Below are 65,978 nucleotides of genomic sequence, written 5' to 3'. Positions count from 1 at the left end.
TCCTTTCGCGCCGCGCCGATCATCAGCTGTGCCCTGTGCACCAGTGCGTTTCTCCGCCGATGCACTTGGGCTTGTGTCACCTAGACTGACAGCTCTCGCAAGTCGCGACCAAGGTTGGCGAGACATCTGTGACAAATAGTTCGACTGATGTAACTTATCGTCGCTCGTTTTCTTATCCAACAAAGGTAAATGACCTTTGCTTTTTATGGTTTTGCCGTGCGAAGATATATAACGCGTTGCAATGTGTCACGAAAGGCAATGTTGTTTGCGACAACAACTATTGTGGATGATCAATCATTTTTTATAAAATTAAAACATGTGATGTTTTAATTTTAAGAATGGGAGACCTTTGCAATAATGATTTTGTTATTTCTTTCTAAAATATTTGAAACTTAATATTATATAGTACTTTTGGGGTTTTTGACGTTCGAAAGTCGCGCAAGTAAGTATTTTGAAGTGCACAGTAATAGTGACTGGAATCTGTGGAATACAATTACAAACTGCTAATGTCTTCTGCTACAGAAGTACATGAATACTGAAATGCATGCAAACATTAGTTCTTTCATTTTCGTTCTAGTTTTAATGTCTTCATTTTAATTTATCAAATACTCATGCAGTTAATATTTTCATGAACAAAAATATACCACAAAGTTTTATATTCTTGTAATTGGTTAGTAGTTTATTTATAAGCGTGTTTTTCATCATAATTTCATAATATTCATCAATGCTCCGTCTTCTGATTTTTAAAAATTGTTGATTTTAATCAATTTTCCTACTACAAATTTACCTACAAGCTCTTAAAGTTCATTTTGATTTTATTTAGCAATTTTTATTTCATGTGAGGGAGTGAAAACACTTGTTTGAGTCTTCTAACCTGCAAACAATAATTCAAATGTGTCCTGAAAGTCAAATTCTATGCTTCAAGCATTGCCGCTCCACTTCTATATTTTGCAAAATAGTTCCCACTGCATGTCCACTTTGTCAAGAAACAATTGATAATTTTTTAATACCACCATTTATTATTCCAAATCCTTTAGTCAATGCTAAAGATTGTCCTTGTTCCCTTGTCATAAGACCATCAAAAGGTGATTTTCTTAATGATTTCCAAATAAATAATGATTTACATATTGGAATTACTAATTCTCAAGGTTTAGTTGTTGAATACGATATGTGTGGTCTAATTGTTAATGATATCATTCGATGGAAAAATTGTGTTTCGATTCACATGATTCCTGAATCTTGGGAGTCTCATTGGGATGAACTTTTAAAAAAAATGTGTAGTGATTGTCAATGGAGTCCAAATAGATATAATGAAGACACTTTTAATTGTTTTAATTTTGTTATATCTTTTTTGAAAAATTTAAAGTTTCAACATACACAATATATGAACAAAGAAGAATTGTGTCAAGAATTTGTTTTGCCTAAACTGGAAATGATTTTGAAATATACTTTGCTTTACAAAAATTTGAAAAATGCAAATGTATACATTCAAAATTAATTGATTTTGTTGTTTTGTGATTCCAGACTTTCAATATGTCCATTACAAAATCTAAAGCTGTAGTTTTTCAACTACAAAAGCAAGTGAAAGTGTTTGTGAAATCGTGGAACAGAAAATTTTCATCTAAAATCAGTAATCAACAAGAAATATTTGATGTTATTGTCATTGGAGGTGGGCATGCTGGGACTGAAGCATGTGCTGCAGCTGCTAGAATGGGTGTAAAAACACTATTAATTACACATAAAAAAAGTACAATTGGTAAGTTTCTCATGATGTTTAAGATTTACATAATATATATATAAAATAATTTTCATTAAATAAATACTATAGGGGAAATGTCATGCAACCCTTCATTTGGTGGTATTGGAAAAGGAAATCTCATGCGAGAAGTTGATGCTTTAGATGGTATTTGTTGCAGAATTTGTGATATATCAGGAATTCATTATAAAGTTTTAAACAAGAGAAAAGGCCCAGCAGTTTGGGGCTTAAGAGCCCAAATAGACAGAAGTTTGTACAAAAAACATTTGCAGGCTGAAATATTTAATACGCCTGGCCTGCAGATAATAGAATCTTCAGTTGAAGATATCATAGTACATAATGATAAGCTAGAATGCTGTGGAGTTGTTTTAAGTAAAAAATTAATTATACCAAATCTTAAAAAGTCGAGTGTGTACATATAATTTTCATCATTATTTTATTACAGAAGATGGAACGCAAATATTCTCTGATTCAGTTGTAATAACAACTGGAACATTTTTAAAAGGACAAATTAATATTGGATTAGAAACAAGACCAGCTGGTAGAATGGGTGATGAACCAAGTATCGGACTAGCCAATACTCTTGAACGTTTAGGATTCAGTATGGGTAGATTGAAAACAGGTATAATACAATTTTTTCAGCTTATGATTGTTGAATAAGATAATGTTTAATATCAATTTTTTAAAAATAGGAACACCACCCCGATTAGAAAAGTCTACTATTGATTTTTCAAAATGTACAAAACAAACTCCAGATGAAATTCCTGAACCATTTTCATTCATGAGTGATTCTGTCTGGCTACCTACACATGAACAATTGCCTTGCTATTTAACACATACAAATGAAAAAATTAATTCTATTGTTAAAGAAAATCTCCATCTTAATAGGCACGTGATAGAAGAAATTAAAGGTCCTAGATATTGTCCTAGCATAGAAAGTAAAGTTTTGAGATTTTCAAATTTGCATCATCAAATTTGGTTAGAACCTGAGGGTCTTGATTCTCCTCTAATCTACCCTGCTGGCTTATCGTGTACGCTTCCAGCCAATAAACAAGAAGAAATGATAAAGTTCATACCTGGTTTAGAAAATGCAAAAATGGGTAATTTTAAAATTTCATTAAGAGATCTTCATATTGATCAAAAAATTGTAATTTTTAAAAATGTTTTTTCAGTGAAACCTGGTTATGGAGTCGAATATGACTACATAGATCCCAGAGAACTAAAAAAGTCATTAGAAACTAAGAAAATTCCTGGTTTATTTCTTGCCGGTCAAATAAATGGGACTACTGGATATGAAGAAGCAGCTGCGCAGGGCATCGTTGCCGGCGTAAATGCTGCTGCTAAGGTTTTGAAAAAAAACCCTTTAATTATAAGTAGAACAGAAGGATACATCGGTGTGCTGATAGATGATTTGACGACAGGCGGGACGACGGAGCCTTACAGAATGTTCACCAGCCGAGCGGAATTTCGAGTTAGCTTGCGGCCGGATAATGCTGATTTAAGACTTACGCATAAAGGATATAACGTAGGCTGCGTTTCGGAAAAGAGATTTGAGAAAACTACAAATCTACTGAAACAAATTCAGGAATGTTTGCAAATATTGAGAAGTACATCAAAACCTTATAAAGATTGGCAAGCTCAATTACCGCACTTGCGAAATATAAAACAAAATTTACCAAAATCAGCTCTTGATTTATTATCTCAACAATTTGTTCAGTTCGACGAAGTAGCGCTACATATTCAAGAACTTTTACATCATGTAAAAAATCGAAAATTAGGGCACAGACTTGAGGTATTTATTATTAAAATATCAAAACTTCCCCACTGTAGTGAACAACGAATGACTATTTAAAATTTAATTTCAGATAGAAGCCAATTACATTCATGCTGTAGCTGAGCAACAACGAGAAGTAGACGAGATAAGAAAAAACGAAAAAATGTCAATACCGAAAGAAATTTATGATACATTGTAAGTGTATCATTCAAATTATAATTTGTTTTTTTTAAAGAAAATTTAATAGTCATGTATTTTGCAGGAATTCATTGAACGTTAGTATAGAAGATAAGGAAAAACTTGCAGAAGCTCAACCAGAAACGGTAAATTTTATGTCAAAATTAGCTCTTTGCGTACATTTTTTAAATTGACAATTCGTTAATTTCATTTACTTTAAACTTTTAGATTGCTGCTGCGTACAATATTGCAGGAATAACTCCTGCGGCTGTGTTAAAGTTATATTATCATGTTAAACGAAACAGTCAATGTTCGAAAATGTTGGATTGTTGATATTGTTAATTTTTTTGTAATAAACTTATAAATTCACTGTGAATTCTATTATCTAGTTTTATAGTTTCTATCGATTTAAAAATATATGTCTTTTACCATCCAGTCGGTAACTCACTGTACAGAATATTGTTCTGCATTTTCTACCAGTAAATGGTAACATCTGTGTATGAAAATATTTATTACCCATAAAAAAAAAACAACTTGGTATACAATTCAAAGATAGTGTTTGCAATTATAAAACTGTACTTTGTTGTTGCAATAGTATATTACTACCCTAGGCCGCGAAAAACAGAAAAGTCCCAGAGTACATGTAATTAGTGCTCTGGGGCTTTCTTTTTTCGCGGCATAGGCCTGTATACTATTTTTCATACACAGTGGTCCGAAAATCGCTCTTCCCGCTTTGCGCAGCGGCAGAGAAGTAGTCACTTTCGGGCCGCTGGTATGAAAAAGCTGTTTTTGTAGTATAAATCAAGTTTTTGTTTGCTTTTTCAATACATCAATTATCGAAATGATGATATTATTCAAACACAAAAGATGAAAAAAAGTAAATATTTTTTAAAGAGCCAGCAATTGCAAAACATAACGCGCTGTAAACATTATTTTTATCTTTATATCAAGTCACATATAATGGAGCTATAGCTATATAAATTTTATTTCAATGTATTGCGTAAGACGCGTTTAATTGAATTAACAATTTACGTATTCGTACTACATAGTCGTTATAAATACAGTTACTTCGACCTAAGAATTTCTTGCAAGTGTTATTTTAGTGGTGTTCGAGCACAGCAGTCTTGTTTAAATGAGCAGCAAAAGTTTTTTGTCACAAAATACAGTGGCTTTCCCATATGAAAATGAAATTAAGTTAAAAGCTTTTCGAATCTATGATTCTGTCATATTTTGCGATTTTTTCATAATTGCGGTGACTACATTTTTGAGAATTTCAAGATTAAACTCGATTATATAAGTATTAATTAGCTAGTATTTGCAATATATGATGATAACTAATTTTCAACAATATAGATTACCGGATGCATAATCCCATGCAAGTTCATTATGAATAATGAACTGTCGAAGTAAATTTTCCAGTGAAACAGGTCGAATTCCATACAACTCGTTAATCATTATTCGCTTTATCAATACCTGTGCTAGGCCATGGTACGCGCGTTTATCCCAAGTCGTGCGCACATCGTTCTATACAAATAATATCGACAAATTCCGTGATTCGCATGGAAAATTTGAATTGAAAAAAATACACACTCCCGATGACATAACTGCGCCTGGGAGCTTTCGGTTCTCTCGCGCTCAATATATTTGAATATAAGCGCAGCGCATTGAAAATAAAATCGACTTGTCTGGAGCACTATACCATCCCTCGCTCTATTTAGCCATTTTACCCCCTGGCCCGCGCGAGTACATAATGCGGGTAACGAGTAAATTTTACATCGTTCGCCGCGGCTTACAATCCCACACCAAGAGATTATAATGTACGGCGAAGTAGTACCTATTAGGGCTGTGCGAGTATCCGATTTTTCGAGTTTTACTCGACTCGAACTCGACTCGCCGAGTTCGAGTCGAGTTCGAGTCGAGTCGGGAAAATTCGAGTACTCGAGTTTTTTCTAATACTCGATTTTTTCTCGAGTACTCGAGTTTTTTCGGGTACTCGAATTTTTTCGAATAATCGATTTTTTTCGAGTACTCGCAATGTATTTAAATTTTAAGTAAATAAATGGTGAATCAACAGTCTCTAGACCACCTCTCTTTGTGAGTACATGCTTATAAGTTTGATATTCGCAGCGGATTGGATTGGAAGAAGAACATAATTTAATTGTAACGCACTTCATCACACTTACAATCACGTACACACAAAAGGAGAGGTCTAGAGACTGTTAATTCATCATTTATTCACTTAAAACTTGAATATATTGCGAGTATTCGAAAAAACTCGAGTACCCGAAAAAACTCGAGTACTCGACAAAAACGCGAGTACCCGAAAAAACTCGAGTACTCAAAAAATCAAGTACTCGCACAGCCCTAGTACCTATATACCGGTCGACCATTATACGAAGAGCCGCGGATGAAATGCCGATAATCTGGATATTATGTTGCGGTCTCGACCTAAGTACTCTCAGGCGCAGTACGAGCTATAAGTACGGAGTCTCTCGCGGTGCATGTGACGCGGCGTGAAAAATTCATGATGGTAAATGGCCAGGCGTGCGGTTAGTGCATGGCACGTAATAGCGCGTCTCACTTAGGCTTTGTACGCATTGGAAGCTCTTTTCGGACAATAATCCTTTGGTAAGAATCTTTGGGCTAGTAATACGATCGATAAGATCCGATTTGCTAAAAGCTCACGAGTAATAGTTCAAACATATTTTTGTCAATGTAAAGCATCAACGGGAAATTCTGATCAAGGAGAACTTCTGTGTTCGATGATAATATCGACCATTGAAAATATCTAGTTAACTGTATTTTTTAAAATGAATACGATTGAAAAAACATTATGTGCTAATCGCGAAATGGCATGCCAGTCAAAAGTTGTTTATTTGAAAAAGAAATTTTTCTCGCGTCTCATTCACCCGAATCCACTACACTCGCATGTTACAGGCAACAATGAGCAGGTAAAACAATATTCAGCTTTACACTATTGGCACTCGTCTGTCTAAAAAGCACGAACTCGCATGTTAGCCATAAGGCCAAGAAGAGGCGGGGTAACCCAAGTAACCCAAGTACTGACATTAGTCATAGACATAATTTATCCCGATATCAAAGCATATGAAAAAAAGGAAGCAAATTTAATACAGGATCGGCACACAGGCAACAATGAGCAGGTAAAACAATATTCAGCTTTACACTATTGGCACTCGTCTGTCTAAAAAGCACGAACTCGCATGTTAGCCATAAGGCCAAGAAGAGGCGGGGTAACCCAAGTAACCCAAGTACTGACATTAGTCATAGACATAATTCATCCCGATATCAAAGCATATGAAAAAAAAGAAGCAAATTTATTACAGGATCGGCACACAGGCAACAATGAGCAGGTTATCTGTCTAATGAGCACGAACTCGCATGTTAGCCATAAGGCCAAGAAAAGGCGGGGGCGAGACTTTGCGGTAAGAGATAAGGAGCCTTCCTACGGATATTTCTAGTATAATCTTCTATTTCTTTAGTATAGATCGATTTCAGTTACGCGTAGTCGTACGCGTCTCGTAGTCGACGAGAAAAAGCTGTCAAAAGCTGGATATCGTGAAATATCGGGAGGGTTTGTTTCGATGTAAAAAAATAGAAAAAAAATTAAAAAAAAGGTCAAAAGAAGGAGTATCTACGTCACGCGGGGTTCCCAGGCGGTCACCCATCCAAGTACTAACCGTGCTTAACTTTTTTTCCTCAATGAAAATATTTTGTAGGTTTTTAGGCAAGATTTGAAAATGATCTTGTATTAAATTTTGTGCAAGAACGAACTCATTATAACTGACCTTGTCAGTTCTTGCATAAGATCTTATACAAGATCTTTTTAAAATCTCGCCTGCGAGAACTTATAAAATATTTTCATTGGGGTATTCTTGGAGAAAAATGCGGACAAAATATTCCGATACTGAATACCGACTGAGTGGGTAGGCTTGACGATTTGTATCCCAGCCGAAAATTCATATTTTCAAACAATTTTTCTGAAACTTCTACTGAATATTTCTAAATGGCTCTATAGGAACCTCAAAATCATTAAAATCAAAGTGTACATAGATCTTTTTAGAGAAATTTACAGTAGAAATTTTAGAAAACTTGTTTGGAAATTGAATTTCAGACGCTTTTACTGTATACATTGACATAGCATACATCGACTATGTTATGTCTGCGGTTGTGGGTAAGACCTCAGGGTGGTTCATTTTGCGAAAATGTATAACTTCAGAAAAAGAAAATAAGAAATAATTCAACACGCAATGTATACGAAAAAGGCTGTCAGAATTAGCTGCATCACAGTCCAAAATCAACATTTCAGAATTATAACAAATGCTGCAGAAAACAGTAAATTCTACAAAAATTTTTTTAATTTTAAGTCTGCTTTCAACTTTTAAAAATAAGACGTATAGTTTTTAGGCCAAGGAATTGGCAGCTGTTTTTACTTTTCAGATTGCATTATTTTCTGTAATAATCTTCTCAGCATGTTTTCTTAAACTCAATCAGGAGCGCGGTCTTTAAAATATAAACGAGTTCAGAAACTATACTCAGTTCTTATTTGTCAATGGGTAAATTTAATCATATGTTACACCTAGCAAGCATACATGTGTTTATCACGAAATAAATTTTTTTGTATCTTGACGGTGGTTGTTTTCTATGGATTTGTGAGAAATTTTATCTAACAAGATTTTGGTGATAAGATTTAAAAATAATTTGAATCAAATATCTTTTCAACTATAAAATAATTTTGAATAAAACATCTTAAATATTTTGATACCTAATTTTATTGCTATCAATGAATAATAGTAAAAAAATATTTATAGTTAGTTAAAAACTATTTCTTTATTTTAATATATACATTTGTACATGCTGGCTATTTTAGAACTTTCTGAAACAAAAAATTTCTTAATAGTCTGCTGCATTATTAGCCAAATAATCTCTTCGCCCGATGTTTGAAGCTTGTTTGCTTTGAATTGCTTCCAATTTCGGACATTCTGTGATTCTGTGACCAAGACCACCGCAGTAACTGCAACCTTGTTCGTCTCCAACATTGAGATATTTCTCGTTTTCCGAATAAATTTCCAGTAAGAAAGGAGGAATTTTTTGTTTTGCCTCGCGCAACAAATGCTTTAAGTCAAGAAGAATTGATTCATCGTTAGACTTGTTGATAAATGTTGTAGCAATTCCAGTTTGACTCGAACGTCCTGTTCTGCCGATTCTATGAACTAGAAAAAAAATTATAAGAACTTTGTAACTAATTATAAGAAAATTGTATTATAGTTTAAAAGAAAACTTTGAGTATGTTAGGATAAAATATAAATATGATGTATACCATAATTTTCAACATCGTCTGGCATGTCGTAATTGATAACATGTTGTATATTGGCAAAATCGAGACCTTTTGAAGCTACATCAGTAGCTACCAAAACATCTTTTTTTCGAGCTCGAAAGGCTTCTACTGATCTAGATCTTTCCTCTTGATCTGTAAATTATTTTAATAAATTATTTAGTTATATTCCAAAAATGAAATCTATTTTTAACTATAAAATTATTTTTAAAAGTTACCTTTTCCACCGTGAATAGCAACAGCTTCAACTCCTTTGAGCAAGAGATATTCATGAATAGCATCAACGTCTCGTTTCTTTTCAGCAAATATAAGAACTTGTGGTGGTGTTTTCTTTAAACACTCCAACAAATACACGATTTTTGCTTCTTCCTTAACATATTCAACTTCTTGAATAACATTCATAGATGCTGCTCCAGCTCGACCAACATTTATGGTCACTGGCTTTACAAGGGCAGATCTGGCAAAATTTTGTATTTTCTTTGGCATGGTGGCTGAAAATAGTAAGGTTTGCCTCTGGCCCTTAAAAAAGGAAAATATTGTACGGACATCTTCTTCAAAACCCATATCGATCATTCTATCAGCTTCATCCATGCACAAGTATCTACAAACATCCAATGTCACCTGTTTTTTCTCTAGCATATCCATAAGGCGACCCGTTGTAGCCACCATAATGTGTACACCTCTCTTAATTGTTTCCAAAGATTCTGATACTGGTACTCCACCAATTGCTAGACATGATCTTATTTCTGGGCAACCAACTTTCCTTAAATGTTTTGTATAGTGTTTGATAGTATCATGAGTTTGTTTTGCCAATTCTCTTGATGGACAAATAATTAAACCATATGGTCCCTCGCCTCTAATAAAAGGAAAACCAATTTCTTGCTCAAGAGAAAACTGAATAATAGGTAAAACAAAAACAAGAGTTTTACCACTGCCAGTGAAAGCAATGCCTATGATATCTCTGCCTGAAAGCCTAAAATTATCAGTAATATACAAAGGAGAAATAAAATCAAACCAGTTATACAATCTTAATTGAATTATAGAATTACTTACACAGCCGGGATTCCTTGAATCTGGATTGGTGTGGGCAATTTTATAGCCTTTTCCTTTAAACCCATTAAAATTCCTTTGTGGAATTTCATTTCCTTAAAGGTTCGTAGTGGCACTGGAACATCTTCACCTTCAACAGCGATACCAAATTTTTTTCGAATTCTATCATGTCTTTCTTCTGAAAGATTCAAAATGCATCTAGGTGGTTTCCAACTTGTTTTTATTGGATCTGTATATTCTATTCCCTTAGCTAATTCAGCAACTCCCATCAAAGCTTTGTTTTCTGCTACACTCTCCAAAATTTTTTCTTCTTCTTTCAATCTTTTTTCCATAGCACTTTCTTTTTTGGCTGAAAATTTTAAATTTCAATTTTAAAAAAATGAACTATATCCTACTTTGTTTGACTCTTTGAAATGCAATTTTTTTTCATAAACCACTTAAGCAGAAAATTACCATGTCTTATTCGCAGGCTTTAAAATAATTTTTCAGCCGAGACAGCAAAAAAAAAAGTAAAAATTAATTTTTATTGACCTACCTTCGGCCATTTTTTTGAGTTCTGTATGTTGATCTAATAACGATATATTGGACTTTCTCCCCCATAAATTTTCATCTTCGTCGTCTTTTTCGTTTTCACTACTGCTCTTCCCAGTTCCGTGCGATTCTTCTTTCAGTTGGCTAAGCCTTCCTAATTTCATAAGCTGCAGTTCTTTTCTTTTTTTTACTGGTACATAAGGGACATATTCATCGTCCGATTCTGACCCTTCTTTTTCTTCTACTTCTCTTCTATACCTCTTGACTGGGGCAGATGCCATTTTGTATCACTCAAAAACACTAGTGTTATATCTTTCTGCAGTAATTTGATTTAGTTATTCAATATTATTCAATAAACAATCTGTTATACACGCTCATTGAGGTACAAATAAAATGTAACCTTATAGGTGTTGTTATTATATGTTACGGATTCCCCAAAGTAAATGGCATTTAATTAACAACAAAAAATGACAACGCCGAATCGAAACTAGCAACGTGCTTCAACGGTGTCTGCGTGCTTTTTCTGCTGCTGTTAAGCTTTTATGTTTTGGATCACCGATTCACCGGGCGATCTGTCACACTGAAACGGCTTCTACAGCGTCTGCCTTGATGTGAGTTTTTCCCCCCACACGTCTACGACTCACGCCGATGCGACTCCTTTTGTGCTCGTCACTTTACGTTACTAGTTTGTTTTTAAATTTACGGCTTTTTTATAATAAATATTTATTCTTACCAGAATGATATAGAGATTCGAGAAGTGTATAATGTTAGGTAAAAGGCAAAATACAAAAATTAATAAATCAGATTGGTTTTTAAACAGCACATTTCAACTACTTTAAAATTATCTTTTTGCTGTCACGAAGACCAAATTTGTGACTGCTGCCATACGCTTTTGTGTTCTGGACTCTGGTATAGTGAAGAACTCTTCAACTCTGTCAATAAAAAATATAAAACAGAGACAGAGGCTAGCACTGGCAGCATTCAGCAACCTCGTGCATATAGTCAATTAACCTTTATCGTAGGTGAACATTTACTTAGTTACCGGCGATAACCGAAGAAAATATTGACGTTGGTTTTGTTTATTCAACAGTTTAATCAACGTTTTCTTCAAGATGGTTGTCATTGGCAAAAAAAAGGTAATTTATACTCGTATTTGTTTGATACTTTTTATAATGGCGCATGCAATATTTTGTGTTCAACCCGCAATTCTACCTTTTATTTATATTTTATTTTAATATATGAATATTTTTTTAGTATGAAGCAGGAGAGGCAACACAGTTTATGACTAGGAAGCAAGCTTTAAAAAAGCTACAGCTTTCTCTTAATGAATTTAAGAGACTATGCATTTTAAAAGGAATTTACCCTAGGGAACCTCGCAACAGAAAGAGAGCTCAAAAAGGAGACACACGTATTAAACTTTTGTATGCCAAAAAAGATATACAATTTTTATTGCACGAACCCATAATATGGAAGTTGCGGGATTACAAGGTAAACCATTAATTTCAATCTTGTGTTCAACGATAAATTGTTAATTACTTATTTAACTCATGATGAATAAATTTTAGGTCTTTGCAAGAAAAGTGACAAAGGCAAAATCCATGAGAGATTTTAAGACTATGAAGAGAATGTTGAAAAATCATCCAACAATCAAACTTGATCATATAGTAAAAGAACGTTATCCAACTTTCATAGATGCTTTGAAAGATTTGGATGATTGTTTGTCCCTATGCTTCTTATTTAGTACTTTTCCATCAATGGAGCATATTCCTAGGGATCAGAGTGTTTTGTGTCGCCGATTAACTGTAGAATTCATGCATGCTGTCATAGCATCTAAAGCATTGCGAAAGGTTTTTGTATCAATTAAAGGTTACTATTTCCAAGCAGAAATTAAAGGGCAAACAATTACTTGGATTGTACCACATCACTTTGGATTTGAACCTCAGAAAAAAAATGAAGTTGATTTTAAATTGATGTCAACTTTTGTGGAATTCTATATTATAATGTTGGGATTTGTAAATTTCCGACTTTTTCACTCTTTAAACTTGGTGTATCCACCAAAATTCAACAACGCAAGTGAGTAACTTGAAATTATTATATGAAATAGAAAATGTCTGCAGAACCTCTTATTTGCTTTTATTTATCTAGGTATTACTGAAAAATCCCTGGTGGATGAACAAGCGTTTGTTTCTGAACGTGTCAGTGCTCTTAATGTTCCCCTTATAAAATCTCTACAAAATGAAGTAGAAGAAGAAGAGCTTGAATTAGATTCATTTGGATCTGATGAGATCATGAGAGAAAAAATTGAAGAGGTGTCAAAATTGAAAAACCTTTTCAAAGGATTGAAAGTATTTTTAAACAGAGAGGTTCCCAGAGAACCTCTTGTTTTTGTTTTGCGTTGCTTTGGGGCCGAAGTTTCTTGGGACAAACTATCATTTGTTGGAGCAACTTTTGGAGAAGATGATGAATCCATTACTCATCAAATTGTAGATAGACCCAGTGTAGACAAAAAATATATTTCAAGGTATTATGTTCAACCTCAATGGGTGTTTGATTCTATAAATGCCAGAGAATTATTACCCACTCACAAATATCTGCTGGGTGCTGTATTACCTCCTCATCTTTCTCCATTCAAAGAAGAACGTCAAGGTGAACAATATATGCCTCCGGAAGAAAAGTTAATGGGTATGTATATTTCTAATAAGTTCATATTATAATTGATAATATATTGCAGGTATTACTTATGCATATTTTTTTTTCACTATTTTTGAAAATTATATAGATTTGTTGACTGAGGAAAAAAAAGATGAAAAAGAAACAGAAAATGGAAATGATGATGACGATGAAAATGAAGATGATGATGATGATGATGATGAAGATGACGATGATGATGATGTTGATGATAATGATACAATGGAAGAAGTAGAAAAAACTGTAGAGAAACAAGAAATAGAAAAAGAACAAGAAGATGAAGATGAAGCAGATCCCAAAGAGAAAGAAAGATTGAAAAAGGTATGTAGAGTCGTGAATTTGTATTTTTATGTTCCTTAAAATGAGTAGAGGACATGAAAATTCGATTTGAAACAAAAAAAGAAAAAAATATTGTTATGCAATGCATCTAAATCTGTATTTTATTTCAGAAAAAAGAGATGAAAGTCAAAAGTGGAGAAGTCATAAAAGAGGACCCTTATGAGAAAAAGCGTCTGGAACGTCAAGAGTACCGTTTGAGGGAAAAGCTGGTACCTAACAAACACCGTAAAGTATACAAAGCTATGATGAAAAGTCGCGAAGATAAGGCTAAAGCTATCTGGCTCTTGAGGAAGAAACGCCGCATCAATGACGAAGAGAAGCAATCTCAAAAACGAGAAAAGACCATTACTGATAAACGTAAAAAGAAGTCGGCGTAAATTGCTCTGAATAGGTTTTGTAAATAATTGGTGTAATATATTGTTTAGTAGTTTAAAGAAATTTATAAAATATCATTTTAATTGTATAAATAATGAAACAATATTTTAATATATTATTAAAAAATATATCTAATGTACATCATATTTCTATCCCAGCATGTCTCAAAGCTAATTAGTAAGCTTACATTACTTTTTTGAATATATCAGGATTTGTAAATGTTATTTAACGTTATGTTTTTTTCTATCTATCTAATCAATAGGTTTCATATACATTTACAGACACGTATGTTCATTTCTAATATTTAAGTGCATAATTGAGTTTGAACGCTAATATAAAAATATTAATGGGTTCTTCCACATTCAAATTTTTTATATGATATTACATTTAAAAAAAATGAAACGATATGTCAAAACAACGGTGTTTTCACATCAATTTTTCTACGCAACTTGACATCATTTCTCTCGACTCTTGAGTCTCAAATCTCGATAAACTATTTTCGAGATTTTACTCGAACGTTCTGGTACGGAGCACAGACAGTCACTAATGAATTTAACCTGTAGCACTGCAACCATCCACGCATCAAGTATATCCTATAGGGTATCGACTCGAATTGCTATAACGTTTAGCAGTCGACAAATTACTTACACACGAATGACAAGCTCCGAGTGTTTATATTTGTGTTGCACATCATAGTCTAGTTAGCATCATGGAGCAACCATTAGGACTTGTTTCCGAAGAAGCAAGGCATAATACAATCCAACCCATCCAAGGATCAATACAATCGATATTAATTATTGACCCTACAACTGGTTATACAAAAACCGAAAATGCTAACGATGATGAAAATTACGATGACACATGTGAGTTTACATGCTTTCTACTTATGTGTATGTCATGCTAGACTAAAATAAGTATTTCACGTCCATTGTTTGTCACTCTCACAACAAATTTAACATTTTCAATGCGTTTTTTTTTCTATTGTTTTTCGTTACCCGTAATTTATGCTTTTTTGGTCTCAATCATAAACGTTAAACAATCGTTTGACTGACGATACTGCAGGCCACGAATGGGAATGGGATACAGCCTACGAGACGTCTCGATTACAATTGGCACATGAAAATTTGGAGGTAAAATTCCATCCTGGCTTCAGCACTGGTACTGCAGCAGTTCGAGGTAATAAACCCATGACCAGTGGCAAGCATCATTGGTGGGAAGTTAAAATGCTAACTCCAGTTTATGGAACGGATGTGGTGAGATGATCTCTCTTCGTTTCATACATTAATACTATTGATCCTTAAACATGAAATTTTTAAGTAATATATAATCTGTTTCTCAGATGGTAGGAGTAGGAACTGCAAAAGCTGATCTATTAAGTACTGGAGAAAATTTTTGCTCTTTACTAGGAAGAGACAAGGAATCTTGGGGATTCTCTTACAGGGGTTATATACAACACGGTGGTATTTCAAAAGAGTACTCTACATGTTTTCATCAGAATAGTAGAGTAGGTGTACATTATGATGGTTGGCAAGGTACTCTTGAATTTTTTCACAATGGGAATCCTTTAGGTATGTTTATAAGAATGATTTGATTATCAGTGAATACAATTCAATTTTCAAGTTTGAAAGTATGACACATAGTTTAATTTTTTTTAGGAATTGCATTCACTGGATTACAAAACTTAGAATTATATCCAATGGTGTGTTCAACAGCGGCCAAAAGTAGAATGAAAATTATTAACAGTTGTTCAGTATCAGCTACTTTACAGTTACACTGTTTATCTTTACTAAAATCACGTCAAAAAAAAGAACTCCTAGAATTATATCCCGGACTAAAATATAAAATAGAAAATATATTTTCTAAAATTCTTCAGAAAGGTAAGTTACATTAGTAATAAGGTAAAACTGTTAGTAATTTGAAAAATAAATATTTGAATTTTTTTCCATATAATATAAATGTTTCACCTTGCCTCTATTTTAATGGTATATAAAAGTTGAATCAATTATTGTCTATTTATTTTATTTTTGTATAAAATACTCAAAAATTGTTGTAAAAATAAATTTTATGGTAATATGTCTAGTTACTAGTTCCGTTATTATATGTATTAAACCAGTAATTAGATAATTTTTGATTTTTTTTGTTTATTCCTACTGATATTTTCTTCTGAAGTGAAATTTTCAAAGAAGTTTCTGTGGGTGATAAAAAATTTTAAATCAGACAAAAAATTATTTAAACCAGGCAAGTAAAAAATTCATTTGAGAGAATCCCATTTTTTGTAAAAGACAACTTTTTATGGATAAAGAATTTAAATAATCAAGTCAATTGAGGCAAGGAATTTTCTGAACCCTGGTAGTTTTGTTAATGAACTGGAGAGAGCAAACAATCAATCTGAACTTATAAATTTAATAATGAATTGTCATTTTAATGTTTTCGTAGTGAAAGATGAAGATGAAGACATTGAACTTCAATATCATACTGCATGTCTAGATGATTTTGATTTTGCATTGGTAGGATGTAAACCACTGCGAAAGCAACACATAATGAACGAAGAAAATCTTATTGAACTTTTGCCATCATCAAGTTCCAATCTACCAGCTATTTTACTCTAAAAAAATGTTACACTACATCTCTTAAAATAATTATTCTCTTCTAATCTTAAAATAAAATCTGTCTGATTACTGTTTTAAGTATTTATAGTTGTGATCAAAATTTCATTGAACTGATTAGATATTAATATACATTATATTGCAATTCAAATATGAATGCTAACATTAGCATTAAACTTTGTATATTATATTTTGTACATGAATTTAATACATTAGATTAAATATATTGTAATTAATATGTAAAATTTTTTCTTTTAAATAATTCATAATATGATTATATTATTTAAAAGCAAAAAAATTATTGTGTGAAGATAACAGAAATTTATAAATAAATCGAAGTTCTAACTTACTATTTTTGTATTGAATTATTGTTTAAAATTATAATCATCAAAGTTTCTAAGTTTTTTTTCGAGTTCTTTTAGTTTGACAAGATTTTTGAACATTTTCCTTAGCTGAACGTTTTTTGTTTTTTCTTTTGTCTGCAGAGGTAATTTTTGCACAAAACACTATAGTTTGAGCCCAACCAGCCAGTGGTCCCCACAAATTACGCAAATAAACATTTATTTCTTGATGTATTTTTGGTGTGACTGCAGTTTGTTTACTTAAGTGAGGCGTATAGTTAGCACAAGCCACTTGAAATATATGAGTATCAACAGGAATTGCCTCCAAATGACCCAGTGACATGAGGCAAATACAATCGGCTACTTTTGGTCCAATACCAGGTAATAACATGAGATTTTCTCTTGCATGCTCATATGTAACACCATTTTCTTTCATAAGTCCTTGTAGCCACATCCTACCTCCTAGCTCTTTAAGTTTTTTAGCACTTTTAATAATATAACCAGCACGATATCCAAAACCTTCTTTACGTAAAGTAGATTCAACATCACTACTGGTAAGATTTTCAATTTTTGGAAAATCAAAAAATGTTTGATTTTCTAATTCACATATTTTATCGCCAAATATTCTACAAAGTTTTTCAACCATTCCTGATATCCTAAAATACATTATCAATTCAATAATAACTTTGTTATCTATAAAAATTCATAAAGTTTACAATACCTTGTTATATTATTATTAGAACTACAAATAAAAGAAAACAAATTTTCAACAATATCCTGATCTAACATCCTCACAGGACCAACTTGATCGTAAGCAGTTTTGAAATGTGAATCGCAATCAGCCCATTTTTGTATATTTTCTTTCAATGACACATCGAGACGAAAATATTTAGATAATATCTCTCCATAATTTAAGTCATTTTTCAGGGATCCATGTATCGTGTAAAATATTTTATTGTCTCGTTGAACTAACGTCCAAACTGTATTGTGAAAAACGCCTCGATAACCATCGTTACATTCAACCCATCTGAGAAGTGCAATAATTTTGATCAATGCATTAAACGCGGTTGAAAATTATAAGGTTTGTCAGCAATATTATACCTAAAACTTTGTCCTCCCTTCAAAGTAATACCCAAGTCTAGTTCATCCTTTTCGCAGTGAATAAAATTCTCAATCTTTTCGCAAGATTCGTCTTTGAAATCACTTTTTTTTTGAGACATTGTAAATGGCAACTTGAATGCATCAGTAAACAACGAAGCACTTTTTATACCAAGTATCATTGACACTTGCATCAAAAATAAAATAGTTAATCGCAATAACACTCGATATCGATACTATTTTCTACATCATCGCTGCCGCAACAGAAAAAAAAAGTCCAAACAAAGCCATGTGTTGACGGGGCAGACGACAATGGCAATATGGCCAACATAATGCGAAATATATAGAAATGTAGGAGCAATCAGCAATGAGCAACCAGCCGACTTTTTTTACGTTCTTATTTGGTTACTGACCTCGTTCGAAAAAATTCGCGGCAGCCGTCCAATGGCTTTTGAATAGATAAATAAAATCTTTAATTACAAATTTCAAGCCTACTTTTCATGAATACTTATTTTGACAGAAAAAAAATGTATATGAAAAAATTCTAGTATATTGATCCATGAAATAAGTTGGTCGATCGCTACAGTTAAATTAACAATAACATTATAATACTACTTAAGACGAGATGAGAAGGATATTTGATCGTGAATGAAAATGATGAAATAACTAATGATGCTTCTTACAAGTTAAAAAGTTAATACTAGAATGAATGGTTTTGTAGAAAGAAGAATCGATCCGCTGCTTGTTTCTCTCGTTCTTTTTCCTTGTGAGGTAGTCGGGATCGTTCCACTTCTGCACCTCGCCACTGATGAATATGAGAAAGTAGACGTTGCTGAGAGTCGCCACGGCCAGGCAGATCCAGAAGACGAGCCTCCACTCGGCGGCCGTGCGATAGGGCGTCAGGAGGCCAAAAACGTAGGGCGTGAAGACGCCCGTGAGGCCGACCAGTCCGTTGCCGATGGCCATGAGCGAGCCCGCGTAATTCGGGCTCAGGTCCATGATGTTGATCATGATGGTCGGATAGGCCGTGCCCATCATGGTGATGCCGAGGACGAAGAGGCCGACGATGAGGGTGGTGTTGTTGCCGGCCCAGGAGGCGCCCAGTATGCAGAACGAGGGCACCGTCAGCGAGACGAAGCCGAGCGCGCGGATGCTGTTGGTGCGCGTCATGATGCCGCGGCCCACCAGCTGGTCGTTGATCCAGGAGCTCGCCAGGGTGCAGAGCCACATGCACAGGTAGGAGACGGCCGTCCAGTAGCCGTTGCTCTCGATGCTCACCCCCACCACGTCGTTCATGTACTTGGGCAGGCCGCTCACCATCGTGAAGAAGACCCAGCTGTGGCCCGCGTAGCTGATCACGAACGCCCAGAACTCCTTGGACAGGAGGAAGTAGCGGAAGGGCGCCGTCGGCATCTTCGGCCGCGTAGTCTCGGACGACTTTTCGTGGCCGTCGGCGTCGAGGTAGTCCTGGCGCAGATACAGCCTCTCGGTCTCGCTGATGAACGGATGCTCGCTCGGCTTGTTGTAGCAGAATATCAGCCAGACGGGGAACCAGACGGCCCCGGCCGCGCCGAAGATGTAGAAGACCCAGGGCCAGCCCCGGCCGAGGTGCTCGATGATCAGCGGCGGGAACACGGTGCCCACGATCAGGCCCGGGATCAGCGCGGCGAATATGAAGCCGGCGAAGCGCGTCCGATCGGCCTTGGTCGTCCAGGCGGGTATCATCGCGCTCACCGACGGGTACATGGCGCTGTTCGACATGCCCATGAGGACGCGCACGCCGATGAGGGCCTTGGCGCCGCCGTACGCCACCGCCGTCGGCGTCAGGATGGTCAGTAGCGACGGTACCAGCACGCCCAGTCCGAGGAACATTTTCCCGCCCAGACGCTCGGCCAGTATGCCGTAAATGAACTGCGTCGACACGTAGCCCCAGTAGAACGAAGATAAGATTATGCCCTGTAATGGAAAAATATTCGCCATCGATGTCTATTAATTATCGCCACCTGTCGGATGCGCTTTTACGTAAAAAGCTTTAAAACGCCGATACTCGCGGCTACATTTTATCGTGGAGTAGCTGTTGGGAATCCGATTTTCACGAACCTGCGTGAATTCGTCCCAATCGTATGTGGCGCCGTTGGAGAGATCGATCGAGGCGGTCTCCATCGTGCTGTTAAGACCGCTGCCCATTGTCTCGGCCGCTGCATCGATCGTCGTGTAATTCGACACGGCAGCTGCTCTCGTCGCGTCTTTGTTGCGCTCCGGTACCATTCGGGTGATGGTGATGGACAGTATGGCTCGAAGCGAGTAGCCCAGGCATATACCGATGAACGACAGGATCGCGAACACCCATCGCTGCGTTATCCTCAGATCTGAGACTGACATTGCAACACACAAAAATACAGTTGTTACCTTATTTCGATCGGATTGTAGTATTTTGTTGCTATCATAATTGACGTTTGTGCTGCTCGTCGAGCGTGTCACGTGCGCACGCGACCTGTGTCTATCTAACTAGAGTAAAAAAATACACTCTTATTTGACAATTGTATAATCGGAATCGAATTTCGCTTCGTTTAAAATTTATCACAAATTATGTTTCAATTAAAATGGCCATTATGTAACGAAGCGATGGCCTAAGCTCGCGCGCACGTGTTTGTGTACATCGGCAAGCTTTTCTCGTTATAGTTAAACACGCACAAATATAGATCGCGGCTTTTAATTGTCTGCTATGTGTATCGTCGATGCCTTTTCATTTCAGCAAAATTGTGAAATTGGAATGTCACGCGTGCGTTGCGCGGATCATCGCAATTCTTTTTTAGTCGGTACAAAAAAACTCACGGCGAAGATCTGTCCACGACGATCGATGCATTATAACATGTATATTATTGTTGAAGTTTGTGTAATCTGTCGCGACGTGCGTGCAACTGAAACTACATCGTCAATGTCTACAAAATCTTGTAAAATCGCACATTATTAATCTATACGATCGAGATAAGCTCGAGAGGAAAATGATAAGGATTTTACGAATTTCAAACGAACCTCGCTCTTTTTGTAATGCTTTTGTGCAGTTTTTTTGTCATCTGGCATGGATATTATGATTGACGCTATACAATGCGTGGATGTATGTAGATACGATCCGATTATAATGAGTTGATGCTATGGTCGTGCGCTCGAGTGTTTATAAAGATTCAATCTCTGCACGATGTCAAACATTTTTGATTACTCGAAATTGAAAAAATTACATGTAAAATCTTTTTGATTTTTATAGGAAATAAAAATAATATCTGTTTAAATAAGTAAACGTTTATTTGTACCTTACACAAAAAAAATTACCAGATTTTGATCTCTTATTTACATAGTCATCATAAAGCATTTTATTCGTGAATTTTTACAACATTTCTTATTGACATATTGTCTCGACTGAACATTGACTTCAATGAAAAAAATTTTTTTTTGTTAAAAGATTCATGATCTACAAAACATTACTCGGTAAAGAAATAAATCACTTACATAAATCGTTTATGATGTGTCTCGTTACAGTCTCACATTTCTCTCTTTAACGATATCATAATACATGTTTATAATATGAAGTCGTATAATAACTGATGGAAGCTTTGTATAAAAGGCGGAGGGTTGGAATTACCTCATAAGCCCTTTTGTGAAAGTGAATGAATGTACTCGAGGTAACGACGTGCTCTATAACTTCTGTGATGAAAACTTGATGTAACTATTTAAAACTTTAAAGTATGAAACATTTTTTTTTAATTTTGAAAAAAATCGAATTCGATCGTAGTCTCACAGAAAAAAGAATGTTTAAACATTTAAATTAAAATTAAGCTCTCGTAGAGTCTAATAAATATTATTTTAGCACGACATTCCACAAATTGTTTCGGATTCATTGTAGCCACAATTACACTCGTAATTTCACGATGTATTTACTGTATTTTTCACAATTTTCATCGAAAAAATTTCTCAGACATTGACACGAGATTATTTGAGCATATTAATTGATAAATTTGTTTTTTTAGTTACCCTTCATGGCTACTGAATTAGCAGTAGACTCTCGTTCGAATGGAAAATTTTGAGAACCTCACAACACTCGAAACTCGCACGCTTGTAAAAAAATTTCTTTTGTGTTGAACAGATGTCGCACGGCATGCTCGAAGCACATCGACCGGGCTCAGAAATGTGAATGACAAAAACGTAACACGAGAGAGCACGCCGTATCCATCACCCATGCTTTGGCTTTTTGATAGATTTTAAATCTAGTAATTTTTTTTGTTTAGATGAAAAAAAATCCCTAGAATAATTTTTGTTTTTTTAAGTTGCATCTAGTAACTATTATTTGAAATTGTGTGTGCAAAAAAATGTTCAAAAAATTTCTTGGAGACATTTTTTTAATGTCAAATAAGATTTTTGAATACTATCATTGAATAAAAAATATTTATTAAGATATCCCTAAAATTCATTTTTAAATTATACATTCGTATTTTTATCTCAAATAAATTTTAAACATAATTGATATATATATTTTTTAATTTTTATTAATTTTTTGTATGAATAACAATTAATTCAGTTTGAATTTTTATTGAATGTAGAACTAAATTTAATTTTCAATGGTATTTAAATTTTTTTTATCACAATTATAATTGTCCCACTTTTGAACTTTTCCACTTACATAGAGTACATAAATCAAATTAGAAATGATAGTTATAACAAATCCCAGCCAAAAGACCAGTCTCCATTCGCCAGCAGTTTGATTGGGAGTTAAGACTCCCACAAAATACGGAGTAAGTATTCCACAAATGGCACTCAAACCATTTCCAATAGCCATCACGGTACCCGCGTAATTCGGGCTCAGATCTAATCCATTCACGAGAATACTTGAATACGTACTTCCCATGAGCAACATTCCCATGACAAATAAGGCCACTACGAGAACTCGATTTGTTTCGATGTACGAAGCTCCGATGATACAAAACGCCGGCCCTGTCAATGCCACAGTGCCAATGACTTTTCTGAGAGCAGTCACGGACATTAAATTTTTTGCGAGTACTGCATCGCTGATCCAAGAGCTAAAAATAGTATTTAGCCACATAAAGAGATAGGCTATGGAAATGAGGTAACCATTGTCTTCGACAGAATATCCAACGACGCTGCTCATGTACTTTGGTAAATCGCTTGATATTAAATAAAATAACCAAGAATGTCCTATGAGGCCAATGGCAAAAGCCCAAAACTCTTTCGATAACATGATGTGCTTGTAAGGAGCTGGTGGTAATTTCGATTGCTTTTGCGATTGTAAATTCTCTTGAAAATATTTTTTCTCTTGTTGCGATATGAACGGATGACTCTCGACGTTGTTGTAGCATAAAAATACCCACGCCACAAACCAAACGATCCCGAAAACTCCAAAGATTTCGAAAGCTCCAGGCCAACCGAGTCCAGAATGCTCGATTATCAATGCCGAGCCAGTCGTACTAAAAATCATTCCTGGTATGAATGCGGCGTAAATGGCTGTTGCGAATTTCGATCGCTCCGACGGTATCGTCCATTCGGTAATCATTGTGCTGATAGCTGGATAAGTTCCGCAATTCGACATGCCCATCAGAGCCCGTGAAATAACCAATGCCATTGATCCACCACTCTGAATGATTATCGGTGTGAAATACGTGAATATTGCTGGAATCAAAATGCTTTGGCCAAACATGTATTTGCCACCGAAGCGCTCCGATAGGGAGCCGAAGAAAAATTGAATTGTAGCATATCCCCAATAAAATGAGGACAACACTAGACCCTGTACATAAAATTGAAAGTCCATTTTTTACGAGTCAAATGTTATTTTTTTTCAACTTCAAACCTGAGTGTATTCATCCCAATCGTAGACTTCGTCTTTTTCTACTTGAATCTCACTGGTATTAAATATTTCTGAACTAGTAAAATTAGATTCTTCTGCATGCTTTATCATCTCAGTAATGGCAATCGGTAGAACAGCGCGTAATGCACTACTGATGAAAATACCCATGAAAGACAGTATAGCAAAAACCCATTTTTGAGAAACTTTAAAACCTTTGAACAAATTATTAAAAAAATAATTGACGGAATAATCGCACTTGATGAACGTCTTTGTATACTTACTCGATACATTGTCATTCGAAGACATGCTTGAGGTATACTTTTTCTTTTGTAGCACAATAACTTTTTTTTCAACCACTTTTTATTGGTTCGGTACAAATAAAAAATTTAACAGAAAAACTTCATTTTTAGCGATATGAAATTCACTTTTTCACTCATTTAAAAAACAATTAAAATAATCTAAGATACACTGAAAATTCTTATGAGATTATTGAACTTGGCAGATCTACTAATTTTCTCGTAGACACGTGACACAACAAATAGCAGAATATAAACTGCAATACATAAAAATAAATATCCGGAAGGAATTTTCTTAATTTTCACAAGTTTACATTGGTCTTTATTATAAAAACAAAGATCGACTGTTTATTTCTCGATTTGTTTCCGAGGTCAAAGACTTTAGTCATAATAATTTTCAAAACTATTACATAATATTAATCAATTGGAATTATATACAAATTTTTTTACAAAAATCACGAAAAATAAATAATACAATTTTACTGCCTAAACGCAGAGAATTTGTCTAGTTTGCAATTGGGAATGATCGTTACTCTATCAAGTAGTTACTTTCGATTGCATTTCTCGCTAATTCTGTGCAAAGAAAGCTTTAGCAAATATTCTGATGATATAACTCATTTTCACGATACTAGTCAAATTTGAAAAACATAAATGTCAATCATCGTCTTAGGAAAGTGACGCGATTATATTTGCAGATTTTAGTGAATTATGTCTTAACTATAAATCATTTGCGACGAATAAATTTTATTATAACAGTTCATTACTCTCAGAAAATATGGACGAATTACATAATTATCATAGTATAAATTGTGCAATATGTTGTTTATTTAACTTTCAAATTATATTAACAATTAATTAGAGTAAAAATTATCAGTACGATATCGTGAGTATCGGTCAAGAAAGAAATGTTTCTATCAATTCCTAGGTATTATAATCGTTCCTTCAAACTTCATGAAGTAACCAACAAATGATTAATGTATGAAAAATATGTATCAAAGAAATTAAAAATTTGGTGAAAAATAGATAGAGTTATACCTGAATCATCAAGATTTATATTCAAATTATAGACAAAAAAGTACCTTTTCAGACAGTACAAGATAATGTTACATACAATTGACACACAATTTGAAGGGTTACTATACGTGCACTGATTAATTAATTTGAAATTTGATAATGATGAAATTGAAAGGAAATATTTGTTATTTTTAACAAACGTAAGTAGTACAAGCTCTTAAAAGTGAGATAATAATTTCATTAGATCAAAAAACACTCTAAATTATTTTATTTTTTAGTAATTACTTTTTCTAAACAAACTTTTGGCCGACATAGCTGAGCGGCTGAACTATAACTGTGAGTCTGTATGATCGCTCATTTTAAAAATAGCCAAGCCCAAAGCTCGGTCAAAGTCAGTAGGTGAATGTAAACGACCTCGTATATCTCGTAATGGGGTGAGTAAATAATTTATACTTCATCTCTCATAAAAACAATAAATCTTCATTTATTGAATAATTAAGTATCTATTTTAGTTATTCTTATAAATACCTATAATTAATTAATTTATAGTTTTATGAAAGGTTATAGTTTCATTCAAAGCTTGAAAAATTTATAATAAGATTTTTTTATTATATTTTCGTAAAAAATAAAATTATTTTTGACAAATCAATGAAATTTTATGATAAAAATGTTCAAATGATTAATCAGTATACTTGGACATTGACTAGGAACTAAAATTAATTAAAAGTGTTTCTATTCACAAATCTCACATTGCATACATGTTTTTATCAGTCACTCTTTAAAAAGTCATTATTTGTTGGAAGAAAAGAGTTATTTATCGTGCAATCTCTTCATCAATTTTCTTGGCACACTCGTATTCTTTTTCTGACACATTTTTTTCAAGATCATTGTCAACCATATGTGGTTCGTTCCATGATTGCACTTCCGTACTGGTGAAAATCAAAACGTATACAGTTGCACAGGTGGCGACGCCGAAAACAATCCAGAATACAAATCGCCACTCCCCGATGGTTTGATGCGGCGTCAAAATACCCACTACGTATGGCGTGAGTATACCCCCTAGAGCAGCAATTCCATTGGCCAACGCCATCAAGGTGCCAGCGAAATTTGGGCTCAGATCTAAATTATTCACCATGATGCTGGGATAAGCTGCGCTCATAAAAGTCAATCCGAGAACGAACATGACGACCACGAGCATCTGATTGCACTCGGCGTACGAGGCGGCGACTAAGAATACTCCCGGCCCCATGAGCGATATCGCTGCGAAGACTTTGCGAGCATTGGTCAGCGACAAGCACTGCTTTTTCACGATTTTATCGAGCAGCCAAGAGCAGAAGAATGAGCCGATCCACATGCTCAAGTATGGCAGGGAGGACAGGTAGCCGTTATCCTCGATGCTGAACTTGACGACACTGCTCATGTACTTTGGTAAATCGGTGGCCACAGTGAAGTATGCCCAATCACACCCGCACAACGCGACAACGAACGCCCAGACTTCCTTCGATTTTAATATACTCGCCCACGGAGCTGGTGATGATTTTTTCGACTTTTGCTGCTTCAGGCTCTCTCGCAGATAATCCAACTCCTGCTGCATTATGAACGGATGCTCCTCGGGACTGTTGTAGCAGAAAAAGATCCAGAAGGGGAACCAAGCCATGCCGATGATTCCGAACCAGTAGAAGACGGCCGGCCAGCCGTAGCCGGAGTAGCGTATTATCACGGCCGGCATCGTCGTGCCGAGAATCGTGCCGGCTATGGCACCTGCGAAAATGATGGTGCACATCTTGGTGCGCTCCTCGGGTGCCGACCAGTACGATATTAGCGTGCTGCAGGCCGGGAACATGGCACCGCTCGCCACACCCATGAGCATGCGGAGCACTATCAAAGCCGTGGATTCGCCCCACTCGATGCCGATCGGCATCAGGAACGTCAAGATCGACGGGACGAAGATGCTCATGCCAAATATGTATTTTCCACCAAGTCGTTCGGCGAGTCTTCCGAAAGGAATTTGTGTGGCTGCATAGCCCCAAAAATACGACGATAGGATGATACCCTTAAAATTTATGCCACGTAAAATTTATCCTTAAATTAACCAACTAATATTTAATATAATACACTTACTTGAGTGTATTCATCCCAATTATATATTGTATCCACTGACGATGTCATATTTTTCACGACAGTTTGATGAGGTCCTTGACATGTGTTATCGATGTAGGTATGAACTTCGTGCAAGGGGTAAACCATACTGGTGATTGTAATCGACAATATAACTCTGATGGAATTGCCCATCATCACGGCGATAAAAGACATGTAGACGAATAGCCATCTTTGTGGCACGTTAAAACCTGAAAAATAAAAAAAATTTATTTCAAATGCATCTATTGAGCGTCAAACGAGTCGAGAAGTTTTTATACTTACAACAGCTTCTCCACGTTGATAACATCTTTTTGCTTATGGTGTCGAATCTTCAATAAGACTTATACCTCGCTCAATCCTTTTCTTACGCACTTTTGAATGAAGAAAATTACAATGTCAATGTTACGATATGTACAATTAGAAGATAAGATAAGAGCGAACGAATCTAACGTTCTATTCTGCATTAAATTTTGTTTGCTAGGAAGCTGGGAAAAATGCATAATGTGCTTGGAAATTTTCGCTTAATAACGCAATATTTTAGTAGCAGCGTGAGGTTATTTGCCTCGATATTAAAGTAAATTATTATCGATCCGGTTAAATAAATAGACTGACTTCGACTCATAAATATTGAATTTTAATTTTATTCATTACATTTAAATTTTTCAACTTAATTTTCAATGCAGTATTCAAAATCAGTTCAAAATTCAATACGACATTAACTGGAGAATAGAAATCAAAAAGTTCGAACCTACTTACAGTAAGAAAATCAGCTGATGAAATTGGCTAAAATTTGGCAAAGTTGTTTACGGCAACGATACTGGTTTATGAAATTTTTTAAGAGTCGATTTAAAACAAAATTATGCAATTATTATACTTTTTCAGAACTCGATCGGTTAAAAACGAGTCTATGTCGTCACATTAAGACGAGGTCATTTTACTTCTCGTTGTTACCGATTTACTATTTGATACGGTTATACTTCAAAAAGTTTAGAAAGTTCTCTACGGTAATTAAAACAATACTTTAATCATTTTTTAATTTTTTTATTAACAATTTTATTAATAAATAATAAACTTCTATACATTAAAAAATATTCCTTTTAGTTGTTCAATTAATCTCTATATGTCTAAAAAATTAACTCATCAAACTAAAATACATTTTTTTTATAAAAAACGTTTTAGTCAATTATATATTTTATCGTAGTTAGATAGCAATCTTCTCGTGACATCACACTTTTACTCTCTGTAATGTTCAAGTTTATCATTACGAAATCCGCTTTTGAGATTTATTGTGACGCACACGATACTTCTTGTATCTCGTGATGCCCCCCGCAACACCACTCATACAGCTGTAATTCATCTCGATAACGTTTGATATTTAAATTTGAAGAGAAACCACTTATATCAGTTTTACATCTAATTTTGGTCAAATGTTTTATCTTAATTTTTTTTATTGACAGTGATTTATTGAAATCACTAAAATGTGCTAGGTATTTTTTAAACAATTAATTTTCTTCAAATAATATTCTTATAAAAACATTAAACATGGAATGAGCTTACAACATTTTGATTCATGACTCTACATTGTAATAGCATAGGTAGGCATTGACTTTTTTGTGAAAATTCACGATCAAAAGATTTTTATTATGATAGTTTGACGCTAAAATGCATAACATCTGCAACATTGTTTTCTCCGCATTATATATTTTGCTAATGGAAACTATGAAGAGACACAACATGTTTGCGATACTACAAACTTGAACATCACAGGGAATTTCCATTTCAACAATTGTATATCTGATGCAATCATTAGATTGCTAAATGATGCAATAAATATCAACGAGACGAAAACCATTGTTATCAATATTTATATTTGCATAACGTTGCTTAATTAAAAAAAATTAGCACTCAATTATTCTAGGTGTCAGGACGAATGAATCGTTTCTGATACAGAACAGGATGTTGTTTAATTTTTTACATGATAACTCAGAGAAAAACTCTTAATAGATTCGTTGCATTATGTTATAATATATAAATTAATTAACAATTATCTCATGTGTGCGCAGCGCTTGGCACTAATTTAAAATATTTTCATAAACAATCATGTGTAAAATCAACAAACAAGTATAAAAATAGTATTTGCTCAATTTATACTAGTCACAAGTAAATTGATCGTCTAAAATACCGTCGTCCATCACAGCTTCGTATGGTTCTTCTAAACGCATAAATATCGTCAAATTTTATAGAACATTACAAATAAATATCAATTTACTAAAATATTACGAAAAATAGATTTTTTCGTTAGTCTGTCATTACTCGTCCTACAGTCATTTCGATTCAACATCTTTGACAGTTTTTTTGTTTTCTTTACGATCGTTCTCCACGAACTCGGGATCGTTCCAGTATTCAACCTTACCGCTGCCATAATACAAGAAGATCAAGTTGGTCAGAATGGAGACGGCGAAGACGATCCAAAAAACGAGCCGCCACTCGCTGAGGGTCTGATGGGGCGTGAGCGCGCCGACGATGCAGGGCGCGACGACGCCCGTCAGAGCTGAGATTCCATTGGTCAGGGCCATGAGAGTACCCGCGTAATTCGGACTGAGATCCAGCACGTTGACCATGATGCCGGGCAGAGCCGTGCCCATCAGAGCCATGCCAACGGTGAACAGCACCATGACGAAGACTCGATCGCAGCCGGCGTACGAGGCGCCGACGATGCACAGCCCCGGCCCGATCAGGGCGATGGTCGAGCCGATTTTCCGCACCTGAGTTATGGTCAGGTAACTAGCGGCGATCGACCAGTCGGCGATGAACGACGTGATGAGGCTACCGATCCACATGAACAGATAGGCCAGCGAGGAAAGATAGCCGTTGTTCTGGATCGAGTACTTGAGCACGCTGTCCATGTACTTGGGCAGATCACTGACGATCGTCAGGAAGGCCCAATTGTGGCCGATGAGAGCGATGATGAGCGCCCAGAGGGGCTTCGACTTGAGGATGTGACGCCACGGCACCGGCGGTGGCTTCTTGTGCGTGTGATCGCTCAATTTTTCCTCCAAAAACTTCATCTCCTTTTCCGAGATGAAGGGATGCTCCTGGGGATTGTTGTAGCAGACGAATACCCAGACGACGAACCACAGCACGTTCATGCTGCCGAAGAAGTAGAAGACGGCCGGCCAGCCAGCACTGGAGTAGCGCAGAATCAGGCCCGAGACGGTGGTGGCGTAGACGGTGCCGAGGGGTGCGCCGGCGAACACGAACGAGCCCGTCTTCGATCTCTCCTCGGGCGGCGTCCACTGGGCCAGCATGACGTTGACCGCGGGATAGGTCGTGCCCTCGCCTAGACCCATGAGTATGCGAATGATGATGAGGGCCACGTGCCCACCCCAGGTGACGGCGTTCGGTGTCAGCAGCGTGAAGACGGCCGTGAGCAGGATTCCGATCCCGAGGGTGTACTTGCCACCGAATTTCTCGGCCATCATACCCCCAGGTATGTGAGTGATTACGTAGCCCCAGTAGAACGATGATAAAATTATGCCCTGATAACGTGATAAAGTTTATAATCTATTGAGTCACGGCTCGTGATTTTTTTTGTATACATAGTGGTATTAGATAATCGTTCTTTGTATCACAACATTACCGAATTATATCTAATTTTTTAGAATTTTTCAAACGATTAGCTAAGCTGTAAAAAAACAAATTAGATAATGAACAATAACCTGGAGAGTTTCGTCCCAGTTGTAAATCCCTTTACTCGTTACGTCAGGGTAGACGGTTGTGTTTGTAGAGATCGTGTCATTGAATCGACACGTCTCGTCCTCGGAAATGAATGCATGAGTGGTCGGCACTACCATCTGCGTTATGGTTATGGACAGACAAGCCCGCATGGCGTAGGCGTTGAACAGTCCTAAAAATCCCATTAGCGCAAAAATCCATCGCTGCGGGATATGGATACCTGCGTTAAAAGTATCATCATGAGTTCATTTTACACTTACCAACCAATAGTTATCACTGAAATTTTTTGAAAATTAAAATTTTTTTCTGTTTTATTTAAATGCAAATTATTTAATTAGTTATTGACTTGCTTCAACTATCATTAACTTATTGACATAGTAATTACAGATTGTACAATTTAATTATTTCGTCGAAACTCATTCAATAACTAAAAATAAAATATTGCTTCAAGTTTAATTCTAGATTCCTTAGCTCAACCGATAAATTCAATTTAAAAATATTATTTAAAATTGTTTACATTCCGTACGGTTTTGCAGAAGCTTATTTGAAATCGATTTTCACGCGATTTTCGTGTATATACTTATATTCAATACAACGTTCCGATGTCTTTTCGGTTGACCTCATCAGGCAATACACTGATAAATTAATTTGTTCTAATAAATGAGAAATGTATGATGAAAATTACTTACAGCAAGCTTTCCACAAGTTTATAGCCCCGTCGCTCTTCATTGTTGACAAATTTTTTTATTACAATTGGCGATCTACGATATAAACAATGTTAATACTTTTCAATTTGAACTATTTTTGACTCTCAGCGCTGATAAATCCAATTTTATCATCTTCATCTAATCATTCCAGAAATATTTTTCTTTCGAGAAATTTAAAATAAACCAGCACATTCGCAAACTTTTTAATCCTCCATTTGATGAAGGAATTTTGAAAAAAATTGATAGTTAAATTTTGTGTCACTCGTCCGCGGCGCAGCGCAGGAATCAAATCACCAACTAATCCGAGCAACGTCCGGCTAACGAATGGCAAACTCGCGATGGCACCTTTCATGGATATAAACGATCAACACAGATGAAAAACTCCTCTCGGGCCAAAGGGAGGAGAAAAATTAAACAGTGATATTAAACAAGTATAGAAAAGAAATACACCGTGCTATATAGCGATCGCTGCTCATTTATTCCCCTACTACCGAGTCAATTGATATAAAGCTGAAATACTATTGGATCTTTTAATGAACGGAGCAACTATCAATAATTAGCTGTCTCTCTCTCTTTCTTTCTCTCTCTCCTTCCTTGTTCCTACTTCACTATACAACTACCATGAGACTAGCTACTACTTCTGTTCGCTGCTTCTGTACGTCTGCAGTCTTGAGTCTTTTATTATAAACTGATAAAAAAATAAATAAAATTGGCCAACTTTTTTTTGCTCATTCTCTTTATTGTCTTCTGCTAAGAATTGTGTGGCCGTTTGAGATAACTGATATGAGGTCATAACATTTTTGGCCTATCTGATTTTCAATTTATCGAATGTTATTTATCGTTCGGTTGCATTTGCTTTCGCAGAACAAAGATCATGAATTTCATTCAATTGTTATGTAATCCCATATATCGTCTGCTAGTGAAGAAGAAAAAATAATTTATCATTATAACAGCAGGCTTAAGAGTTTGATCTATTCGATGACACGTAAATAATGAGCTTTTTTCACTGTTTATTCAAAAAATTACATCAAATAAACACACTTCTTTTTCGCTAATAAAGAAAAAATAAATACACGAGTCTGTATTTTGAAGCAATAGTTATTATTTTCATTATCTTATGAAATCAATTCAACAAGTATGTAGTCAAACACGTATATAAAAAATAAAAAAAGTAGAATTAAGCATGGCAAATGTTCACTATTGCGCGCACGAGCCGAGAGCATGATCGCTTCAAAGTATGCTAATGTATTAAAGAATATAAAGGAGGAGGATAGACATGTATTATAAAGATAATAGCGATGGTTTATTGGCAAAGTTTTTTACAACGGATCATTTATAAAACATAATACGTGTATTAAACTAATTGTATGACTTTATGTGAATTTCGACAACTCATCGCGCGTGCCTCTGTGTCATTGACAATTTTTTTTGTTTTTCTAACAGAAATTGGTAAAGCCGACGAATTAATTTCCAGAAACGCGCGTGGGCTATTAAACATTTCGAAAAATCGTCTACGCGGCGGTAACTACGACCGATTGCCCGATATATGTATACGCGTACGCGTCGATCATCGCCAATCAACCTTTCAATTTAGCAAATCAAAATCACTTTACTTAATAACCTCTGTCCAATCAGTAAATGTCGCAGTGGGAAAAAAGATGAACATCGAAGAAGTTCAATACATCCTAAACTAATGAAACTCTTGTCTTCTTTTACGTTTCAAATCGACCGCGCGCACTACGCGCCGAGTCCGACATGAATAAAAATACATGCAAGTAAAAAGAACGAGACAAAGGAATATACGAGCGTGAATAATTAAAGAGCCGTGTAATCGTTGAGTGATCGAAATTTTAATTATTTCGATATAAATCTGAATAATTTATATTAAAAAAAAAAAAGTTACATGTATTGTATTAGTAAAAAATTACAAAACGTCGAGCAACTGCAGTACTCGCATATATATATTGACGTCAAAGAAAGACGTTTCACAAGATGTTCACGATATTTTTATTCTTACAGGAGGTATAAAACTATTCGAGTCGCTTTCCAGCTCCTTATCGCTATTGTACTTGTATAATAGGTATAAAAATTATTTGTCAACTACTTTACTAGATAAAGCACATGATCGTATTAGCTTTTTCCTTTTGATTTTTTTTAAAGTTGATTTTTTTTAAACGAAACAATATATTGCTCAATCATGTGTCGTACACTAAATAAGTATTCTACGCACTTTTAACATCATCACTCATCATTATAACAAAGAACTTAAGGTAATGGTTAATTACTCGCTAAAACTAGAAAGATTCTGTCTTGGAATTTTTTGTGTTATACGATACACTACACCCTAATCGCGTCTGTTAATCTACGTCTAAACACGCACTTTTTCCTCAGTCCGTCGGTCGTTACTTTTGGCGTTTTTCACTTTAAAATCAGGATCGTTCCAGTACTGAACCTCGCCGTCGCCGAAAGCCAAGAAAATGACGTTGCTAACGACGGAAACGCCGAACAATATCCAGAAGACGAAACGCCACTCGCCGAGCGTCTGATGCGGCGCCAAGACTCCGATGATGTAGGGGCCAGCGATGCCGGTGAGAGCCGACAGTCCATTGGTCAGGGCCATGAGAGTACCAGCGTAATTGGGACTGAGATCGAGGGCGTTGACCATGACGGTGGGGAAGGCGCTACCCATGATGGTCATGGCCAGGACGAACATGGTCACGACGAGGGTCTTGTCGCAGCCGGCGTACGAGGCGGCGATGATGAGGCAGGACGAGCCCGTGAGAGCCAGCACGGAGCCGTACTTGCGCACCTGGGTCGTGCTCATGATTTTTCTGCCTATGAGGTAATCGGCTATCCACGAGCTGACCATGCCACCCAGCCACATGCACAGATAGATGAGCGACGTGAGGTAGCCGTTGTACTGGACGGAGAATTTCATGACGCTGCTCATGTACTTGGGCAGATCCGTGATGATGGTGAGGATCGACCAGTTGTAACCGACGAGGCCGACGATCACGGCCCAGAGCGGCCCCGAGCCGAGTATGTGTCGCCAAGGCACGCGCAGATTCTTCTCGCTGACGCTGTCGCCCATGCGCTCCTTGATGAAGTTCACCTCGATGTCCGAGATGAAGGGATGCTCGGTCGGGCTGTTGTAGCAGACGAAGCACCAGATGACGTACCAGGCGATGCTCGTGGCGCCCATCACGTAGAAGACGATGGGCCAGCCGTTCACGGCGTACTGGAGAATGACCCCGGACACGGTGGTGGCGTAGATCGTGCCGATCAACGCGCCGGCGTAGACGAACGAGGCGATTCTGGAGCGCTCCTCCGGCGGGGCCCACTTGGCCAGCAGCACGTTGATGGCCGGATAGGTGGTGCCCTCGCCGAGGCCCATGAGCACGCGCAGAATGATCAGGCCCAGCCAGTCGCCGTAGTACACGGTCAGCGGCGTGGCGATGGTGAAGAGCGCCGTCAGCAGGATGCCGATCCCGAGGGTGTGCTTGCCGCCGTAGCGGTCGGCTATCAGGCCACCCGGCAGATGCGTGAAGATGTAGCCCCAGAAGAACGACGACAGGATGAGACCCTGCGGATTGTCGTTAACATCAAATCAAATAACGCCGACATTACAATTGACCGACATTTCTACCGTATTTGTAAACATTCGAGCGATCGTGACGCGACATCGACGAACGCGACATTGTCAATTACCTGCGTGTACTCGTCCCAATCGTAATCTTGGCCGCCGACGCCACCGTCGATCGTGGCGTTGGTCGCGTTAGCCACGCCCAGCGCAAAGTCGTCCGCCGGACAGGACTCGTCGCTGCCAAAGTTCTCCGCGACCGGCTTGGCCATCTTCGTGATGGCGATCGAGAGGCAGGCTCGCATGGCGTAGGCGTTGAACAGCGCGAAGAAGCACATCACGGCGAAGATCCATCGCTGCTGGAGGTTCACACCTTGACAAGAAAAAATATTTTTTATCAGCGTCCACGCGCGTGGAAAATCCAATTTTTTGTAGTTGAGTATTCTGGGATGATGCTTACAACATGCGCCCAGAAATGACATCGTCGATCGCTGCTACCGATGAACAATAAAAAAAAATTAACAAGTTTCCGAAAGATTGACACTCGCGCACACTTGTTGACCCCCCCGAGTTTCTTTTTATATCGAGTACTGCTTGTTAATACCCGATTTGCACTTTTGCTCACGACCCGATGACGAGAGCTCCGTTGCTTGACAGATTCTAAACGCCTTTGAATTATGTATATCGAGCGCCTGAAGTGAAATGTTTCACAGTGCGCCGTGCTATAAGCGCGCGCCGGATAGGGGATTGAGGCCTCTACGTTTTACGCGATACACTTTATCAAATCAGTGGCATGTATCTAAATGAATACTCGTTTCGATAGACACACTTATATATACGCCGATTTCTGTCTGTATGAGTAACGTCTGTATGTATATCAATTTCCACATTTCTGTTGTGTCAACAGGCGCACGCGCGCGCGGAGCAACGATCCAAAAAGTAATTACGATTTCGACTATCTCGTCGGAAAAAATCATTATATCTCTATTACCGATGATCTTTATCCGAAAAAATAGCTCTTTTCTCAATTAGAGTAAGGTAAAGATATGGAAACTGACGAAAACTAAACAGTAACCGGTGAAAATGTGTAATTATTTTTCCATTTTAGCAACTTGATGTACTTGAAAGGTACTTGACATAACTCACTAAAGAATTTCGACGAATTGTATACGCTTTTAGACCTTTTTTTAAAGATAATATTCCCCCACGCCAAGGTGGAATTTGCAACAGCCTAATGATACCTAAAAGTTTATTATTATAATACTTTTATCGCACAATGAACGCAACGATATATTTATTACAAATCGTAGGCTAGCAATTTTTTTTGTCTCTCTTTCTCTCTCTACTTGTCTGTCTTTTTCGTTCAACAAGAAAGAGTTGGATATCTTTATGATAATAATATATGGAACCTATAGGCGACAAAAACAAATTCGTGTAGTAATCAAAGTTTTCTATTTGTTCGGCTTTCTAATCATTTGTATAAATAAGATTATATTGAAGTAAAAAAATAAGTTGGAGGTAATAATTGACTTCAAGACGCACTAAATACCTGAGGCAAAATGGATTTTAGAGTATTAAAGAATAATATTTGTTCAATTAATCAACTTTTATTTATTTGAATGAATTTGCTAATTAATGGATCAACATGAGAATAATTGAGTTAAAATATTTTTTCACGAGCTTTGTTTTCTTCTGCACAACATTGCGAAATTGAATTGGCGCACACATATAATGCAATTAAAAATTATAGGCAAAAAACGATCGATATCGATCTTAAAAGCGAGTATAATATCAGATACTGATTAAACTAAAAGATCTTCCTCGTAATCGCACGAGTATTAATTACTTAATGAGATCAACTCGTATCATTCATAAATGCCAACGTTACGTTTTTGTTTAAATTTCTCCATGCGAGTTTTTCAAATATTCAGTGTTTATTTACTATAGTAATATCTCAGTCGCCGTCGACTGAATTTATAGAAAAATATGATCGATAGTAAGTAGAAAACTAAAGCTTATAAAAAGTTGTAAAAAAATCAAAACAAAACATTCGTCGTATTTATATGGAATTGTATACAAATATACGTATATTTAAAAAAAAAGTCATACAAAATTAATAAATAATATCATGTCGAGATTCAGGCTTTATTTTTATCTTTCTCCTGGCGCTCCTTGTTGAGGAAGGCCGGATCGTTCCATTTCTGCACATCGCCGCTCGCGCACAGCAAGAACACCGTGTTGGTGAACAAGAAGACGCAGAAGACGATCCAGAAGACTATCCTCCACTCGCTGAGAGTCTGATTCGGTGCCAGAACGCCGACGAGGTAGGGCGTGAGTATGCCCGTGAACGAGGCCACGCCGTTGGTCAGGGCCATGATCGTACCCGCGTAATTCGGGCTGAGATCGAGCGAGTTGACCTTGATACCGGGCAGACTGCTGGCCATGAAGGTGAGGCCAAGGGTGAACATGACGACGACGGAGACCCGATCGCAGCCGGCGTACGAGGCGCCGATGATGAAGACGGCCGGCAGAAGCGTCGAGATGGACGTGTTGACTTTGCGGGCGTTGGTCTTGGACACCCAGTTGGCGCTGACGCACTTGTCCGTCGCCCAGGAGATGAACAGCAGGTAGATGATCGAGCAGAGATTCGGCAGAGCCGACAGGTAGCCGTTGGTCTCGACGTTGAACTTGAGGACGTTCTTCATGTACTTGGGCAGGTCGGTGAGCAGCGTGTACAGGCCCCAGTCGTGGCCGACCTGCACCGCCAGCAGAGCCCAGAACGGCGGCGAGGTCAAGATGTGCCTCCACGGCACCGAGGGCGTGTTCTTGTGCGTGTGGCCGTTGAGGGCCTCCCTCAGGTAGGCCGTCTCGCGCTTCGAGATGAACGGGTGCTCCTCCGGGTCGTTGTAGCACAGTACGAGCCAGAGCACGTACCAGAGGAGGCCCACGCCGCCGAAGAAGTAGAACACGATGGGCCAGCTGTAGTGCTTGAGAATGATGCCCGAGAGGGTCGTGGCTCCGATCGCGCCGAGGTCCACGCCGATGAAGATGAGGGCGGTGATGAGGGAGAGATCCTGCTGGGGCACCCAGTGAGCCGTCAGCGTGTTCAGGGACGGGAAGATGACGCCGCAAGCGAGGCCCATGAGCACTCGCAAGATTATCAGGGCCGTCGACTCGCCCCACTGGACGCACAGCGGCACCATGATGGTGAAGATGGCGGTGAACAGCAGTCCGCAGCCGAGGGTATGCTTGCCGCCGAATCTCTCCGACAGAAGCCCGCCAGGAATGTGGGTGATGACATAGCCCCAGTAGAACGACGATAAAATGATGCCCTGCGAATAATTCATTCATTTTAATTGATTGTACGTATCGTATATTGTACGCGCGGCGCCATGATGCAATCGTCAGCGATGTAGAACGTGTCGTTTGAATTAACGAGCACGTGCACGTGTTTTTATAATTTGTTTATCGTCACGCAGGACTATCGATATTATAAACGCGCGTCTATGATAAGGCGCACGAATCGACCTATATGGCTATTTCAATAAAGAAAAAATCCTATAAGCGTACGTATGTCTATTTATAAAATAATTATTCAATACTACGCTTCGAGTCCGTATCTAAGTTCAACAAATTATCTCTAATAAAACTCGTATACTCCGTAAAACTCGTAATCGTGCGTGTAACGACACGATAAAAATGAAGTTTTTTTGTCACGAGCAAGAAAAAGTACAATGTAAAATCACATGTGACTCGACAAAGTTTTACTGATACGTATATAATTTCAATTTGCACGCGCGCGCGCGCGAACTATCTCGTGGCGCCTCGACGTTATAAATACAGTTCCCCTGTTTACGTTCGTTATTGCCAAGCATTTAGTCTGCCGAGCTACTTGTCATTTTCAAGTGTCAATTGCTTGGCGACTGCTTGGTAATGGATGCGATGCATCGACCAGCTTAAATGCGATCGCACGAAATTAGCGAGGAAACGTCTCGCGTTAATAAATAGATCGACGCGGCGTTCATAATCGATTCTCAATCTATGCGTACAGCATGAATATTACGATATCTATGACGCGCCTGTTTTTATGAGTGAATTCTAGAAAATAATAAAAACATATACAAGAGCACATGTGTCTAGTCAATAGCGCGCACGAGTCTAATCATTCTTCTTTTTTTCCCTCAACAATCGAGCAGACAAGCCAAGACAGCTCTTTTACGTAACTCGGCAATTTCAATGCTGTACGTTTGTATGTTTTCTTATATTCTGCCGCGGAAACACGAGGTTTATTGCCTGCGTACGCGTGCTAATTTATCATCATCATATGTGTGTTGTGTTTATATACACATACCTGAAGATGCTCATCCCATTGGTAAATGCCACCTCCAGTGACGGTGACGCTCGTGCCGTTTCCCAGCTGATTATCGAGATTTGGGCAGGTCTCGAGGTCAATCATCTCTTGGGTAAAGTTGACCGGTTGGGCCATCTCGGTGATCGTGATCGACAGGCACATGCGCATCGCGTAAGCGTTGAACAAGGCCAAAAAAGCCATCACGGCGAAAACCCATCTCTGCTGCACTGCGATACCTGTCGGCGTTCGACACAAAAATTACAAAGTCAAACTTGAATTCTATTATTAACAACGAGGATACGTTTGATTGAAATCTTTTTCGGCCTCGCGAATTGTTTTTTTTTTTCAATTAGCAGATACAACTTGATTTGTTTTGATTAGATTTGATAAATTCCGTTAATAGATACAATCGATGAAGTCATTACTGCAAGATCGATCGCGAGAACACTGATAATTTAGAAATTTTTAACGAAAAAAATGTAGAAAGTTTACTCACAGCAACCAGCCCAGCGAGACAGCATTTTTGTCAATTTAAAATTCTTTTTCAAAATCCTTTGATCTTTCACAAATCTTGTTTATGTCTGGAAACAAGACGTAAATAATTGTCAATCGATGACAATGGCGAACGCAGCGAGTAGCAGTAATAGTCAACTGTGATCGTGTGTTTGATACGATTCCATAGTTCCTTGCTATGGATTGCACTTGTAGTCGTTCGACGCTTGATGCCTTTCAACTGAGAGTCCCGAGCTTTTTCACACTTCGGTGTCTGGTGCGCGTGTCCACGCAGCAACGATGGCTTTCACAAACTGCCGATACAACTTACAGTCAAAGTATATATACTCGCGTTCAGCACCGCTCTTAACTGCCGCAACTAAAGAGACTTTGACTACAATTTCTAATAGCGTCTAGGTGAGTTATCTTTATCGAAAAGTGTAATTAAGAGGATATGCTGACGTAAACTTTGGAGCTTTAACGGACAAAGTAGTATAGTACCACTTGAAACCGGGTGATGTAAATAATTACTCGAATAACGACAAATGATGAAAACAAGAAACTCTTATTGTTCAGCGCAGGTCCTTCACGTTGTGTGTAAATTTTTAACATCAAACTGTATATTTATACTTTGCGCTCGGACACTTTTTATCTTATTATCAGATAAATTTGATTGGCTCTTTGACTCTCAACAGAGAAAAAATCAAAACCCGTTCAATATTATTCATAATACAAAAAATGTATGCCGAGTGGGGAAGTTTAATCTCAAAAACATTACATTATCGAAAATTTGATGTAAGAACCTTTTCTGATTTAATTTTTTATTTAATGACGTAAATTTACTTAATTATTTACCATTTGGACAATTTTGTGCTAGTTTATTAATTATCTAAAAAATAGATATTGTCTGAAGTTTTTGGATTATATTAAAGTATTAGCATAAGTTGTCATTATTTACAAACGTAACGATAAGTACTACTTAAGGAAGCTCCCGCGCCTTCCTAGTTAGTAAAGTTGAAGTGCAAAGCCTGAAATTCATTGAAAAAAGGTCATTTTTTCCGCTTTAACCTGAAATATCTTGATTTTTTCCCTGATCGCCGATGTTTTTGAAGGTACCATGCAAAAAATAAAAACTTCCTTTTTGAACTCATCATAGCCTTTCATGTGGACATTTCTATTTTGTATTAAAAATCATGCTTCGAAAATCAAATTGACGCCCTCCACCAGAGCCCATGTTACAAGAGCTCAAAAAGTTCCAACTTTGAATTAAAATATCTCCGAATTTTTTCTAGTTACCCTCCAAAAAAATATACCATGAGAATCGTGACTTCATCTTTAAGAAAAGTCAAGTATCTTTGCTGGACTTGGGGCGCAGGAGCCTCCATAACGATAAGTTACTTACAAACGTAACAATAGTTTTCTACATACATTTTTAAGATAAACTTGGTACTATCTAACCTGTCGAGGAATGTCAAAAGGTTAAATTAAAAACTCGTCAAGTACTGGTGTTTAGAAAAATTTGATTTTTTTCATATCTGGCCCTAATAAACTTTTTTTGTAAAATTTTTTTTCTATTAATGTATTAAATCGGTAAACCAGAATAATTGTTTGATGGTAAGTGACTTGAATACACTACTTTAATAATATGCAAAAAAGTCAAAACGCTCGTATAGCATAATATAGCATAATCTAATTTATTTAAATCTAAGATGTTAAAAAAGTGATTACATGTACTGAGTGATTCGGGTTTTTTGCTAATAAGGAGATTTTTGTCATTTGTTATTATGGATGAGTGAAGTGATGTTACTCAGCAGATAAATAATATCTGATATGCATTTGATTCATTTCTGCTGGAAAACACAACCGCACTTATTTTTAATTATAAATAACGATAGCTGTATCAAATGCAAGTGTGAACTGTTTAATAGAGTACGCGAAACGATTGATTTTTAAGAAATAACGTCAAAAAATCTTCCAAGATTGCTGCAAGATCTCTTCAGAAATAATATCAAAAATCCATTCGGGGTTGTAGGAAGAGTTATACAATTCTGTCCGCAAACTCGAGCGAATTCTTGGTTATACGATCAAATCTCCTATGAGTGTAAGCTAAGTTATTCGAGCAAAAAGGTAATAAATATTACGTTGCTATGTCAAGCTGGAGATAGCAACCCCTGCACCTGCTGAAATAGCTAAAGTTGGCATGAACTCTTTTTTTTGCTCAAAACTGCATAAATAGTACGTGCAAATGCATTCATCAGCAGGCAAAAATGTTGAAACCCTTTATAGATTGGATAGTTGTTTAATAATCGGATAGGAGATTGATAATTGGAGGCTTGTTTGAATGAGGACAATATTTTATTATTTGGTATTTGATATCTCCTTTTGGAGATCAAAGATTTTTATCCACGAGTTAGTTATTTGGATACTATTTATAAATAATATCAAAAGGTTTTATGGGAAAAATAATTCCATTTACATAAACGTTACTCGATTATTTTTCGTGAACGTGGACAATACTATTTTGTTTGTTTTGGATAGAAATTTGTATTTTTCAATAATAAGATAGTTTAAAAACCGTAGAGTTGATTGTATTTTATTTATAAATATGAATTATGTCATTAAGTAATTTTAGATAGATTTATTTTAAGTACATAAATTTCACCGTTTGCTAGCCGTAGGATCATTTAAATAATATTCGTAAATCTGGCAATAATATTGTAAGGTTCTTTTCGATAGAATATTTTCATTGTGATATTGGAAATTTAAATAATTAATATAAGCTACATCATTGAACTAGTCGCACAGCAATTTGCAATATTTTGCAGTTTGTTGCCTCTAGCTTCTATATACATTTTAAAAATTCATAAGATGAGTTAATTGAAAATAATAATTTTACAAATTACATCAAGTTCAACAATTCAATTAAATCCTCAACCTTTTATTCCGTAAATTGCGTTTTCAATGCTTTTATCATACAATTTTTTATTTTTACAAGAATGTTCACTTAGATAGTAATAAGAACTTATAACTTTTTACTCTTCACTACTTTATAAAAATACAAATGCTCAATCTCAACGAGTACGACTGAAAATAAAAAACTATTACATTTTCACTATCTTAGTATTACGATGTCTATCGAGTTTTTAAATTGGAAAATTCTATTTCTAAACTATAAGTTACAGCTTATAAAAAAATTTCAATGATCAATATTTCACAATTCAGCATGTGAGAATTCAATGTTGAAAATGGAATTTTAAGGAATGATTTGTTTTCTTAAATTAAATAATTTATTAAAATTCATTTATAATAAAATAAAAATTCCCTTATTTCTCTAAAGACTGTAAGAGTTAAATTTCAGAGAATATGTAAACATTAAAATTCACATTTACAAATTTACTCCAAGTATTCGGTAATTTTTATATCATAATGTGTATGATCATAATGTGTATATCTTTGTCAATACACGGTGAACGAGCAACTCGTTGTACACACGCCGCTGCTTGGTTGCATATAGGTAGGAGTTGTACGACTGACTAGTCCACAAATTTTGAATAACATGAATAATATTGTAATCAATCATTGGGACTCGGCACCCCGAATGTTTTGCATTTTTATAAGTTTTACACTCTCTTTATTGAATTTTTTAGATTTTTCAGATGGCAAATCATTCCACTTCTGCACATCGCCACTTCCAAAGATAATAAAATTTAAAGTTGCCACTAAATAAATTATCGTGCCTATCCAGAAAATAAGTCGCCACTCCATGAACGTTTGATTTGGCGTCAGAACTCCGACTACGTAGGGGGCCAAGATTCCCATAAAAGCTCCCATGCCGTTCGAGATACCCATCAACTCTCCGGCATAATTCGGACTGAGATCGAGCACGTTGACCTTCAAGCCGGGAATCGAGCTGCCGGTGAGTGTCAAACCAATGGTAATAAGAGCTACGGCGCCTACCACGTTGCATCCCATGTACGTGGCCAAAACGAGCATAACACCCGGCCCTAGGCTCGATATGAATACATTAATTTTTCTCACATTAGTTATCGACACGTAGTTTTTAATTATCAACTTGTCGGACACCCAAGACATGAGGGTACCAAAGAGCCAGGCTGATATATTGTGCATGGAGGACGCGTAACCGGTCAACTGTACGGGCAATTTCAGAACATCGTGCATGAACTTGGGCAAATCGGACAGAATCGTATAAGTGCTGAAATCGTGGCCAGTTTGCATGATGATCGTAGCCAGGAAGGCTTTCGACGTCAAAGCTCGTTTCCAAGGAAAAGGCGGATGCTCTTCATGAGTATCCTTCTCCATCTCACTGAGCAGGTAATTTTTTTCCTCTTCCGAGATGTACGGGCTTTCACGTGGATTATTGTGACAGAAAATCACCCAAAACAAGTACCATATAATAGTCATGCCACCGAAGGCGTAAAAAATCCAGGGCCAACTGTTGCCTTTGCTCATGATCATGCCCGACACGATCGAGGAGATGAGAATCCCCAATCTAATGCCAGAATAAACGAACGAGCTGACGAAAGATCTTTCACCAGATGGGATCCATTGGGCTAGCAAGCAGCTCATTCCTGGCTGTATCACACCCTCGAAAGCGCCCATCAAGAAACGTATGAAGATCAGAGCTTTCGCGCCTCCCGTTTGAGTTGCGGCTGGCGTCGCGATGGTGCACAAGCCTGTGAACAAGATTCCAAGACCTAATACTGATTTTGCCCCATACTTAGCTGCCAGGAAACCTCCGGGAATGTGAGTACACACGTACCCCCAATAAAATGAGGAAAGAATGATTCCCTGCAAAGAAAATTATTGAATATCTGTTCTTATCTTTGAATCTTTATGAGCTCTAAATTCTTATCTCAGAGTATAATAATTACTATTGTACCTGAGTATATTCGCTCCATTCGAATGTCCCACCATGAATGGTGACGTTCGATTTCACTGCCTTATCATCGAATTCGGGACAAGTTTCATCGATCGTTTTTTCGGTAGAGTTTAGCGGCACTGTCATTTTCGTTATTGCCATCGACAGGCATATTCTTAAGGTGTAAGCATTGAAAAATGCAAAAAATGCTAGAGTAGCGATGAGCCATCGTTGAGGCATACAAGAACCTTGTAGGTTTATAATAAAATATGTTGAATAATTAATCTTAGGTTTTACAGAAAGTATAGATGAATGAATATATAACTTACAGATTTTTTTGAAAATCGGCATTTTTTTTAAGTGACCTATATAGATCACTTGGTAGCACATAAACTAAAGCACAAGAACCTTAATACATTCATTCTTCCGATCAATCACGAATCACACGTAACACCATACCTATAAGAACTTGGACTGAATGTGTCCCCCAGACAAAGTATGAAATATTCGCTATTATCTTACAGAATATGTTTGGTCGCTGATAAGATTGAGCGCAAATACAGCAAACTGCCAAGTTGTATACTTTTGTATTAAAACATAAGACCACAATAAATTTACTGCATTTCTGCTATATCATCATAAGAATACATAATTAAGATTAAAGTTTGGGTTTAATTCAAAGAATGATTTTTTATTATATTTTTTCTTATAATCAACAATACAAAAAATGCTATTCTCTTTGAGAAAACTATAGAAATGAATAAACTTAGTATTTGACTAAACTAATTAAATCTTTAAAGCAGAAAACTATGTGAATGTATTTTATAGAATGTCTACATGTCAATGGTATATTTACAATGAAATCGTGCAAAATTGTACGCTTCTATTTACAATGTATAATTTTTTAACTACGTAGCTGATATTTGAATAATCATCTACATCACATAAAAATGACGTCGTTCTTTTGCTGGTGAAAAACATTTTTTAGTCCTAATGCATTAAGTACTGGAAATCAAGTACTCGATAATCAGCTAATCACAGAATAAATGCTGCATATTCCGAATAAATTTTTTAAATATGCCGTCCTGTTCGAGGCCCTCTATAAATACTACAGCTTTTATACATTCAATTCCTTGCTAACCATGTTCTTTTTCTCCTCCTTTTTCCTCTTCATGAGCTCGGGGTCGTTCCATTCGGCGACCTCGCCACTGGCAAATAGCAGATAAAACAGGTTCGTCGCTGCAAGTATACCGAATATAATCCAGAACACGATTCTCCACTGACTGATTTTCTGATCTGTCGTCAGAACTCCGACGATGTAGGGCGTCAATATGCCGGTGCAAGCCGCGGCTCCGTTGCTGATGGCCATCACCGTACCCGCGTAATTCGGACTCAGATCCAGGGCGTTGACTTTCAGACTCGGTATTCCGCTGCCCAGCAGCGTCACGCCGAGAATGAACATGGTGACGGTCAAGACCTTGTCGCACTTGGTGTACGAGGCCATGACTATGAAGACGCCCGGGCCTATGGAGGCGATGGTCGTGCCGAGCTTCCTCACCGCCGTGATCGACAAGACTTTGGAGAATATGAGTCGGTCAGCGATCCAGGACATGACGACGCAGCAGAGCCACATGCCGATGTACGGCATCGAGCTCAGATAACCGTTGCTCTCCACGGAGAAGTGCAGCACGCTGCTCATGTACTTGGGCAAGTCGGTGGCTATCGTGTAGAAGGCCCAGTCGTGGCCGACTTGCACGGCGATGAGGGCCCAGAGCGGCATCGAGGTGAGCAGATGACGCCACGGCACCGGTGGCGGTTTGACGTGGGCGTGCTCGCTCAGCTGCTGGTGCAGGTACTCGGCCTCCTCCTGCGTGATGAAAGGATGCTCGCGCGGTGTGTTGTAGCAGACGAAGCACCAGATGACCCACCAGACTGCCCCGATGCCGCCGAAGAAGTAGAAGACGATCGGCCACTCCATGTGCTTGAGGATGAGGCCCGAGACGGCCGTGGCGAAGACCGCACCCAGGGGCGCCCCGACGTAGACGAACGAGCCCGTTTTGGAGCGCTCGCTCGGCGGCGCCCACTGGGACAGCATGACGTTCAGTGCCGGCAGTGTCACGCCCTCGGACAGGCCCATGAATATGCGGAGCACGATGAGGGCCGTCGATTCACCGAGCCTGATGGCCTCGGGAATGGCGATCGTCAGAGCGGCCGTGATCAAGATCCCGAAGCCCAGCGTATGCTTGCCGCCATATTTTTCAGCCAGCAGAGCTCCGGGTAATTGAGTTATCACGTAGCCCCAGTAGAACGAGGACAGGATAATGCCCTAAAAAAGTCAAAGGGATGATTATTTATATTTGAATACAAAAGTATGCGCAGGCACTGACTCATTCTGCTATTTTTTTGCACTCCGGACGTTGAGTCACTTTAATTAATGAATGAATTATTTTTATACATTTTAAGCACTTAATCGAACATTCTCCAGCGAAGCTAATCGATTGTCTTTAATTTATCTTCGGTTCAAGGAAATATTATCGAAAATACCTAATCTGCACGTATAGTTCTCAATCTTATCACACGGAGGAATCCCATTATCGTCAATTCGAATTTTGTACTTAATAATCTGCCTCTTAAAATCGCGCTGCCCGATTAAACTTGACATTTGTTTATGTGTATGATGATTTACCTGCGTGTACTCGTCCCAATTGTAAGTGCCGGAACTGGAAGTGACGTTCGTAAGAGGCAAGTCGTCGTCCATGGGGCATGTATCATCGATGGGAAGTTTTTTGTTGTTCTCGGGTTTGATGGTCATTTCGGTGATGGCGATGGACAGACTGACGCGCATACCGTAGGCCATGACGAGGGCCAAAAAGCCCATGAAGGCAAACACCCATCGTTGGCGTACTGGGCCACCTATAAATGAAATAATAAAATGAAAAAAAAAATCATTCATTTTTCGGACATTTTAATCTTTCAATCTGAATTTTTGATTGCGATTGATGATTTTTAGAATATTCTATCATGCCATTGTCTGCAATTGATTGTATTAAAACCGAATGTTCATAATTTTTGATACCTTTTAAGTTTGACAATTCATGCGATGGATAAATTTAAATTTTCTGTTTTTTATTTAATTAAGAATGTGTTTTTATAGGAGATAGATAAATCCTTTTGACAAGTCACACATTTCAACCATTCGTTTCAACTAATTATTTATCATTGTTTATAAAGATATTTAATTTTTATTTTGAGAAAACTTAAAGACTGGGTGAAAATGAAAATTTTGTAACTAGTAATCTGTAGTAATAATTTTGAAAGCTAAATAAGTTTTGAAAAGCTCAGTGCTCAAAAGAATCTTCAATAACATGAACATTTTTCAACACATCCTCTGAGATTTCTACTAAATATTTTTGAAAACAAAGCTACGTAGATTACATGGGTTTGTTCGCCTCACGACGTTCACGTAAACTTTTCAAATAATATCCAATTTTTTTCAGGCAAAGATTTAAATTACGGGTTCTCCTTAAAACACCTTTTTTCACTTTTTGCAACTAAATGTTCACTTTTTTCAAAAATATCACCACAATTATTAAAAAAACACAATAACTAGAAATAACAACTAGAAAAAAAGCAAAAAACTCATAAATACTCACAACAAATTCTCAAAGTCGACATCATGCTTGTGAAAACGCGTGCCGGTCCCCCTGTGCGTTGTGCGTAATTGTCCGGTGTGTGTCTCCGGCGAGCGTTAAACGAAGAATAAGACTCACGGCTGACTTTTAAATAGTTTTTATCGCTTATAAAAATGATGAAATTTCGTTGACCGTTACACCATTGTTGTGCTTGCGGGGACACTTCTCATTCATATTATATCATTCAATTACTTGGCGAATCCAGAGCTTGCTTGTTATTCGCGCGTGCACTCGCCGCTCGCACTCTCCGCGTACAAAAACGATCGCTGAGTAATAATCGATGATTCTAATACCATCCTCCTTCCTTGATGTATTGACACTGTTGACTGGTGTCAATATCTCATATACGTATACAATATATAGATATAAACGATCATTCCGTCGCGATCTGGGATAAGCGGGGCGCACGCGCAATCAGTGCCGCGAGGCAGTCGATCGCGCCTCGCTCGCGTGATATAACTCGACTGACGATGAAAAAAGAAAATAATAATAAATCCTCTCTTGCGCGCGATACGATACGCAAGGCATACTTCAGGATTTTATTGAAATTTTCAAATCAAGGAATTAAAGTTGTTAAGCGAGCAAATTACGCTTCGTTGATAGATAATGACAGCTTATTCTTCGTTTTTTTTAAATTATTTAAAGCTGTTGTTCATCTTCAGGATTGGAAGTTTCCTATACTTCGTTGCACTATTCAGGGAGTTTAATAAACCTGAGTGAGACAATAAAATTTGACGCATCTGCATAACGTGGATATATTCATTTACTAACTGTGTCAAGAATGTCATTCAATACAATACACGACATTTATGAACTATGTCGATTTGTAATGTTTACCCTGTTTTACTTGATAATAAAAAATATTGGTTATTCAAGAGATTAATTCTGCAGACACATTCGATGTAGTGCAAGGTTAATGATCACCAAACTTAAGATCAAGATTGATAATGATCTTATAATGGGTTAATTTTATTTGATTTTATTCTTCAAATAATAGCAAAGTATAAGCCGACAACATAGTCATTCTAACTCAAAAAGTATTTGAAGTTTACATGATTATATCTCGTTGATTGTTTCGGTGATTTTATTGAATTAACAGATGCAAGATCAGATAAAATTACATCACTGACAATAATGACTTTTTAAGTGTTAAGATTTGGATTTTTTGCAGCTTCATTCACTTGACTTTCTCTTAATAATCAAAGTAAAAAAAGCAGACAATGCAAGGGCAAATTTTTTTCTCGAAGTTACGATCTTTCGTCATCTTTGTTAACTCCAAAGAATAAAGATTTGGGAAAGTTTTTAAATTTTTTGTAACATTTTTACGATTATCATTTTATTATTTTTTTCATTTCTTTGCTTTTGGTAAAATAAATTTATATTCATTAATAAAACTAAATAGAGTAATATAATTTTTATTTATTGGAATATCAAATCAGTATACACTTTACATAATTAAACAATTGTTAAAAATATTTTGCATGAAATTCTGTAATAACTATAACTTTTATATTTACATATGTACAACCAAACATACATGCTCAATAAAAACAATTATGCTACAAATAAAAATATTCATTTTTAATTAAAAATAGATTTTCAATTGATTAGAATTGCATGTAAAGTATAAAATGAATATAGGAAATGCAAATTATAACATTGGAATGTAAAAATGATTATTGATCTTAAAATTATAAAATTGTCATGATATTTTGTATCGAATATTCTAATATGACTAGTGATCAGAAAACTTTCAATCTTAATCTAGTTCTTAAAATTAATTAATATTATTACCAAAATTGTCTCTACTATATATAGTATTCATTTATCGTGACATTATAAGTCATAAATGATCAAGAGGATTAAAATTTCGATTGATCAAAGCGTTGAAAATCGTCGCTTGAGATACTTTTGTGCGAAACTTAAAATTTATTGATAGCACTAAAACTGATCCAACTTAATTATACATACATATTCGGAGCTTATTATAATTTTTAAATGCATATAAATTTACAAAATATTTACATATTTTGAATTGAAAAAAAAACCCAAACACGTACAAAATATGCATTCGAAATCCTACTAATACTCTTAATTTTGCATTCTTGACTAAAAAAATCAGTCACGATACATCGACGATTGTAACCGAGATAATTGTTATCGGCAGTATTACTTGTCGAGTTAATTATAGATTCAAACAAATTGACACAATTTTCGTATTATTTCTATTTTATTTCTTTCAACCACACGCAGATGCATAGGTATATATCCAAAACGTAGGTTGATCGTGAAAACTGACCTTTTGTATTGAAAAATGTATCAATAAACATCTCCTGAAGATCATATTAGAAAGAGTAAAAACAATCGCGCAATTCGTTACATCGATTCAACCGTGCAGATATGATTACCTTAAAACTGGAGAGAATTTTCTAAAAACTAGATTTATACGTACTTTCCAATCTACTATCTATAACTTGACGCGTAGACGGATTTTAGATTTTTCATCCGAATAAAAGTCGAATTGAATAGAAGATATCAGTCAGATTTTTCAATAAGTTTTAGCTTTTGATTTATCTATACAGAAAAACAAGCCTATGATAATAAGTATGCAATATCCACATTCGCACTCCGTTTTAGTCCTCGTCCAGACTCAATTAATTTGTGTATTAATTAACAAATCGACACAAGCCCTACTTCGTTTCGGAACTCGTGTTTTCTCTTTCTCTGTTTTTATTGTCGTTGTTTTGTTTTACGAACTCTCTAATACGACAGGTTGTCGCGCAGATAACCTTGCTTCTTGTACTCGTGCTTCTCGCACTTGCCCCACCACGAGCGCTTGATACAGGTTTTCGAAGGCTTCAGCACGAAGCATTTGGTCTGCACCATGTTGAAGAAGATCTTGCCGATAAGATTAGCAGACGACGTGCCGGTCATCTTCAAGCAGGTACGGAATCTGTAAAAAGAAGTAAATATTCCCCTCAAGATACGAACACAATAAAAATAAAAATATTTGCATGGCTAGTTTCGAGATCTGTATACATCGAAAATTTGAAATATCGTCCGAGAATCTTATTGTCTGAGCGCTTGTCTGCGAGTGCAATCGCGCAGTATTAGCCGTAATAGATCTCGAGGAGAGATAAAACGGACGATTTTCGACATGATTCGACTGCATTCATTGATATACAAAAATGAGTCGCATTTATCTATTTTTTGGTTTCCCGAAAAATCGATTTTATTTTAATGTAAATGTAACAAAATGAGTCATTGCTCACACGCGAACTAGGTAATTTTTTATCTAAGTATGCTGAGCGGCTAAAGCCGTGCAGAGTAATCATGTAATTAAATACTATTTGTATTCGTCTCAAGATGAGGTTATCTTTTGAACGTGAGAAGTTCGAGCATGAGAAATAGTCATTAACAATTGAATCATCTCAAAAAATTTATTTTCAAAAGTAAATTCTCAAATGAGAAAAAAATATATAATAACTCCACAGAATATTAGGTTGCATCATCGAATTAACGAGCAATAATATAAAAAATAATATTTGGCTCGAGAATTACCATGGTAAATCGATTAAACAGTTCGTATAAAATACAAAACCTTTCGAAATTTTTCGTCAGACTTTCACGTATTGCAATTATCATATTATTATTGAATTTATTGCATGGCGCTTCAGCGCATCCACGAAATTATTCAATCGGACTTCCATGAAATGGGAAAAAAATAGTCGAAAAAGGCAAATGACTTCTAGGTAAAGACAATGGCGATAAATTATAATGGGCAAGATTTCGAGTGGCCGAGTGTCCTATATTACAAGTGTGTATGTGTGTATATAAATAGGAGATCGCGCGCATATCAAACGCGAAGAGAAAAAAGGAGACGCCGGGCGTCATTCAATAAATTATATCGAAGAAAACGTTCACGGGTGGGCTGGTCAACTCTCTGTCTCTGTCTCTCTCTATCTTTCTTTCTCTAGTCCTCTCACCTCTCGTCGCAGCCGCAGTGGCTCAGAGTGAACGGCATGTAATTGAAGAGTCCGTATCTCTCGGAGAACGGCGCGATGGCACGTGGACAATGGTCGTGGCGCCGGCAGCATCTGTCCAAGCCGTCGAGCGCGCCGAGGTCCTTGTAACTGTAGGCCAATCGATGCGGTCCGCACCACTTTGTGCCCGGCGCTATCACCAGCTCGCGTATTCCGCGCTTCGAGCGATTGTGATTATTCCGAAGAGCCACCGACGTTGACGATGATGATTTTGCTTCGGGACCGCTGCTCGACTCTGACGCTCTCTGACCTCTGTAACAAGTTGAAACGATCGAATTAGCCTCGACATAACAGCGCATATAAAAGAAACTATTTTTCACCCGCAGCTATAATGCGCCATGCGAAATCAACCCTCGAAAGTCGATAGCCCTGAGACTGGGTGGCACTTTCTTTTTCCTTTTTTTTTTCTAGTGTGCGGTTGATTGCTGCTCGCGGCCATTGTGCGCAGCAATATGAGGGGGCGAAAATAGCTTATGGGATTGGAAGCTTGGCAGTGTATGTAGGTTTCTGCAGCTGCAGGGGGCAGCTTTTGTGCCTGAGAGATACGTACGCAACTTTTCTCCGAGCGTGTGCATGAGTGTGGGTGGGTGGAATTGATAAATGACATCATTATTTTTGGGCGTCTCTTCCTGATACTGCTATTGCTGATGCTGCGGTATAGCCGCTCGACAGCGTGTCAATGAGACGATATTTGCGCGTCCTTTGGCTCGAGTACATTATCGCGCGCGATAGAAGCAATGATGCGCGTGATATAATGTCAATCGTGCGGTGTGTAATTTTCATACATTATATTGTATTAAATTTTGTTATTCATTTGACGTTTAACACGCGAAAAATAAATGTAGTGTTACGTCAGCGAATCGTACTGTCAATGTAAAAGTCGTAAAACACGTAGCACCTACTTAAAAATTCATACATGATTACCGGTGTTTCGTCTAATTAATCTGATTGGATCTATTTTCTTTGAGCCCAGTTAATTTATCATCACATTGGATATTAATTATGTTCGTAAAATAGTTACGAATTACATAAGCTCAGGAGAAAGTGAGGTGGATAGTTGGAAAAAATTCCCTCTTTGAAGTAGATCAAAGCTTTGAAATTATGGAAATATTTCTACGATCGGCACAACTGCTCGCGACTAATTCGTAAGCAAAAGATATATTATTTATCGGAAAAATACTCACATGCATCTCTGCCTGATGTCGGTGTAAGTGCCAAAGAGCCAGGGAAACTCGTCAGCCACGACGGCATCGGCGTGATCTTTGCCCTGAAAAAACTTGACGTATTTCTCGCTGGACGACGAGGACAGCGACTCGGCCGTCTCCTCGGCGCTGACGTTGACGCGTTCGATCTGCCTCGTGCAGGGCTCCTTGGCCTCCTTGGCCAAGTCGATCGGCTTGTCGTAGCATTGAGTCAGCTCGTCGCCCTCGTAAAACAGAACGATCTTCCTGCTCTCGTTGCGCGGCCAGATCTCGCGCAGTATCAAGCTCTGCTTGCTCTCGTAGTCCCTGCCGAAGTTGAATAAACATCATATTAAATGCGCATCGATCGATTATTATCAGTTGGTCGTGTACTTTCATCGAGTCTCGCGCATTGTCTCGCGGCGCTCGGACTTTATCTCGTGTACATGTACCGAGTGCGTAAACGGGCCGAGCGATTGTCCGCGACCGCCGTGCCGACCATCGTTATGTATACGCGACACAACAGAGTCTCGAATTATGAGGCGAGTTTCTTCGTCGCCTGATCGATGTTCCCGTCTGCGAAATATATATGCACGTAGCGTAGCGTACTATAGTTACGCGAAACTCGTATACTTGCCTCTTCAGCGAGATACGTAATTGCGATATACGTATACGTATCGAGTATGTGCACGCGGGGTCTTTATCCTCGTATAACGTTTTACGCGCGCTCATACATACGTATAATACGAAGTGAAAGAGCAAAGAATTTTCGAGTATAAAAAAAAAAAAATAAGAAACTCGAGCAAATAAATCGTCCTATACTCCGGATTACATCCTTATCGCGAACTTTCAATCTTTTGTAATAAAAAAGGCATTACTCGTCTCGAATATAAAACGCGCGCGGGGCGACCTTTCGCTCCACGAAGAATAAGAGTAAGCCAAAGCGCGCCTGCCCAGAGAGCCCTTTCATTTAAGTACTTTGAACGTCCGCGGCTTTTTCCTCATCCTTGTTTTATTTTGTTTGATTTCATCATCGTGCTCAACCATACACGCCATGTTCGTCGATGACGTGGGTCAGGGGGAGAGAGAGAGCAAAAAAATCTCGAGCTTTGATCCAGAGGAATTTCACTGGATCTCAAAACAAGCTTTTTTCAAACACACGGAGAACGTATACACATAAACGAAATCCTTCTTCTGCGAGTAACTAAAAAAGAAAAGAGAAAAAAAAGGAGGAAGAAGAAGAAAAGAAGAGGAGGCAGAAAATGACGATCGAGAGCTACTGTTGTTGCCTTGATTTCCGACCAATAATCCTCGAATCAAGCTTACGTCAAAGCTTCGATCCGGCTTATATAGCTTTTCTCGAGCCGAGTAAGTAAGCGCGCGCCTGCCTCTAGACTGCACCGCATTGCACATAGAGAGTGAGAAAAAGTGAGTAAGCCCAAGCACTCAGCCGACTGGGGCTCGAGTTAGGATGATTTTTCGAGTTAGAGAGTGCAGGGGAGCACAATGAACACACGCACGATCGTGCATGCACGTGGGAAATGGCAAACTGACCACTAAACCGATCCCTGAAAGTACAGTAAGCATGTTGAGTTGCTGTTGTTGTTTGTCTTTAGAAAAGTAGTCGCAAGCCTAGCGCCTTTCGTGTTTGCTCTCCAAGTCTCCTACCGTGCACGATTATCCACACTTACACCCAAGAGACAGTAGGTGGATTTAGAGTGTATTTTGTTAGGAGAAAAGCTCGATGATGTGTTTTATTTACCGGTGTACGCACACATCCCATAACGTATACAAGTGTCGATATATTGGTATACTCGAGCTGTATATATGGCTTATATACATGGTACTCATTATTCAATGATTTTTCCACGAATCTGATCGAGTATGCGTTATGTCAACACTCATTAACGCATTAATAGCACGTATGAAAAAGAATCCGCGTGTCGGCTATTTAAAGAAAAAAAAACAGGTGAAACATCTCGTAGTAGATGTATAATATGTAATTTAGCACTCGATGAGTGTCGTTGGATCGTGAAAAAAAATTGGCATGTACACAAATTAGTTGCGTACACGCGTACTTAATCTTCGCAATAATTCTCGTACAAAAGCTGCAAACCATGGACTACACGGTAGATTCAACGAAGGCAAGCGTAAAAATAGATTAAAAATCATCTACATACATGGGCCGAAAAAAATCTTCAATTGTCCTGCATAGCCCCGCGTGTCACGAGCAGTAAATTATTCGATAAAATCTTTATTATTGTTCGAGCAGTGCGCGCGTACCTATACGCATTGAAAGCGGTGCGTCGGAATTGCCGAATTCGACATTTAGCGGGCTTATTATCGCGGTGGTTTTCAATTATAATCCCGGGCAATGCAGCGCACGCGAGCACGCTGCTCGTATACATACAGCGATATAAATTCCGGCTGACGCGACGCGTGTATACAAAACTATATGACACTGCTATATATGGGCTAAGCACAGAGGCACACGCGCGCGCGAGAGGGTCTCTTCCGGAAAGGGACAATAATCGCTCGTGCGTGCGTTAATGGGCAGATTTGGAAGGGCCAAGATTAGCGACTTGATAATTACATCGGTGATTTCGGTATAGGCTCTTTCGTTACGCTCCATCGCATAGCGAGGGGTAGAGCGGTGCACATTTCATTTTTTATTTTTTTAATTTCTTTTTTTTTTTAGTATTCCGTGTGAAACTTACGCCCACTCGGAGATCTGCTCTCTAACGCAGAGTCCGTTCCAGCTCAAGAAGCGATCGTACTGATCGTTATCGGGCAGTGGTCTGACGAGCAAAAAATCCGCCTGATCCGCCTGATCGACGGCCGCAGCTTTCGTCGACGCGGTGCCGATCTGCAGCAGGAGGACGCAGACGAGCGAGATCGCTGCCCACGAGGAAGCATGATATCCGCACGAGCTGCTCGAGACACTGTTTCTTTCCTTGACATCCATTCGTCGGAGCTTCGATGAAACTTTTGCCGATAACACCCAATCGGTTTGTGTTTATTTTATATATAGTATCACGCGTGCTTTTCTTTACCGGTGACTCTCGTATAAAATACCGATGTCAATCGCGCACTTGTCTTCGTATATAACTATATAATGCACTGAGTTTTTCGTCGTCAACGATCGAAAGCTTACGTAAAGTCGATATAGCAAACTCGTTTTATTTGTATAACACGCGTTTGACACACAGACTCCGAACTAACGTGTAAAACTCGTCACTGTAGTATTATCTGTCCACTTTATAATCCTTCACGTTGGTCGAAAGTTGATTATTTAATCTTCTGCGACACTTTAGATGTAGATAAATCGTACATAAATCGACACCCTTGCGAATCGAGCTCCGATTTATCCCACTTGTATTTCGCTCGTATTAAAAAGTCCGTCAAGTCGTATGACACACGTGTGCTCGCGATGTATACGGGATTCGAAACACAGGAGGAAGGATCGTTTCGGTAGAGCGTCGGTCGAGCGTTTGAATCGAGCCAGCAGCAGCTCTGCAGTCTCGGTTTTCCAGTCTCGGCACCGCCGCTACTATTCAGCCCCCACCATAAGTACACTCCTCGACGTCGTAGCGGGTAGTAAAGGTATATAGGTAGGCTCTCTCTTGCTCTCTCTCTCTCTCTCTCTCTCTCTCTCTCTCTCTCAGTCTCTCGAGATACGTGTGCGCTATGCGTGGTAAAAGTCACACTATATATTGCACGTATATACGCACGATCGCGACGAGAGACGAGCCCCCTCTCATTGTGCCGTGATGCTGATGCATTATACGCTGTCTATGCAATGTGTAATGCTGCTCTTTCTCTCTCTCTCTCTCTCTTTCTCTCCGTCTGATCGCGTGAGCCACGAGCCCGCGAATCCGTAGCCGACGTTCACCAATTTTAGCCCCCGAACGTCTTGGAGGAAGGTGGGAATGGCGCGCACGCCGTCAACATACCTTTTTTCTTGTTTTCAGTTTTTATTTTTAAAATCGCTACGTACACATTGTGAGCTGCTCGTACTGCATACTACGTCACGCGATTCAGGTTTTTCGCGATAATTCGCGGAAAAAAGTCGCGTAATAACTGACGCCGCGCGATCATACGACAGGATATGTGTAATATAGAAAAACAACCTTATATTACCGATTATCGTCTGTTTTTCATTCATAAAGCCAATCTTGGCTCGCGCGGCGTAGTTGAAGCGCAATTAAAAGATCGACAACAACAGCCCTGCTGTTTTTCTCAATTTTCTAATGATCTGCTGCTGTTGTGATCGATTGATTTCAAAATCGTCCAGAACGCTACGAACAAAGCTCTTGGATTTCGCGCGAAATCGGGTCCACTTTGCAAAAGAAATGCAGAAGCATAATTGTTACAGACCACTAACCCCAATTATATTACAAAAAGCTGTACCGCTACTCCTTTTTTTGGGAATTTCCGGTGCTTGGCACGTTAAGATCCTGTAACGTGCCCGCATACGTAAGGATAATAAAAAGTAAACTACGAGTAGCTCTCTATCTCTCTCTCTTTCAGAGCTTTACCGCGGACACTTGTCTGGCTCGCTTGCGCTTGTCACTGCGCATTTTTAAAATCCACCTCAACGACTCGTGTCTCGACTCATATACTGTGAACCACACGATTTGGTAAGTTTTGCGCGAGGATAGCCGCATTTCCGAACGATATGTGTTCTCTGCATATATACAGGAGCAAACGTGCATATGTGCGATATCCGGTTACACAGTGGATGGCGAGACTTTTTCTTCATCGTCGATGAGGCTCGTGCGCGCCGGAGCCACGTTCCAGAGAACAGAGAATTGAGTTACCGCATTGCGCGCGCTCGCGAAACCCGAGAATCTTCGCGATGCATATAATAATATAAAAAAGATATTTCTATATGCATCGCGATTTCGTGCAAAAAGAAAGCGAGAGAGATGTAGATCGCCACTATTGCCGGGATATAAAATCATCTGATTGACGATAATTTGTTGATATTTTGTCTGGCTCTTGGGATTAGAAAAGTCACACGCCGCGTATGGACCTGATTTCGTCGTGACGCGCATCGCAGAGAGAACTACGTCATCTAGCTAGCGTCGATCTTTTGCGTATATTATTATTTATACCGATGCGCGCGCGCGCGCCATGTATATTTTTCACGTGTGTCTTGTAACACGACGTCTTATCTACGATCGACATGTCAATAAATGTCGTTCTAAGCAAAAATGCAACCGCTCGTACTTATAATGTACATCGCTCTTAACACGCATATTATCACGCGTTCCAAACGCTGATAAAAAGTCATTTGTAACCGCGCGTAATATTAGCCAAGCAAAATCGTGAATCACATTTGTTAATGCCTGATATCGATCGCGCGTCAATTGAGTTTACAGTTACGGAGAAAACATGTATATTATTTGTATAGGATATTAGGTGCATCAGTTGGAACAGAAGTAAAGGTAAGAAAGGGAAAGGTGAAAAAAAGACATAAATTGTAAGTGGGTAAAAATAAAAGACAAATATAAGACAAATATGAGAAAACCAAAAACCACAACGGGTAGTAACACCATTGCATATTATGCATTTGAATAATAAATATACTGGTATATCTAAAAGCTGGTTTGTCAATAAAAAAATCTCTTATTTATAATATTAACACTTATAGATATTGTCTGAATGATCACGGAAATTTTCAAATCAAAAAATTATCTCGATAACTTGATCAAAATGTTGTATAGGGAATCGCCCAGTTAATTTCCATATAAATTTGCTCGTGACTTTCCACAAAATATTTTTTCCATTCTCGGGTCAATTGGAAACTGGATGAAGTAGACAAATGATTGTCAGCTCATAGTTTTTCAAAATACTTCCGACCGGTGAAATTTATCTAGTTAAGCAGAGAGATAGATCAAGATTAAATCATGCAAATTGTGTGATAAATTTTAAAGTTGAACTCGTAATATCGTAACATAAATTTACTGCTACATGGCGTAATATGTTGTTTTTTAACTTAATCGATGCCTAGCTATCTTTATCAATCTCAAAAGTGACGAGGCGTTAAAATTTTCATGATTCGTGACGTTAATTTAAAATTTGAAACATCCGTACAAAGACTAATCTGCCTAAATCGTTGATTTCACACGTTGCAAACCCATTGAGGGATACAATCGAATACCAATCTTGGCAATTTCAATTATTACCGAATCTCCGCTCTTATTCGTTCAGTGGATTTTTTTTCTTCCGTATCTTACCTCAATCACCATTACGAGTAGCGCGTGCATGATAATAAAAATAATTATATAAAAAAGGAAAACCTTTTTTCTTATTTTTTTTGTTGATAAAGTGACATAAATAGACACCACAGCTCGAGCAATTATTTTTCTTTTTTGCTGCATGCAATATTCATCTTAATGGATGGAGGTAATATGGCACGCGCGCTTCTGTCGCACTGAATAAAGAATGCAGGTATCAATCTGAAATATTTAATACTGCCTTATTTTCACTTTTGAAACTTTTCCGCCAATCATATGCTTCGAAATATTTGTATATATCATTTCATCGATCCATTTGCACGTTTCGGCAAGTATATTTTTTTATTACGTGTTCTATAACACGACCAGAACACTCATTAGAACGTGTAATAAAATACAGTATACGCGTGCTGACATTTATACGCGAGTGATATTATATTCAGCGTCATCATAATTAATATGAATAATAAAAGGCAATTGTAGTCGGTGTCAAGAATAAGCAAGCGCCGCAAATTTTGTTACAACTTGCAGCACGTTCGATGATCCGATCGCGTGATACGTTATATACGCGTGTCGATTAGTTTGATCTTTTTGTGATTCTATTGATTCTATATAAGCAGATGCAAATTTTGTAAACGATGTGTTTATTTGTTCTCGTTTTTTTTGCACCTCTCCTCCCTCACTTTTCTTGAGAAATTTTCATTGTTCGATCGTAAGCTGTAGATTTTCTTCTTTATACGTAATAACGATGAAAAAAGGAAGAGATAATTAATCGTTTGAATTTTGACAGTCATCGATTTACGCGCTCATAATTTAATTAATAAAAAAGAAGAAAAAACCACGTGAATACCAACAATCATGAAGGCACATTAACTGACATAATAGAGAAAGCACCTAATCGTTCGATCATCAGCTTTTGTCGAAGCTCGTGCCAATGATAAATTGAACGATCAGGCCAGTCGGACGCGCGTCTCGAGACAGACGCCTAGCTCTCCGATCGAATTTTCGGGCATCCAGCCAAAGGTCGACTCGATCTAATCGTTTTTTTACACGCATACAAGGTATACCTGATGGGCTTTTTTACCCTCACAGTACGTATCTTTCTCTAGCTCAAACTGTCACAAGTGCAAAACTTTCGCAGCGCAGCGATGTGCATTGCGCTCATTTACGGGCTCGCGTACATAATGGTAGCATTGTGCAGGTCGCACATAATGCGAAGTATATATACTGGCGCAAGAATGCGTGCACGTATGAAACGTGCACCGAGCTCGGTGGCGTGATGCATTTCTTGCTAACGCGTGCGATTTGGGTCACGGATGCGCGTGGATACCGAGCTTTTTCTTACCCATGTATACCTGCCGCCGCGGAGAGCTCTACATGTCCATATTTGTGAACGTATGTAATTTTGCGAGGGCAACGACATCGTCTGTACGATTAAACCAGCTTGTTGGCTTACATATGTAAATGTTGAGCGAAGAAAAAAAAAATACGAAAAATCGACCTCTTTTATAGTGGATGATAACCCGGAACCGAGATCATTGGCAATAATTTCTCTTCTTGAAAAAAATAAGGTAAAAAAGGAGAGAAAAAAATAAGCACTTTTATGCAAACGATTTTCATTCGTGGGCATTATACAATGAGACACGTTCGCCTCTTTTCTTTCATGCGGTAGTATATATAGGCACGGCAGAGATCATGGCTTCGTTGGCTTCGATCGGAGAGTCGAAAAGTGGCGTGATCTGCGTCGATTATAACATTGGCGAGATCGCGTGTGTGTGTATAAATGCGTGAACGTTTGCCTGCGGTGCAAATGCAACAGTTTCAAAAAGACCGGCACGTACCGGCACGACCAGCAGCGCTATATATGTGTGCGAGTGTGTATTGCGGCGAGAATGCGTTTATACCGCACGGTTGAGAGAGCTGCAAGTCGTGTGTGCACCTGATTTTCGAGAAACAAAAAGGCAAAAACACTGCGCGTGCGAGAGAGAAAGAGAGCGAGTTGTATAGCCAAGGAAGGGTGGACGAGAAAGATGAGGCAAGTGTATGGAATAGGGCTTCGCGGACGAGAGAGAAAGGATGAACTCTATCTCGCATAGTGCAAATTCTTGAGCGTTGGTATAGTATAGTTAGTAGTCGGTAGTAGCCGCTTCTTCAATCTTCTCATTCTTCTTCTTGTTTTCACGTCAACTTTGTTGCGACTGGTAGTGCTGCTGCTAGTTCTTCGTCTTCTTTTTGTAGTATCGAGTATATGGAAGCAAAAACGAATGAATGAAAAAGAGAAGAAGAAGCTGTTCGTGCTAAGTGGAGTCGATAATTCAAGCGAAAGTACGTTCCGCAGATATATGTATGCCGCCGCCACCGCACATTGAAAGACACGTGTTGTACACACAAGGATGTACACAAAAAAAAAAGAGTCGAGGGATAAGAAAATTTTATGTTTAAATGCGCGTACTCATCGGAAGAAACGCCGGGAAACAATTGCTTCCTTATCTTTCTCTTTCGTTCTTTCTATCTCGACCCCCTAAATTCGATGGCCAACGCAGCCAAAAACCTAAGCTTCGAGCGAAGAGCCCATCGAAAAAATTAATCGCTCCTGCTCGTAATAGCCCTACCGTACCACACTATATACTAATCCAAAAAATTGAGAATACCGCCAACACGCATATATGTGAAAATCACAACAATGAGACTAAAGAGCAAAGAATAAAGCGTACGTAAAATTGTACTCCACATTGTACTTTTTTTTTTAATATTTTCACTCGAGTAGGGGTCTGCCACGTTGGAGAGCTTGGCAGTTTCCTTAAGCTCTCGTGCGAGCACCTACTGTTCAACGACCACCTCTGCTTAGACTTTTTTTCTTTTTGTTTTGCTCAATCTTGCCTTTGTATAGATATACAAGTATCTTCAGTGTAAAACTATTTGCCCAAGTATGTGAGTTATAGTGCGTGAGTCGGGCGAATATAAGGCAAGACTTTTTCGCAAATCGGTATATAAAACTGCGCTTGACGCAGATTTCTTTCTTTCTTTCTTCCTTTCTTTCTTTTCTTCGTATATGGGCCTTGCGAATTCGACAATGATCTAGATTACGAAGATATCATCAGTTTTATCGAAACGTGCTGCGTTGAGAGTTTTTCGATGCAGATCAAGAGTCATATCTTGGTCATCCGTGCGTTCATCTATAAATATATAAACCCCGAACTCAGCGTTCCGCCGTACTCTTTCTTGCATCGAGCACTTCGATATTCTCCGAATAGAATGATGAACTGCATCGTTGCTATTACTCGAAGCGATTCTACTACTTGTACGTTTTTATCCGCACCGTGGACATCGCCGACGACACCTTTTCTATGCACACATACACACACACACACACATTTCCGGCTCTCATCTGTACATTATTTCGCTTTTCTGTCTTATTCTTTTCATTCTACAAAGTGAGTCTCTCTGTGTGCAGGCACATACCTCTCATGGATCTAAGTATGCTATTACTTATATAAATGCACTGTCGGAAGCCATGTACGCGAGCACATAGTCTCGAAAGAGCCAAGAGGAAAGAAAAAGAAAAAAAATTCAAGAATTTTGAATTTCATTTTCGTGAAAAGTTTGAGAGTTGCCACGTACACGAGTGCTATTTAAATAAAGAATGCGAGGCGAGTGTACTCGTTTTGGCTATTTAGTGCAAACAGCAGGCATTTGGACAAAAAATGCGTATTGTTGCTCGAATCGAATTAAAAACTCTTTTCCAACATAATTCAAAAAATCTATATCTGACAAAAATACCTTCGACATTCGCCATCAACACTGAAAATTCAAGCAGTGCATATTTATTCTGTAAACACTTCTTAAGCTCAGGTTTAAAGGAAATGCAAGCTCCGACTCGCTCTTGCTTGCGCGAAGCAAGGGCAAACATAGTCCGGGCATTTTTATTTTCAAAAAATACATCCTAAAAAAGCAATTGAGAAACTTCGCGACAATCGGATCGCATATAGGCGTACAAATCCGAGGCTACTTATATACCCGTAACGCGCGCAAATCTATTGTCGGCAAATGCATGCAACGGCGGCACTATATAAGACTGTTTATTTTCGGTCCATCCGTTGATACGACTTGGCTACTTATGCAACTTTTGTTTTATTCTCTTCTTCTTTCTTTTACTGTACCTTACTGCGTCTTCTTCTGCCTCTTCGGATGTAAGCTTTTGATGCGCGAACTAGAAATGAATTCCTTTTTGTTCTCATTGACGTCTATCTGTACGTACGCATGTAGTATGCTTTTAGTATAAGCGATGCTTCAATCATTTTTTTTGTTGCAATTGAACTCAAGGTATCTTGGAAATATTGCTTTTGTATATATAATAAATGAATTATTAGATGAATATATTCGTCAGTACCGCTGACTTCACTATATTCCTCAATATCTATTTTAATTATACTTGAATTTTATGATTATTGCTATAATTCATATACTGCAACTGATTTCCAGACTACTTGTCATTTTTTAAACTACTGATAAATCCACATTGCGCTTGATGTCTACATATTTAAAAGTAATTTCCAGTTTGTAATTGAATTTACTTTCGTTCTTGATTCTTGATTCTTTGAGACACATAGCTCTACAATAAAATTGTAGTTGTGTAAATTATTTTAAGAACGTTGATCATATAAGTCATAAATAAATAGTAACGCTTTCAATCAATGATATTTTATTACGAAGAAATAAAAAGTTAAAAAGTGATTTCGCTGAGAAATACATCCTAAAAAATGGAGACGAATAATGAATTATCGTCATTATTATTTCTCAAGTTCATATTTTCGTTTTAATTATAATAAAAACGGCAGTAATCATACTGCAGAAATCACACCAATGTGCTCTGTGCAAAATTCGTTCAATTTCACCAGCCAAAAGAACTCGTAGATCTTGTTGAGCTCGTTAAATCATTTTACGATCATATAATACACATGTTAGGTATATACTTTTCTGGAACTGCGATAATTTTAATATTTGCGCGAAAAAAAATAATTTCGCTCGATGCTCATAACCTGTATGGTAATATAGTCTGGGGTGCTATCCTTTACCTTTAACGCCTCGTCACCGCGAGAATCAGAAGACGAAGACACATTAAAAAACAAATTTACGATTTCAAACAAAAGGCAGAAGGTGTTCTTCCAATACTCGTACACTCGGCAAATGAAATCAGAATCCGTAAGTGCGAGCGAACTGCTACACATGGCGGCAATAATTGATTTTTACGACTCATAAATCGCCATACCCATGCGGCAATTCATATATGTACGGAGAAAAAAAATCGACGACGCCTCTTCTTCAAAAGATCCGCCAAAGAGAGATATTATCGACCATTCATAACGCAATACATATGTTTACAGAAGTAAGGTAATGAAAGACGCTCCAGAGGTATATTATAATACGTGATTGATCGATCGGCTATACACGAATTTCAAAAGAGTTCTCCTGGACGTGAGTATCTAATCAAATGCGACTAATAATGCAGATGGTTTTGTGAAATTGAGGCATTTATTATAAATGGAAAAATTGATGGAGCAGAATTTTTTTGCGTATGTCAGCGCGTATCAATCGAGAATTCTAATTGATATTCGTCCGATAACGAGGCGAAGAACGAACTTGATAATTTCTCAATCGTGATCAAAACTTTTTTTTTGGGGATTC

The 65,978-nt window shown here is 37.7% G+C and overlaps 15 protein-coding genes across 19 annotated transcripts in view; 4 read left to right on the top strand and 11 right to left on the bottom strand.

Annotated features, from left to right (window-relative positions):
- The window catches only part of LOC106657331 (protein MTO1 homolog, mitochondrial), a 4,945-nt gene extending 639 nt beyond the window's left edge, over positions 1-4,306 (top strand). Inside the window, exons 1-9 of one of the 2 annotated variants that reach the window (XM_014378777.2) lie at positions 1-185; positions 1,525-1,756; positions 1,829-2,128; positions 2,202-2,378; positions 2,449-2,856; positions 2,929-3,548; positions 3,622-3,725; positions 3,793-3,853; positions 3,936-4,306. The exon at positions 1-185 is cut by the window's left edge and continues 639 nt beyond it. In XM_014378777.2, the coding sequence (XP_014234263.1) occupies positions 1,534-1,756; positions 1,829-2,128; positions 2,202-2,378; positions 2,449-2,856; positions 2,929-3,548; positions 3,622-3,725; positions 3,793-3,853; positions 3,936-4,040 (1,998 nt within the window). In that variant the 5' untranslated portion in view covers positions 1-185; positions 1,525-1,533 and the 3' untranslated portion in view covers positions 4,041-4,306. Of the gene's footprint in view, positions 186-514; positions 671-1,524; positions 1,757-1,828; positions 2,129-2,201; positions 2,379-2,448; positions 2,857-2,928; positions 3,549-3,621; positions 3,726-3,792; positions 3,854-3,935 lie in introns of those variants that run through there. The other variant, XM_023461206.1, reaches the window with a different exon arrangement.
- Positions 679-1,501, top strand: LOC106657332 (MKRN2 opposite strand protein). Its single transcript, XM_014378778.2, has one exon. It carries the CDS (start codon positions 893-895, stop codon positions 1,496-1,498), a length of 606 nt encoding a protein of 201 aa, XP_014234264.1. The 5' UTR covers positions 679-892; the 3' UTR covers positions 1,499-1,501.
- Positions 4,307-8,521: 4,215 nt separating the features above from the next.
- Positions 8,522-11,447, bottom strand: LOC106650031 (ATP-dependent RNA helicase abstrakt). 2 transcript variants are annotated; one of them, XM_014367809.2, is made up of 6 exons: positions 11,042-11,447; positions 10,646-10,957; positions 10,114-10,459; positions 9,279-10,033; positions 9,046-9,195; positions 8,522-8,938 (listed from the first exon to the last, which is right to left on the bottom strand). In XM_014367809.2, the coding sequence occupies exons 2-6, from the start codon at positions 10,920-10,922 to the stop codon at positions 8,619-8,621; spliced, it is 1,848 nt and encodes a 615-aa protein (XP_014223295.1). In that variant the 5' UTR covers positions 10,923-10,957; positions 11,042-11,447; the 3' UTR covers positions 8,522-8,618. The 2 variants fall into 2 exon arrangements, with proteins under 2 accessions (XP_014223295.1, XP_014223294.1); XM_014367808.2 differs by having other exon boundaries at positions 10,646-11,447.
- An 86-nt stretch (positions 11,448-11,533) lies between these two features.
- LOC106650052 (pescadillo homolog) lies at positions 11,534-14,102 on the top strand. 2 transcript variants are annotated; one of them, XM_023461251.1, is made up of 7 exons: positions 11,534-11,659; positions 11,732-11,777; positions 11,896-12,129; positions 12,207-12,714; positions 12,787-13,323; positions 13,421-13,650; positions 13,779-14,102. In XM_023461251.1, the coding sequence occupies exons 2-7, from the start codon at positions 11,754-11,756 to the stop codon at positions 14,043-14,045; spliced, it is 1,800 nt and encodes a 599-aa protein (XP_023317019.1). In that variant the 5' UTR covers positions 11,534-11,659; positions 11,732-11,753; the 3' UTR covers positions 14,046-14,102. The 2 variants fall into 2 exon arrangements, with proteins under 2 accessions (XP_023317019.1, XP_014223318.1); XM_014367832.2 differs by having other exon boundaries at positions 11,534-11,777; positions 13,779-14,101.
- A 556-nt stretch (positions 14,103-14,658) lies between these two features.
- Positions 14,659-16,886, top strand: LOC106650044 (SPRY domain-containing SOCS box protein 3-like). The gene is made up of 5 exons (XM_014367825.2): positions 14,659-14,906; positions 15,106-15,296; positions 15,383-15,611; positions 15,699-15,920; positions 16,480-16,886. Exons 1-5 carry the CDS (start codon positions 14,753-14,755, stop codon positions 16,650-16,652), a joined length of 969 nt encoding a protein of 322 aa, XP_014223311.1. The 5' UTR covers positions 14,659-14,752; the 3' UTR covers positions 16,653-16,886.
- Positions 16,887-16,958: 72 nt separating this feature from the next.
- On the bottom strand, positions 16,959-18,728 carry LOC106649967 (N-glycosylase/DNA lyase). The gene is made up of 3 exons (XM_014367702.2): positions 18,092-18,728; positions 17,712-18,017; positions 16,959-17,646 (listed from the first exon to the last, which is right to left on the bottom strand). The coding sequence occupies exons 1-3, from the start codon at positions 18,280-18,282 to the stop codon at positions 17,046-17,048; spliced, it is 1,098 nt and encodes a 365-aa protein (XP_014223188.1). The 5' UTR covers positions 18,283-18,728; the 3' UTR covers positions 16,959-17,045.
- Positions 18,729-18,731: 3 nt separating this feature from the next.
- LOC106649965 (putative inorganic phosphate cotransporter) lies at positions 18,732-22,389 on the bottom strand. 2 transcript variants are annotated; one of them, XM_014367700.2, is made up of 3 exons: positions 22,118-22,389; positions 20,189-20,463; positions 18,732-20,044 (listed from the first exon to the last, which is right to left on the bottom strand). In XM_014367700.2, exons 1-3 carry the CDS (start codon positions 22,122-22,124, stop codon positions 18,755-18,757), a joined length of 1,572 nt encoding a protein of 523 aa, XP_014223186.1. In that variant the 5' UTR covers positions 22,125-22,389; the 3' UTR covers positions 18,732-18,754. The 2 variants fall into 2 exon arrangements, with proteins under 2 accessions (XP_014223186.1, XP_014223185.1); XM_014367699.2 differs by lacking the exon at positions 22,118-22,389 and adding an exon at positions 20,924-21,277.
- A 326-nt stretch (positions 22,390-22,715) lies between these two features.
- LOC106649966 (putative inorganic phosphate cotransporter) lies at positions 22,716-24,331 on the bottom strand (the record flags this gene model as incomplete). Its single annotated transcript, XM_014367701.2, has 3 exons — positions 24,224-24,331; positions 23,946-24,154; positions 22,716-23,882 (listed from the first exon to the last, which is right to left on the bottom strand). Coding segments are annotated over exons 1-3 (1,401 nt in total), but the record flags the coding sequence as incomplete, so codon positions are not given.
- A 1,537-nt stretch (positions 24,332-25,868) lies between these two features.
- Positions 25,869-27,810, bottom strand: LOC106650060 (sialin-like). Its single transcript, XM_014367841.1, has 3 exons — positions 27,674-27,810; positions 27,374-27,600; positions 25,869-27,305 (listed from the first exon to the last, which is right to left on the bottom strand). Exons 1-3 carry the CDS (start codon positions 27,696-27,698, stop codon positions 26,067-26,069), a joined length of 1,491 nt encoding a protein of 496 aa, XP_014223327.1. The 5' UTR covers positions 27,699-27,810; the 3' UTR covers positions 25,869-26,066.
- Positions 27,811-29,011: 1,201 nt separating this feature from the next.
- LOC106649997 (putative inorganic phosphate cotransporter) lies at positions 29,012-32,254 on the bottom strand. Its single transcript, XM_014367758.2, has 3 exons — positions 31,816-32,254; positions 31,111-31,346; positions 29,012-30,930 (listed from the first exon to the last, which is right to left on the bottom strand). The coding sequence occupies exons 1-3, from the start codon at positions 31,853-31,855 to the stop codon at positions 29,716-29,718; spliced, it is 1,491 nt and encodes a 496-aa protein (XP_014223244.1). The 5' UTR covers positions 31,856-32,254; the 3' UTR covers positions 29,012-29,715.
- A 991-nt stretch (positions 32,255-33,245) lies between these two features.
- Positions 33,246-36,587, bottom strand: LOC106650010 (sialin-like). The gene is made up of 3 exons (XM_014367776.2): positions 35,874-36,587; positions 35,542-35,786; positions 33,246-35,416 (listed from the first exon to the last, which is right to left on the bottom strand). Exons 1-3 carry the CDS (start codon positions 35,893-35,895, stop codon positions 34,202-34,204), a joined length of 1,482 nt encoding a protein of 493 aa, XP_014223262.1. The 5' UTR covers positions 35,896-36,587; the 3' UTR covers positions 33,246-34,201.
- Positions 36,588-37,009: 422 nt separating this feature from the next.
- Positions 37,010-40,779, bottom strand: LOC106650023 (sialin-like). The gene is made up of 3 exons (XM_014367798.2): positions 40,261-40,779; positions 39,765-40,000; positions 37,010-38,745 (listed from the first exon to the last, which is right to left on the bottom strand). Exons 1-3 carry the CDS (start codon positions 40,283-40,285, stop codon positions 37,552-37,554), a joined length of 1,455 nt encoding a protein of 484 aa, XP_014223284.1. The 5' UTR covers positions 40,286-40,779; the 3' UTR covers positions 37,010-37,551.
- A 2,851-nt stretch (positions 40,780-43,630) lies between these two features.
- On the bottom strand, positions 43,631-45,631 carry LOC106650054 (putative inorganic phosphate cotransporter). Its single transcript, XM_014367834.2, has 3 exons — positions 45,465-45,631; positions 45,157-45,383; positions 43,631-45,065 (listed from the first exon to the last, which is right to left on the bottom strand). Exons 1-3 carry the CDS (start codon positions 45,523-45,525, stop codon positions 43,833-43,835), a joined length of 1,521 nt encoding a protein of 506 aa, XP_014223320.1. The 5' UTR covers positions 45,526-45,631; the 3' UTR covers positions 43,631-43,832.
- A 192-nt stretch (positions 45,632-45,823) lies between these two features.
- LOC106650013 (sialin-like) lies at positions 45,824-49,168 on the bottom strand. Its single transcript, XM_014367780.2, has 3 exons — positions 48,789-49,168; positions 47,822-48,048; positions 45,824-47,461 (listed from the first exon to the last, which is right to left on the bottom strand). Exons 1-3 carry the CDS (start codon positions 48,811-48,813, stop codon positions 46,253-46,255), a joined length of 1,461 nt encoding a protein of 486 aa, XP_014223266.1. The 5' UTR covers positions 48,814-49,168; the 3' UTR covers positions 45,824-46,252.
- Positions 49,169-50,548: 1,380 nt separating this feature from the next.
- On the bottom strand, positions 50,549-57,553 carry LOC106650022. The gene is made up of 4 exons (XM_014367796.2): positions 56,769-57,553; positions 54,055-54,378; positions 52,814-53,122; positions 50,549-51,780 (listed from the first exon to the last, which is right to left on the bottom strand). Exons 1-4 carry the CDS (start codon positions 57,014-57,016, stop codon positions 51,588-51,590), a joined length of 1,074 nt encoding a protein of 357 aa, XP_014223282.1. The 5' UTR covers positions 57,017-57,553; the 3' UTR covers positions 50,549-51,587.
- Positions 57,554-65,978: the final 8,425 nt, after the last annotated feature.

This window comes from Trichogramma pretiosum, unplaced genomic scaffold (genome assembly GCF_000599845.2).
Source record: "Trichogramma pretiosum strain Unisexual culture from Peru unplaced genomic scaffold, Tpre_2.0 scaffold15, whole genome shotgun sequence".
NCBI classification, from domain to species: Eukaryota; Metazoa; Arthropoda; class Insecta; order Hymenoptera; family Trichogrammatidae; genus Trichogramma; species Trichogramma pretiosum.
The sequence above is the reverse complement of the archived record's forward strand: the minus strand, read 5'-3'. Positions and strand labels throughout refer to the sequence as shown.

What these genes read in the sequence shown, in the direction of transcription:
- LOC106657332 (XM_014378778.2), top strand. Translation starts at nt 893, where the DNA reads ATGTGTCCTGAAAGTCAAATTCTATGCTTCAAGCATTGCCGCTCCACT.
- LOC106650031 (XM_014367808.2), bottom strand. Translation starts at nt 10,922, where the DNA reads ATGGCATCTGCCCCAGTCAAGAGGTATAGAAGAGAAGTAGAAGAAAAA. An exon ending in ACTCAAAAAAATGGCCGAAG is followed by an intron (nt 10,460 to 10,645) that starts GTAGGTCAATAA and finishes TAAAATTTTCAG; the next exon opens with CCAAAAAAGAAAGTGCTATG. An exon ending in TGCTATTCACGGTGGAAAAG is followed by an intron (nt 9,196 to 9,278) that starts GTAACTTTTAAA and finishes AATAATTTACAG; the next exon opens with ATCAAGAGGAAAGATCTAGA.
- LOC106650052 (XM_023461251.1), top strand. Translation starts at nt 11,754, where the DNA reads ATGGTTGTCATTGGCAAAAAAAAG. An exon ending in ACCAAAATTCAACAACGCAA is followed by an intron (nt 12,715 to 12,786) that starts GTGAGTAACTTG and finishes TTATTTATCTAG; the next exon opens with GTATTACTGAAAAATCCCTG. An exon ending in TCCGGAAGAAAAGTTAATGG is followed by an intron (nt 13,324 to 13,420) that starts GTATGTATATTT and finishes AAAATTATATAG; the next exon opens with ATTTGTTGACTGAGGAAAAA.
- LOC106650044 (XM_014367825.2), top strand. Translation starts at nt 14,753, where the DNA reads ATGGAGCAACCATTAGGACTTGTTTCCGAAGAAGCAAGGCATAATACA. An exon ending in TGAAAATTACGATGACACAT is followed by an intron (nt 14,907 to 15,105) that starts GTGAGTTTACAT and finishes ACGATACTGCAG; the next exon opens with GCCACGAATGGGAATGGGAT. An exon ending in CAGTTTATGGAACGGATGTG is followed by an intron (nt 15,297 to 15,382) that starts GTGAGATGATCT and finishes TCTGTTTCTCAG; the next exon opens with ATGGTAGGAGTAGGAACTGC.
- LOC106649967 (XM_014367702.2), bottom strand. Translation starts at nt 18,282, where the DNA reads ATGCAAGTGTCAATGATACTTGGTATAAAAAGTGCTTCGTTGTTTACT. An exon ending in AAGGGAGGACAAAGTTTTAG is followed by an intron (nt 18,018 to 18,091) that starts GTATAATATTGC and finishes TGCACTTCTCAG; the next exon opens with ATGGGTTGAATGTAACGATG. An exon ending in TCTAATAATAATATAACAAG is followed by an intron (nt 17,647 to 17,711) that starts GTATTGTAAACT and finishes AATGTATTTTAG; the next exon opens with GATATCAGGAATGGTTGAAA.
- LOC106649965 (XM_014367699.2), bottom strand. Translation starts at nt 20,954, where the DNA reads ATGCATCGATCGTCGTGGACAGATCTTCGCC. An exon ending in GTCGTGGACAGATCTTCGCC is followed by an intron (nt 20,464 to 20,923) that starts GTGAGTTTTTTT and finishes TTGCAATGTCAG; the next exon opens with TCTCAGATCTGAGGATAACG. An exon ending in ATTGGGACGAATTCACGCAG is followed by an intron (nt 20,045 to 20,188) that starts GTTCGTGAAAAT and finishes TTTCCATTACAG; the next exon opens with GGCATAATCTTATCTTCGTT.
- LOC106650060 (XM_014367841.1), bottom strand. Translation starts at nt 27,698, where the DNA reads ATGTTATCAACGTGGAGAAGCTGTT. An exon ending in ATCAACGTGGAGAAGCTGTT is followed by an intron (nt 27,601 to 27,673) that starts GTAAGTATAAAA and finishes TTTATTTTTCAG; the next exon opens with GTTTTAACGTGCCACAAAGA. An exon ending in ATTGGGATGAATACACTCAA is followed by an intron (nt 27,306 to 27,373) that starts GTAAGTGTATTA and finishes ATAAATTTTAAG; the next exon opens with GGTATCATCCTATCGTCGTA.
- LOC106649997 (XM_014367758.2), bottom strand. Translation starts at nt 31,855, where the DNA reads ATGAAGAGCGACGGGGCTATAAACTTGTGGAAAGCTTGCT. An exon ending in AAACTTGTGGAAAGCTTGCT is followed by an intron (nt 31,347 to 31,815) that starts GTAAGTAATTTT and finishes CTTTTAACGCAG; the next exon opens with GTATCCATATCCCGCAGCGA. An exon ending in ACTGGGACGAAACTCTCCAG is followed by an intron (nt 30,931 to 31,110) that starts GTTATTGTTCAT and finishes TCACGTTATCAG; the next exon opens with GGCATAATTTTATCATCGTT.
- LOC106650010 (XM_014367776.2), bottom strand. Translation starts at nt 35,895, where the DNA reads ATGTCATTTCTGGGCGCATGTT. An exon ending in GTCATTTCTGGGCGCATGTT is followed by an intron (nt 35,787 to 35,873) that starts GTAAGCATCATC and finishes TTTCTTGTCAAG; the next exon opens with GTGTGAACCTCCAGCAGCGA. An exon ending in ATTGGGACGAGTACACGCAG is followed by an intron (nt 35,417 to 35,541) that starts GTAATTGACAAT and finishes GACAATCCGCAG; the next exon opens with GGTCTCATCCTGTCGTCGTT.
- LOC106650023 (XM_014367798.2), bottom strand. Translation starts at nt 40,285, where the DNA reads ATGCTGTCTCGCTGGGCTGGTTGCT. An exon ending in GTCTCGCTGGGCTGGTTGCT is followed by an intron (nt 40,001 to 40,260) that starts GTGAGTAAACTT and finishes GAACGCCGACAG; the next exon opens with GTATCGCAGTGCAGCAGAGA. An exon ending in AATGGGATGAGCATCTTCAG is followed by an intron (nt 38,746 to 39,764) that starts GTATGTGTATAT and finishes AATTATTCGCAG; the next exon opens with GGCATCATTTTATCGTCGTT.
- LOC106650054 (XM_014367834.2), bottom strand. Translation starts at nt 45,525, where the DNA reads ATGTGCTACCAAGTGATCTATATAGGTCACTTAAAAAAAATGCCGATT. An exon ending in GCCGATTTTCAAAAAAATCT is followed by an intron (nt 45,384 to 45,464) that starts GTAAGTTATATA and finishes TAAACCTACAAG; the next exon opens with GTTCTTGTATGCCTCAACGA. An exon ending in AATGGAGCGAATATACTCAG is followed by an intron (nt 45,066 to 45,156) that starts GTACAATAGTAA and finishes TTTTCTTTGCAG; the next exon opens with GGAATCATTCTTTCCTCATT.
- LOC106650013 (XM_014367780.2), bottom strand. Translation starts at nt 48,813, where the DNA reads ATGATGTCGACTTTGAGAATTTGTT. An exon ending in GTCGACTTTGAGAATTTGTT is followed by an intron (nt 48,049 to 48,788) that starts GTGAGTATTTAT and finishes TTTCATTTATAG; the next exon opens with GTGGCCCAGTACGCCAACGA. An exon ending in ATTGGGACGAGTACACGCAG is followed by an intron (nt 47,462 to 47,821) that starts GTAAATCATCAT and finishes TGACTTTTTTAG; the next exon opens with GGCATTATCCTGTCCTCGTT.
- LOC106650022 (XM_014367796.2), bottom strand. Translation starts at nt 57,016, where the DNA reads ATGGATGTCAAGGAAAGAAACAGTGTCTCGAGCAGCTCGTGCGGATAT. An exon ending in GACATCAGGCAGAGATGCAT is followed by an intron (nt 53,123 to 54,054) that starts GTGAGTATTTTT and finishes AACTTGTTACAG; the next exon opens with AGGTCAGAGAGCGTCAGAGT. An exon ending in CACTGCGGCTGCGACGAGAG is followed by an intron (nt 51,781 to 52,813) that starts GTGAGAGGACTA and finishes TTCTTTTTACAG; the next exon opens with ATTCCGTACCTGCTTGAAGA.